Below are 51,893 nucleotides of genomic sequence, written 5' to 3' on the forward strand. Positions count from 1 at the left end.
ACATAAAGGATATCTCTACTCTACTCGCATTTCTATGCGATATATAATTTGAGTTTTACATTATTACATTAATTATATAAAACACATGCACATATATATGATCCATAGGAAAATGTCTCTGCTTTACTTATATTTTATAAGGGAGAAAGACTTACAAATTAAGTCTATATAATTTTTTTACTTAATTGAGAGAAATTGAATTTATAAAAACTCGAACCAATACTCACATAGTCCTCCTTAACTTTAATGTTGTGTTTACTTGCCGGATTTAAGAATGGGAATCCGGAATTAGAATGATTCATGTGTTTACTTGGTAAAATAACAAAGGGAATGAGAATCATTTTTGTGGGGGGAATCAAGAATGGGAACTTGATTCCCAAGGGGGCTTGGGAATTAGACTCCCATTCCCGACATTTCCCATTCTACCCCCATAAATTTTTTTTTTATTTTGAAAATACCCTCATTTTAGATAAAAATATAAATAGCAAAAAATAAAAAAAACAAAAAAATCCATAAAAACCTAAACTCTCTCTCTCGCACGAGCCTCCCAATCAAACGCCATCGGAGCAACTTCCATCACCGTCGCGGCCAAACTCATCCAACATCTTTGTCGTCGCGGTTCGTCTCCATTGTGGACAACAACTAGTTGCCAGTTTCGTCTCCGTTGAGTTGTGTCGATTTCGTCGTCGTTTCAATTTCGTCTTCGATTTGTCTCTGATGGTCGCGGTTCCGATATGATGATTTGTTGTTGTGACGATGACGATTCCGATTTTGATTATTGTTGTTAATTTTTTTTTTTTTTGGGAAATTGATTATTTTGTTGAGGATGATTATTTGGAAAATGGATTATTTTGTTGAGGATGAATTTTTGGGAAATGGATTAATTTGAGGATTATTATTAAGTTTTTTCGGAAATAGATTATTTAGCTGATGATGATGAATCTGATTATGATTATTATTATTTTTAAATGGATTATTATTTTGCTAATGATGATCTTTTATTTTGATTATTATTATTATTAATGATAAATTATAATTAATTAATAATCTAAGAACATATGAATATAATTAATTAATATATTAACAATAATCATTAATAATAATAACTTTAACAATATTATTATTATGATAAAAAAATAATATAATTAATTAATATAATAATTATAATAATTATAATTAATTAAGAATATTTTAATAATTTAAAATAATTTAACTCATTCTGATTTCAATTCTTACCGTTTAAGTAAATAATTTATTTTAATTCTCATTCCTCGTTTCGATTCTAATTTAATCCGATTCTAATCTATTTCGATTATTGAAAAGTAAACTAATGGTTCGTGACTGCGCTAAAGTCGTAAGCGGCAACAATTAGCGCTTTAATTTTAGTAAATGGAGCCAAGCTGTACGCGCTTTTTTCCCAACTCGAAAATTTCACACGCGGGCCTAAACTGGTAAAAACAGTTGTAATGTCGGCGTACTTCTCAGGCGTGCGTTTTCCTCAATCGATCTATCTCCTACTCGACGCCAATAGAAAAACCGAAACTGCGGAACCCGGTGGGTCCATCCATTTAAAAAAGATTTTATCGTTGTGTGCGCTGGCTTCCTGCTTTCAAATAAACAAATACAAAATCCCGAAACTACAATAACCAAAACTTAAAACTCATAACCGCTCAGCCTAATTTCTTTTTAGAAAATAAATAAATAAATAAATAGCGGATAGTTATATTCACAGGTAAATCTCGATGCCAAGATAGATTTTATTTTTGATTTAATTTCAGATTTTTTTTTCTTGTGTTTTTTGGAATTCCGTTACGTTACGTTTTTTTTTAAAAAAAAAATTTTCGTATTGTTGCTATTGTTTTAGCTTTTTTCAGGATGGATTTAATTTTTAATTTTGTAGTTTTTTATTATACGCAATCGTTGTTTCATCTTTAACCTGCATATGTTTTGTTTGGCTAAACGTGTATGGCTATATATATATATATAAGTTGTATTTATCAGCAGCTTAGAAGCAGTGCAGTTTTGTTGAAAGCATTAGATTAATCTTTTTATAGTGGATGTGGATCTAGTTTAAGTAAGATTTCATTTGTGCAATTGCATGTCTGTGGATATGAATTAAACTTTATAGTGTTGCATGTTATGGAGAAAGTTTAAACAAGTTGTAATCAACTAGTATCACTTTTTAAAAATTTAGTTCAATATGTATTTTCTTATGTTAATGAACATGATAATATTTCTTTTAATTTATTACAAATATTAGAATCTGTTATGATGCTTGATTCAATTAATACGAGATGCAATAATTATGGCCGTGCTACATATTAGTAAAGATCCTCTCAGTATCTGAACTTTCTCTCGTTCTTAAAGATCTCACTTTACGTTGAATTAATGATGGTTTAAGTTTGGGAGATTTTGCGTAGCAAAAGCTTAGAGTAGGAGACAATCCTATTGCGATGTGAAGACCTATATATTTTTATATATATTGCCAAACAAAGGCCTAGATATTTATGATATTCATATATGCCTAGATATTTATGATATTCGCATAAATGCAGCACCGAAAATGGTTTTTGGTGTGGTGGCTTTGATTTGTGTACTTTATGACTGTTACTTTTAAACGCTGTGTGGTGCAAATATTAGCTTAGGTTAAATGTTAATAGAGAGTTCTGCTCCGACTTCTGTTGAGGCAGTGTTATTGTAGTTATTAATTTTTGTCACCCTTTGATATGTTGAAGGACCACTATATTTATTTATATTTATTATAGAATTAATTAGAAAAACTTAATTTTGGATTTACAAATACTGCAAGTATTTTTAAAGCGTGATTCAATAAACATGAGATGCAATGACTATGGCCATGCCACAAATGATCAAAGATTCCATTACTGGTGGCATGTGGTTGAGAGAATTTGCAATCCTAGTGTGACCTAGATCCTTTTGATATTCATGTAGATGCAAGCATGGAAAACGAGTTGTAGTGTAGTTATTATGTCTACTATTTTTATACTCACTGTGGTGCAACTATTAGTGTAGGTGAAAAATTGAAATGTTGATACAGAGTTCAGCTCCGACTTCTGTTGAAGCTGCAATGACCTTTGCCCCCAGCCATGGGGAGCAAGACTTGTTATGCAAGTGGCGGCCAACTGAAAGATGGAAGGGTTATGCGGAATGTAGCGAACTCCCTAAAGAGGTATCGGAGCTATTGATTGCGAGCAATATAAGTGAAAATTCTGGGCTAAATTTGGTCAAGAGAAGAAAGATACAGAAAAATTCAGTTATAGTGTTTCCAGTGGAGGCAGAAACGGATGAAGTTAGAGTTGAGGAGGGTTCTTCAAAATCTCAAGTTGAGTATGACAATAGTGTTGTTATAGCTCTTCCTGCCCCAACCAGCGTAAGAGACTTTGGTTTTTCTTATCTTTTTGTTCATTCACGTAGGCTTTATCGTTATCCTTATTTAGCAGTTGCATACGCTACTAGTTTTAATATTGATTCTAAATCTCAGATTGTAGGGTCTAATAAAGAGCTTAGATCCAAAAATATTCGTTCATCAAAGTCAAAGATGGGAGTTGGCTGTTGTAATAGAAATACTGAAGGTAGCGACATTTCCAATTCCGATATTTCAAGGTTGGAGGTGTTAGATGAAGATCCTTCAGCAAGGGAGTTCTGTGTTTCTGTGCTTAGAAGTAATGGTTTACTTGGAGCTGTAGGAGAATGTTCTGTGAGAAGTGTTGCTTCAGGAGAAGTTTCAGGAACTGGACATGAAATTAGTGTTATCCAGTCCTGCAAGCTGTGTGGCAAGGCGGATAATACATCAACTATGCTACTTTGTGATTATTGTGATGAGGCGTTTCATCCATCTTGCTGCAATCCCAGGATAAAGATACTACCAACTGACAATTGGCTTTGCCAATGCTGTTCAAATTTAAATTCTAATGTTTCACAAGAGAATTCTTTTCTGAAGTCACCAAACAATAGTTGGATGTATGGAAAACCTAGATCTGAAATGGGTCGAATAGCTTTAATGTTGAAATATCCTGAGCCATACACTTCTCGTGTTAGAATTGGTGAATCTTATCAAGCAGAAGTTCCTGACTGGTCTGATCAAATTTCCAGGTATGTCTTTTACTTTTAATGTTTAATAGAGTATAACAGCTTTCGAACATGAGTTTGATGCATTTCTTTTGAATTCTTCAATGTTGGGTATGCAAGTAACTGTGTTTAGAATGGATAACTTGGATCTGAGGCACATTTGCAGAGAGGTTTAGCTGTGTCAATGAAAAGTTTGTTATATTCACATTTGATGTTTGTTAAGAGTCCATTTTGATTTAAGCTGGTGTTATGCAATGTGACACAGGAATGGAAAAATCATGTGTCACTTACCACAAATGGTGAAATGATTACTTAACTTGGAGTTTTTAGAAGTTGGATGGGACATGGTCGCTTAAGTTTAATTTTCCTTAAGTTTAACCACATCTCACCCCAAAGTTTCATAACCCTTAGAATAATAAATGTATTATATTGCTTTTTAAGAATGGGATTCTATGTAAAGAGATCATAAGTGATAGTGAGCTGTCGTAACTTTAGCTTTTAATGACCTGTAAAATTTACTTACTACCCAAATCTTCCATGTCGTGGCTTCCTTATCGAGATTTATTCTTTAATAATGGTAACTTTGATGAAATCTAACGTTGAAGGACTCTTTTTGAACTTCAGAAATTAATTAAGCTCTTATCTTTTGGTGACTTTATGATTGGTTTGAAAGGTTAAGAGCCATTTTTTTTATTCAAATTTCAGTGGCTTAGAAATATTTGCAGTAAATGAGGTTGCTTTGATAGATCAATTTTTGAACCAATGAGATCTCTCTATAAAACGCGTATTTCTGTTTTCCTTCTGTTTCATGTTTTCTACTCGCATCACATGATGGTCGGGTCTTTCAATAACTTAGTTTTCTTTATTGTTGCAGTAATCTCGATTCCTTCAGTGAGCCATTGGAAATGGATCCAGCCGAGACTGTTGGTTTAAATGTGAGGAATCTTTTAATAACAGCATAGCAAAAACGAAGTTGAGAACTTAAAGCTTGAAATAAAAATAATCTTTGTCAGAAGATAGGACTGATAGTCCGCTTTCAGTTCTTTTGTTTATTCTGAGGGAAATCTGAAAATGTCATGAATGGAGTCTTTGATCTTTCTGGAAAATAGGTGGCATTATAAAAATTACTGGGAAATACTTCTTTCTTACTGATACTCTTTCCATTGTCTATCTCGAGATTGTTGAAATACTTCTTTCTTACTGATACTCTTTCCATTGTGTATCTTGAGATTGTTTCTAATGCATTTCACAATAAATAAATGTGCAGCACGGCCAAACTTTTTTTTTTAGTTGTTTATTTAGAATAGATGTAAATAAATGTTCACTCTGTGTTTTCAGGTTCAGTTTTCAAACCAGTTTTCCAAGCCTGACTCCATAAGTAACTGGCTCCAATGTCAAGAAGTATTGACTAATAATGATACAAATGTATGTGTTGAAGGAACCAAATGTGGGAAGTGGCGCAGGTAAAAGACTTTATGAGTATGCTTGTGTCTGCTTCTACTCTCCTTTTAGGTTCATACAGGTTCATGATTATGATTTTGAAGCTATTGGTTACAGGAAAATGGTTTATGCATATTACTTTAGGATAGAATTTAAGCCTTAGATACATTGTTCTAGCCATTCAGATGGTTTTACTTGGTTATTGAATGGAAGATTGTTGCGGTCATAACAAAATTCTGTGTTCAATGTATAACCGATGATTACATGTCTTATTTTGTTAATGTTTATGTTCTTTCTTAGTAGCAGCAATCGTTATTACTGGTAATTACTTAATAATTTATCCTCCCTTTCTCTCAATTTATAATTTGATTTGGTTGAGTAATTCTGAGAACATCATGTTTACTTTACTTTCTAATGGGGAATATTAAAGTAATTTCATTGATGTTACAGAGCACCATTTTCCGAAGTTCAAACTGATAGCTGGGATTGTTCTTGTGCTATTCTTTGGGATCCATTGCATTCTGACTGTGCTGTCCCTCAGGTACATAGTCTCTTTTTTCTAATGCTTGTTATTCTATTATTATCGAAAAATGTTTGCCAAGTGATTCAACTGTCAATGGTGCCTCAGGAAATGGCATGTAAATCAAATGGAACTTATGTAAATAAAAAGCCACTCTTTTTTTTTTTTTAAAAAAAAAAGGTTAATGCTAGGCTTATGAAGTGTGATACAAAGTTTATATTCCAATTTATGTGGTAGATGATTGTACATTATCTCAAAAGGTTGTGTGATAATTAGTTATTGAGTCTTATAATTTCTCATCCAAGTGGTGAATTTATGTTGGTGCCACATCAATTAGGATGTAAACTTTGCATCTCAATTTTGTCAGTCCATCAGTACTCTTTTTCTAAAGCATTAACATTCAAAATCTGGTTAGTGTTAGGCATTTGAGTTGTAATTATTAATCAACATTTCTTTTGTGCTAGAGTAGAAGTGGTATGCTGTTCCATTGAGCAGCATCTAGTTGGTTATCTTTCATTTAGATATTTGTTCTACTGTCACTTTTTCAGTTTTATAGATACGCTAACTGTTATATCATAATAATGATTTGGTTTATTTTCTTTTTTCTTTCAGGAGTTGGAAACAGATCAAGTTTTAAGACAATTAAAGTATATAGAGGAGGTACGTTCTCATCAGATGGCTCAGATTATGTTATAAAGAAAGAATTTCATGTAATTTAATCATGAATATAATTTATTACCAACATTGTTTTTAGCACATAGCTTATCTTCTATATTCAAAATCATAGTCATGAATATGATTTATTACCTACTTTGCCATTCTTTATAAGTGAATTAATAAATAGATTAAAGGAAAAGGTTATGGGGAAGAATTGCCCATCTAGTACAGCTTCTTTATTGGCCAAAAGACCCTTTTTAATGCCAAAAAAGCTCTGGTGTTTCTTTTAGTTAGAAGCTTAAAGTTTGGCTTTTTGGCAGTAGAGGTTGCTGAGCATTTTTTAAATGGTTAAGTATCTTAAAATGCTTGTCCATTATGATAATTTTATAATTTCTGCTAAAAGCTGTAACTGACAAGCACATAAACATTTTTTTTCTTTTAAATGGTTAAAAGCTTCATGCATAAAACCTCTACTGATAGAAAATCTATTCGGAAAAGCTTTACTTGAAAAGTTATACCAAATATTCTAAAATTAGATGTTGTGGTGTTTATTGGTTTTATTTTAGTCCAATGTAAACACAAATTCCCTCTTCACGGCTTTTTGAGTAGTAATGGAGTCTTCTATTTTGACTTTTTGTAGCTTAAATCTCGCCTTGGGGTGAAGAAAACTTGATTTTCAGACCTAAAAGATGGTGATCTCTGGAATTCATGTAAGTATGCACAATTGGTAATGTCAACTTGATAACAGAATCTATAAATTTCCGATTTCGAATTAATAGTTTTTATTTGTCCAGTTTTGCGGCACACCTGTTTACACAAGAGCAATTGGGGGTCCTTGTAGGAATCTTCTCATCATATTTTAATAAGGCGTGATTCTACCCTCCCTATGCTGGCAGGGATTGCACTTGAAAGGAGCTTCGCCTTTTGTTGTATTTTGTAATCTAAGTTTGTGCTGGCTGTTTCATTTCTGTTGTAATTTTTTTGTATCTAGTTCTGTTAATTGCCCATGTAATTCTTGGAGACAATGATTTCATTTACAAATTGAATCAATATAAAATAGTGAAAAAAAAAAAAAACAAAAAGGCAAGACACTTGGTTTGCTTAAAAGCTTGTGGGCAAGTCTATTGACAGGTGCTGTGTATTTGTCAAGTGCTTGAAGTTACATAATATGAATGCATTTTATCTGTTAACTTGAGCATGTTTCCCTTTGAAATTGTTTCGTCTGCCAGTCTGGGTGAGGCTATCATTCTGATTTCTGTTCTGATTAATATTGCCGTGCTTGAGAGACACAATTTGCTCGATGTATGATCCTCCAGGGAAGTTTCTCCTCTCTTTTGGAAGTGCTTTTAGCTGTGGTAACCAATATGCAACATACTCTCCTTCTCGGTCATAATTTTGTGCCTGGAAGTTTATTGGAAGTTTCTGTTTAGAATTCTAATTAAACTTTGGTTATTGGTTGCATGTTTTTGTTACTTTAGAAATACATATGTAACTAGATATGTGATGTACCCTTTCAAATAAATAAAGTCATGTTTGGAATTGAGTTACAGCTGTTGTGAAAAAAAATTATAACTATGAAACAAAAATTAATAATATGTAGTAAATATAAATTTTAAATAATAATTTTAATAAAATTATTAAAAATATAATAGATTTTTTATTATGCAAATGAAAAATAATATCAATATAACTTTTAAACTACAACAGTTAATGTTTATTAAATATTTTAGTATTGTAATTTTTAAGATACAACTGTTTAATTTCAATCTCAAACGCACTCTAAATATGTGATGCAAAATTTAAAAACTTTAAAAGGAAAACTTGTGACCAGACCAATAATGAAAATATTTAAACAATTGTAACTCATAAAGTAGACGAACCTTCAAATCTCCACATATTCCAAACCATAAAGTAGATGAACCATAAGTTTTCACTTTTTGAATGATAATTAAGTGAACTTACCTGCTTGGGGATGCTAAAATAACGATCTTCTCTAGGATCATTGCCAACTCCTTCAAAACAAAAGAGAATTAAAAGTTTATTCCCTCATTTAGATTCGATTCAGTTACAAAGAAGTAAAATTTCTGCAATTAAAATCTGTTCCTTGCTATAAGGCTTCAGAAAGGAAAAATTAAGAAAATTCAATCACCTGCGCCGTAGGTCCAATTTCCATAATTGGAACAAGGGTCATAATCCAAAAGACAAGTTTCGAACCATTCAGCTCCCATACGCCAGTCAATGCCCATATCTCGTACAAGAAAGGAACATACAATCTGCAGAAAAATACAGGTAAAATGCACTAACTATATGAGGATTCACACAGGAGATGTGTCTTGACAATGCAATTGAGCTTTTTACATTTTAGCACAATGTTCTCTTAAAAGAAAAATAGAATTAGTGTCAAAATATGAATTAAAAAAGATTTTACCTGCCGTCCTCTATTTGACATGAACCCAGTCATTGACAGTTCCTTCATATTGGCATCAATGAGAGGGTAACTACAAATTTACCAAAAGCTTATGTGAGCGGAGAGGATCAAAGCAAATAAGCATTGCTTTGATTTTAGGAAGGAAGAGACTTATTGCTAGATACCATTTTAAGAAAGATACCGGATTATAAAATATAAAAGAAAAGATGCCAGTATATAGCATTGTCCACAATAAACAACATACCCTGTGCAGCCATCTCTCCAGGATTCAAATAATTTCTGGTCTTGACTCCATTTGTACTCCAATTTTCTGGGGCCACCTAGAGTGAAAATTGCAGAACAAAACATGTACAGAGGAATTTACATTAAATACAAGTTAATAATATACTGTAATATATACTGACACGCTACCTGGTTCACTTGCATTTCTTGAATCAGAAAATAAAGATGGTCATCCTAGAAGTTTATCCACTAAATCTAGAAAGGCAGAAACTACTTTTACTTTTACCTAAATGAAAAAGGGAATTTCCATATTTGAGGGAGATGAATCTGAAGTAATCCCTCCACATCAATTCAAACAAAACCCTGAAAAGAGAAAAATAAATAACATTCAGTTGAGGAACTTAGTAATTAATAGACGTCCAAACCACTGCCAGCCTAAAATTGTAAAGTAAGTTTGACAAAGCAAGATTTCCTTCCAATGATTTAATAACCAAATCTAAATCAAATCAAATAATCTTAACTTCACTTATTTAGACTCTGATAGTTAAATTTTAAACAACAAGAATTATTTAATATCTAAAGAAAGATACAAGAAGATACCAGTATGTGGAATCATTTGCAACTCTTTCCCTTTCATAACTCTTTACCTAAAGAAAATACAAGAATTCCAATCCAAAATCAGTCTCATTTTCACTACGTAACATATACGTGCACACAAATAGTGATAGAATACAATGACCACATTCTCACACCTCTTCATATATGTAACGGGGAGAAATGCTTCCTGAAGCAAGCCATGGAGAGAATTTTGTTGAGTAATCAGGTCCTAACATCTCATTCCTTGTCTCTTTATATACCTTTAGAAGGTCCTGCAAATTTACGTGGATATTGATGGTACACATGCATCAATATTTGCTCAATATCATATATTCTCTCTGTCTTAACATTTCCAACACAACTTCACAAAAGACAAATGACAACTGAACTTTAAATTTTTGTTTGCAAAAGATTAACTAACTGTCATTTTGTTAAAATTTTAAAGATGCAAAAATAGAGTGGCTATCTCTTGCCTTCTTCCAGAAATACTCATTCACTCTGCCCAGAGCTGCACTTTCACCCCCCACGAACCGCATTCCTTTACTAACCTGTATCAACAGCAAAGCAAGTGTCGACTAAAACATTCTTGATTCTTCTGAAAGCATCATAAATTAGAATTTGGGTTCCATGTAAACTTGCCTTCGGTGAATGAAGTTCAAGCTGCTCGATCAAAGGAACGGAACCCCAATCGACAACGCTAGGTGGAGGTCCAAAAGATGAAGGAATTCTAATGCAGCCTCGGACTGTGCACTTAGCTTCAATAGACTGCAAAATAGGGTTTCATCAACAGAAAATGCATTTTCCTGTTTGTCCATGCACATGATATCAGTAACCACAAAACTTGCCTTGCGAAACTGAGTGTAGACATCAGGAAGACTACTGTGATCGAATGGAATGTCATCTAAATGATACATTGTAGTTCCCCAAATCAATTTTAACTGAGGGTGGTTTGTGGATTTGTCATTAGATTGAGATGATAACACAACTTGCTGCAGATTTTTTCTGACCAATCTTTCCACATTCAGCTCCTCACTGCAAGTCTCCTTTTGGGCATATACCTAAATTGAGTCAATGGTTTAGTCAATAACTAGCTTGAAAGATCATAATAATTAAAACTTCAATTGATAAGACACATTGTAGGAGAAATTACTCAACTGCATGAGCTCCAAACGATTTTGCAAGAGAAGGGATAATTTCCTCTGGCTTCCCATGTCGAATGAGCAGGTTTAGGCCTCGATTCATCAAATTCTTTCTTAGGTCAGCCAAACATTCTATGAGAAACTGTGCCCTGAGTGCTGGAAAAATTGAAGGTATTACATTATTACAGAGGAATAGAGCAACCAATTGAATTATGACATCTTAGCCTCTCTTTAGTACAGTAGTGATGTGGCTTTTAAACAAACTAATTTGAAATGGAAGCTCTAGTTGTGAAAAACAAGTTAATTGGTGTTTGCAGAGCAGCGCTAACTGTCAGATTTGTTACTGGTTTTTGGAGGCTATTTTTTCGTTAATGAAGGTAGAACAAATCAGCCATTGCCAAGGTACTATCTTCTAGCAGCTGCCAACTATTTGGTAAACACTTACAGTAGCAAATTGGAAGTTAAGATAATTTTATTCCACAATTATATTATAAACATAATAATATTTACTACTACGTCAAAATTATTATTTTAAAAGTTATTCACCAAATATTAGCAACTATTATTTAACAATAAAACGATTTTGGGTTTTAAGTTACAACGTCACAATACAAATTCCAAATAGAGCCCTAATATCATCTTAAATGAGCTATCAAACAAAATAAGGTAAATTCTCAGGTGCCACTCTCTGCATTCTAACAAAATTTTGACCAACAACTGACACAGTGCGATACTAGATGTAGTTTTAGCGTACCTATCGAATACAGGAGAAAAGAACAATATATAGTATAGCTTATGCACTGCATCAAGAGGCATCAAAGCTGTTCTCTATACCAGACAAAGCTTTTCTGACCATCAACCACTCTCTATACACAAAAACTTCCTTCATCATCCATTAACTACCTATTTCTATTCAGTGTTAAAAAAAAAAAAAACAAATAAAAGAACATTGATTTGATGATAAAATCACGGTGAAATATCAATTCTCAATTTCTCCATTAAATGATACGCTAGATAGATTGAGAGGATCGAAGCTATTCTCAAAGATAGATTTAAAGAAGGGGTATCATCAAATTCGTATCCACCCTGGTGATGAACGGAAGATAGTTTTATATGATTTGGTTAGTCATGCCTTTTGGACTGCCCAGTGCACCAAATACCTTCATAAGGTTGATGATGAAAGATAAATTAGTCACGCCTTTTAAGACTCGAAGGTTTACTTTAATGATATTTTGATTTATAGTTGCAACAAAGAAAAACACTCACAACATTTGCGAGAAGTCTTCATAGTCTTGTGGGAGAATAACTTATATGTCAAATTTTGAAAAAGTGCAGCTTTTTGACTGATAGTCTAATATTTTTAGGCTATGTTGTGAGTGTTGAAGGCATTGAAAAATACGAAGAGAAAGTGAAGCCTATACCAGAGTAGCCAACACTTACAAATATCGGAGAAGTAAGAAGTTTTCATGGGCTTGCTACATTTTATAGGTGTTTGTCAAAGACTTTCAGTACCATTCCTGATCCTCTCATTGATTATCTAAAGCAAAGGTAGCTAATTTGGACAAATAAGTCAGAGCAGAGCTTTGTAACATTGAAAGAAATGTTACTACACCAGTCCTTGCACTCCCCGATTGTAGTAAGTTACTTGATGTTGACTGTGATGCTTCTGAGATTGGAATTTGAGCTATCTTATCTCAAGAAGGACAACCTTTGACATTCTTTAGCGAAAAGCTTAGTGAAGCCAGACAAAAGTTATTTACTTATGAGCAAGAGTTATATGCTATTTTTCGTACTTTACAACAATAGGAGCCCTACTTAATTCAGAAGGAATTCGTTTTAAATAGCATCATGAAGCTCTCAAATTCCTCAATAATTCTTTAAAGCCAAATTGAACGCATGCTAGATGGATTGCCTACATTCAAAGATTTATCTTTACTCTCAAGCATAAGTCAACACAATTGAACAAAATAGTTGACGCTTTGAGTCTCAAAGCAGTTTTCCTTACCTTGATGAGGAGTGAAATTATTGGCTTTGAATACCTAAAGGATCTCTATACGAACGATGAAGTCTTCAAAGAGGTATGGAAGAACAGCATTTTGGGAGCTTCAAGCAAATATAAGATATACGATGGATTCCTATTCTTTGGAGATCATTTATGTATTCCCTAAGGGTCTTCAATGGAGCACATAATTCATAAACTACATAGCACAGGATTAGGAGAACATATGGACCAAGATAAAAGCATTACATTAGAAGAGGCATGATATTACGAGCCACACTTTAAAAGAGATGTTCAGAAGTGCCAAACGGCTAAAGGTCATATGTAGAATATGAGTTTGCATGCCCCTCCCTCATCTTCAGGCTCTTTGGGAAGATTTGTCTATGAATTTCATATTAGGACTTTTTTGAACTCAACGAACAATGAATTCCATGTTCATGATTGTTGATTGATTTTCTAAAATTGTGCACTTTATTGCATGCAGGAGATTTCTGATGCACGGAACATTGCCCAATCGTCTTTTCAAGAGATTGTTCGCTTTCATGGATTACATAAGACAATAGTCTCTGATCGAGATAGTAAATTTCTAAGCTACTTTTAAAAAATCTTATGAAGGAGACTAGATACATACTTGCAGTATAATAGTACTTGTTATCGGCAAACAAATTTGCAAAACTGAAGTTGTAAATCACACCTAAGGCAATATTATGCGAGGCTTGATTTATGAAAATCCCCACCAATGGGGTTATGTTATACCTCAACTAGAGTTTGCTTATAATAATGTGCCTAATTGATCCAGTGGAAGTCACCTTTTGAGACTGTCTGCATCCGACCACCCTTACCTACATTAGATTTGTATCCTTTGCCTAAACTACGTAGAATGAACATCATTGTTGATTATACAGTAGACAAAATAATCATTTTTCATAAAAAAGTAAAGAAGAAGAAAGAAAAATCTGCTGCTAAGTGTAAAATAGACACAGGCAAGCATAGGCGCTTCAAGTTCTTTACTATAGGAGATTAAATGATGGTTCAATAACAGAAGGAGAGAATTCCTATTAGAGAATACAACAAGCTCAAGTAGAAGAAGATTGGACCATTTCGCAGCCTATGTTGCAGACATATTAGACAACTATAATATTTCCAAGACTTTTAATGTCCAAGACTTGTTCAAGTATCATGGACCTGCTTCATTGCCATATATTTGATTCAACTCGAGGACAAGCTCATCTAAGGGGGTGAGACTAATGTAGGACAAGCAGAGTTATTGTAAGAGTGTAAGTTTAACTTTCTTTTTCTTGATTAACTAGGATTTGCTTCGTAAATCATTTTCTTTTTTTTTATAAGGAATCATAAATTTGTTAGGATTAGTATCAATTATAACTAGTATAAACAAATTTGTTATACTTATTTCTTTCCAACAATTTGATTAATAATATTCAGCTTATTTTCTTAATTGAGATCTTTTTTGCTTTCGTGAGAGTCCTCTTTCTTGAACTTCAAGAACGTACACTAGAACAATATCTAATATCGCTTCTGCACTATGTCAACAACTCATATTCTCAAGTGCGGAAATGCGCATGGTTTTATATCGCTTCTAAGGGAATCTCTTAGCAATTATAATCAGAAAAAAAAAGGATTTTAATGAAAACCATGACAAATGCATAATGATTAATGAAATCAATATACAGCTCAATAATATCAAAGCTTATAATCAATAATGTGATACCTCCAGTTTTAGGGAAACCAAAATGGTAAGTTGTCTGAGAATGGCGAGGATCAACACAGTAAACAGGCAAGACCATTTCAGAAGAATCCCAGGCCTTGAGCAAAGCTTCATTATCCAAAACTCTCAAATCATTTCTAAACCAAACAATGGCAACTCCTTTACCGTTCCTCTTCAATGCCTTGGATGTGTATCTTCCAAATGTTTCTTCTACAATGTGGTTTATTTCCCTAGAGTCTGCTCCAGGAATAACCTGACAGTGAGGGATTACTTTCTGTTGAATGTTTTGATTTGGGTTCCTATTTTTTGAAGCAATAATGTTCATTGTTCTGAATCGAAAACGGGGCTCGATTTGTGCTGAGATTGAAGCGAGCGAGTTACGCAGGACGGCCATGGGCATCGTATGTCTTGGATTTTGTACAAGACAATTTTTTAAGCAGTTGGGAAGTTGACACGTGGATTCGACAGTTTGTTTATGACGTGGTGGATTCGTAGCCTATAAGCTGGTTCAACGGGAATCCGTTCTAATTTAGACCACATACATCATGCAGCTCAACAGCCGCATTAAAAAATATATGCACGTAGCATGATAAATTTCAGGTATTGTGTGCTTTAACAATCAACCAACTTAAACGGTGAATAACAATTCGTCCTTTTGTTAAAATTTTATCTATTAATGTCAAAAAATACAATCACAACATGCCGTGGGAGATTCTGTTTGTCTTGTCGATACTCGATGGTACACATAAACGGATGATTTCCCCTCATCGTGACTTTCTTGTGACCTGAAGATTCCAAGTTCTCAAATCTAATGCGATCATAAACGAGTCACACAGAGTCGAACATATAAAAAAAACTATTCAAATTTCGTTCAAAATGGTCTCCGACTCTCAGTACATTGGATCAAGAATTATACAGTACACTGAAGCAGTACTGCAACAAGCAATAATAACTGGACGCCGAACATACCGTATCATTTCAATCTCTCCATTGAAACAAATTGAGTCTGTTGACAAATGCTTGTTTGGGAGCAAGTCCATTTGGTAGTTTACTTCATCAAATCAAAATTCAGAGTGCTTCTTCAACTAACCATCACGAACAAGAAACGCTCATCCATTGGACTATTCAAGCAGACATCCAAATTGGCATCCTGAAAAGATCATATTAGCTACAAGAAAGCTAATGCCATTCTCCAAAAGAATAAATAAAGTAGTCATGGATTGCCGGCTAAGTCAGAGGAAAAAATGTAAGAACCCATGTTGTGAGGATACCTAATGATGGTAATTTTGACCCTTCAGAATTGTCCACGACCTGAAATTTAAGCAGCAAAGTATCCATTATAATATGTTCCAACAGAAAATAAGCATTGTAGTGTAGTCAAATACCACAACCCCAAAGAAGAAGCTTCTGTGAGGCATTCTAACACACACAGCAGCAAATACTTAGTCACCATACCCAGCTGAATAGAGCAAAGGAATTAACTCATTGATACTCAAGATTCTACTCACTCCAACCTAACCGAGTTTCACTAAGGAGCAGATATTAGAATTGAAAATCAATAGGAGTGAGCCTCTGAAAATTTTGCACATACCAATACTAATTCACACTCTCAAGCTACAATATTGTGCATACATGCTTGACAATCCTAGGGTTTTTACGGTTGCAATAGACAATAAGAGACTGGGATTTGGAATTCAAAACATATTGAATCCAGCATGGTGATTGCAGATTACATTCTCTCACCTATAAAGTTGTTCCACAAGTACAAGTAATGCAATTTGATGATTTAAGACCATTGAAGACAGCTTGATTGATACGTTAGCGCGTTCTCTCATTTTTGGTCCATGGCCATAAGGTCCACCGATGCAAAATGATATCCTTGAAGCTCCCTTGACAAAGAAGAACAGCTATGATCCAATTTACCTCATGTTCAAATAACAAAGTAAGCCAACATGTTGGGAGACAGATGGTTAATGCTGAAGAATGAAGAGCATGATCAGTAAGCCAACAGATACCAAATGTAAGCGAATAGATAGATAGATAGATAATTAATGCTGAAGAATGAAGAGCATGCTATCAGTAAGCAATTCTCACTGTACTCCCTGCATCCCCCATCAACTCAGCCATCTGCTCAGACCCAATGTCCAATCCATTCTCATCCAACATGACAACCTAAGATTACATTTGGTAACCAACATAAATAAAATCGACTCCCATAACGCTAAATTGACATTGTAATGTAGCAGTGAGAAAGGAGTTTGAGGCTATACCCATACCCAATCATCAGAGCTGATAATGTTCATCACCGCCATGTCTTCATCCTTAATCTGAGCCTTCACATCACTACAAAGGATTGAACAAAACACGCAATAAGCTCATGGTATATGCAAGAAAAAGAAAATTCTAATGCAAAGAAGAGTAGAGAAAGGAACATAAACTAATACCCAGTATTTTTGGGATTGGATCGGAGTTGAAGATCCTCAACTTTGCAGTAATATTTAAGCTTTCCAATGTACTCATCCACAACTAATTGTACACCCAGAGACCTCTTTTTGCCAACTGTTATGACACGAATGGGCAATGCTCTCTGCTTAAATTTCAAAATCAAAACAACATTCAATTTAAATTTAGTGGGACTTAGTCTGAGTCAGAGAGAATGAAATGAATAAACACGACAAGATCTGTTGTTTTACCACCGATTGGCCCGCGTATTTACAACGTTTGCCTGAAAAATTTCTACAGCGTTTTACAATTCAAAATGAAGAAAAGAAGAGAAGATTACGAGTTGAGTGAAATATGACTTGTGAATATGATTGTTAAATATTAATACTTTGCAATTGTAAGAGATGAAAGAACCTGCTCCTGGAGACGGAATTGAATTCTTCGCATAAGCACCAGCACTTGCATGGAGATAGAGTGATATTGTCATGATCTTTTAGTAGTTAACGGAGTGGAGTGGAAATAGATTGGCTTCAAGTTCAACGGAAACACAGGCGGATGGTTGTTTAACTCCAGCTGAGAGACGGTACCTGGGTTGGTAGAAGTGCTTTAGGAGTAATTGAACGCCATAAGACTTGGTAAAAGTGCTTCCAAATGACAATCCGATTCACGAGTGCAGTCACTATCTTGCTAATTTGACCGACCATTACGACCTTCCTAAAGTTGGGCCAGAGCTAAGTTTTGCTTCCCTGCTCTGGACCTCGACGCCCTTTTTTTCCTCCCTCTCTCTCTCTCTCTCTTTTCTTTTAATCAATCACTGGAACTGTTATATAACATTTCTGTCAGTAATCCAATTGTCAGGCCTTTCAATACTCTTGTTATTTTGTATGCTTAAACTTCTTATTTCAATTGTGTTTTCAAGAAAAATTCCTGCATCCACTTCCGTGATTTGTTAGAGAATCAGCTATTGTGGAATGAAATTACTAACTGTCAAAGTTAATGTGTAAGCACAAACACAACAGTACTTGATTAATGGCTTTTCTGCTGCTCGACGAGAATAAGCATTAATTCAGGATTGCATGTTTCTATCATACAACAGTTGAGTTGTGATTACAGTGTACGATAGATACGGTATGGCGCCGAGGCATCAGTTTCTGCCTAAATTTGCTATTCACGGGCATAGCTTGGCATTACAAAGAAGCATTCAGGATTTACAGAACACAAGCACAAACTTTAACTCTGTCCAGCTATGCTGCTTGTGTGCGTCTCTGGAAAACAAATAGTGAACCTCTCGATCCTAACCCCAGCCTGATCTTTTCATCTATGTATGTAATCTGCAACTTAACCTCACTCTGACCGCCATATCGGAACTCCAATCCTCCAACTTTCAGTTCAGGTGGTTCAAATACAACTTGAATCCATTTCTCATCCAGAGCATTAAGCTTTCCTGCACATGTACGCACCACACAATGACAAATTCGTTTTATAATTCACTAGACCTGCTTATCTCTCTACAATATGGAAGCAAAAGAAAATGGAAAGAGACCTACCTTTCAAAGAGACCTCTCCGTCAAGAAAACCCAGAGCGGTGAAGGAAACCTTGTTTCTAACAGTGTCAGGAGCTTCAACAGCCTGAATCATTTCCTTTGTTTTGAAGAAAAGACGGCCAAATGCACTTCTGTAGCCACCCCCAGGTGAAGTTGGCACTGAACAGTACACGACATCCCATTCTGAAATACATTAAAAGTTAGGTAACCAAAAATATTTTCAATCCTAGTGAGACCAGCGATGCATTTTGACACTCACGCTAGAATGAGAATAGAGGATGCCAGGATTATATGGGTGATTGCACCCTTTCCGTTACAACTATTGCAACTTACTGACGGCAATTAAGAAGGTAACAAAGACCTCCCGTGCTGCCAAATAAGGTTTCCTCATCCCATGAAGCAAGGTCATCAGGAACTAAATCTAGGATAAGAAGCATGTATTCTCATCCCATGTTTTGGCACAAAATTTCTAATTTAATGCCTCTAACATTGGAAAGCATATGCCAACTCTGAATTTCACATTGATTCTATGAAGCACAAATGAATAATACCCATTTCTATAGCTCAGATAAAGAAAATTGGAAAATAGAGATCATGTAAACTAATTTACTTTGCATTGAGCTCTAAAATTGAGTAAAATATTACAGAACTTAAAATCTTTTGAAATATTCTAATACCAATACAAATACTAAGATAAGCAATCCAAAAGAACCCACATTACAAGTATATAATCCACATACAGGTTTACACATATTCTAGCTCCTTTATGGATATCATAAAATGAATATTACCTTCTCGAGTAATGTGAGGCCACACAGATGATAATAGTTTGTATTTCAATTGATATCACATGCAGTATCAACAGTGAATTTCACATTGTGTTATTACAAAATGAACACGGTAATGATGGATGACAAGTCAATTAATAATAGGTAACACTGACAAGTACAAAGAGGTGTAGGAGTGTAATCTTATAATACCTCCAAAGATTAGAGGGCATTTTACTGGTGCTTCAACACAATATTTTTGCAACTCTTGAGCAACTTCAGCGACCTCTTTGTGTTCTTCTTTGGCTAGTGAAACTCCTCCATCCGATTGGTTCACCTGATTACAAGGATAACATAACATTAAAAAATTAAAAATTAAAAATTAAACCGTGCTAAAACACAATCCATGTAATACAGCTAGCTGAAAGTAAATAAAACCTTGGAGAGGATAGAAGCAACCAAATCGTCGGGACCGGTTCGCAGATCTGGGCTGGAGATGGAAACAGCCCTGACGATTTTCAGTGCGGTGCGAGGACTTCTTTTGCAAGGAAGTGAAGCTGAAAAACTTGCGTTTATGGGTTTTGAATAATAACTTGTGCAGAATGTGTGGGGTTTAGAAACAGGGGATGAGAGTGTAAGAGAAAAAGCAGCAGCGGCCATGGAGAGGTGATGAAGGCGTCGAGTTTAAAGCAAGATTTGCCATGAAGAAGGAAATGTTATGTACTGGGTGATGCCACGTCGGATGAAATCAGAGGAGGTCCCCCTTGCTATCTTCCTACTGGTTTATTTTACGCCACGTAGGCGGATTTTTGTTTTGCATTATCATGTTTGACTGATTGTCAAAAAGTACTCCTCCCTTCACTTAATTCGGAGTCCAAACACAAAACTCGAATAAATTTTTTTTTTTTGTAATGTTTAATTTAATTATTTTAGCGACTAATTCTTATTTCTTATTTTTTAACATTATAACTTAATTAGTTAGATCTCTTGTAACAGAACAAGGGGTTTAAACTTCACCAATTCTTTTTTTTTTCTTTTTTTTTAAAGTACATTTGAAAAAGTCAAATTGATGGCTAGTCAAATAAAATTATTTTTATAAGAACTTAAAAATCACCCACTTTAAAGAGAGATTTTATTTAAAATAATTGTAAGTAATGCACAGGTGATTTACAAATTGGTATATAATTTTACAAGTGATATCTAATAGTAGATCTCTAAATTGATGTATAAGGAACTTAATCTGTATTCGACCTAATAGTTGCATATTAATTTTTTTCCTTTCGAAACGTGCTGATTATTTACAAGTAAAAACTATGGTGATAAATGAAAATGCCGCGCAAGTGAAGTAATGAAAGTAAACAAACGTATTAATCTAATATAATTTACACACATTTTTCCTCCATTCTATCTCCAGCTTTCATCATTAGTATTCCTTAGCGGTAGATTTTCATCATTTATTTTCTCGTGTACATGTGAAAGAAGAATATATATATATATATATAAAGCATAGTTATTCAGTTCATTCTAGTAATATGTATGCGTATGAATATGTAGGTAATAATTGTCATGGGGTTTTGAATAAGCTAGAGAAAAAAACCCCACCGACAAACACTTGAGCATTCATTCCAGGAGCAACATAAAGAAGAATTTGAGAGATGATTGTGCGTGCGTGCGTGCGTGCGTGTGTGTATATATATATATATATATATATATATATATAGTCCTAAACTCCTAACAACTGCAAAAACGCAGAAACAATCCGAGGGCATTTATGCACTTTCAGTCGATTCCTTTGATGGTGAAGCAAATTTGGGGGAGAGAAATTCAAAGAGAACCAAGGGTAATTATGTAATATCGGCCTGAGAGAGGACAATGATAAATTGATAAATGATAATTGATCTGAGGAGTACGACGGGACGAAAATGAAACTGTGTAATAATTAATACACGTATATTATCGCGTATAATTATAATTATACAGATAAAAAAAAAGTACTTAATTTATCGATACCCGCCCGGTAATAAATTACGTATTCCCAGAACTACATTGTTAGTGTATGTCTCTCACTCACTCTCTCTCCGAGATTGAGCATTTTCCGCTTTCCAGCGAGCACTATTGGCCGTTAATATTATCTTAGTTCTCTCTTCATCCTCTGATTATATTGTTATTGCATCCCTAATTTCTCACTCTCCTCGTTAATTAGATTTACAGAAACAGAGAAACTCCTCGCTCGCCGATTTCTTAATCGCGTACTTACCCTATCAGCTGCTTCCGATCACAGGTACTATAAATCTCTTGATCGAATCTCCGCCGTCAATTGATATTTTAGAAACTCTATTCCGGATTGCACACGGCTTTATAAGATTTGTGACTCGTGCTTTTAGCATTTCTGAGCTTTGCTTGTTTTTTACTTGTATTTTATCTTTTTAATGTGACGTCAGCGGAAATTCCGCTTTAAATTCATTTTGTTAAAATAAAATATATATATATATGTATATTAGCTTCGAATTATCTATATTATATAATGATTGTATATTTGTTAATCGATTGGTATTGAAATGCTATTTGATTGGAGTATTAGTTCAGATTGACCGTAGAGTTTTGATTTTTGAAACCCGGAGAACTAGTGTCATCTATTTGGGTTAGAGTCTACAGATGTATTGAGTTCATATTTCTGTAGACTTATGACTAATGATAGCAACAGTCCAAATGAATGGTGTTAATTTGGATGCATGATGTAAATTTGTGAAGCTTGTGTATTTATAACTCTGTACTCTGGTAATCAATTTTTTTTTTTTGCCCCCACATCTTTAATGTTTCAGACTCCCAGTGTGTTGGTAGTGCTGCTTTTACTATCTCAAAGTTGAGTGGAATGTTGGTAATACTGCAACCATGGCTTGAGCAATAATGAAGACAGCTCGTGCATGGAAACTTGGCGGCATACGAGATTTTCAAATGATGGCTGGATATAGACAGCAGAGGCCACATTTAAAGAGGCCGATATGGATTATTGCCTTCGTTACATTTTTTATCATTTTTCTAACCGGAGTCTATGTTTACCCATCAGGATCAGGGAGCTTAGCTTCGTGCTATTTCTTCTCTGGTAGGGGCTGTACAATGCTTGAACAGCTGCCAGCTACTCCTACGAGGGAACTAACTGATGCAGAGAATATAGCTCAGGTTGTGTTTAAGGAAATTTTGAATAAACCACCCGTTCGCTCAAAGAATCCAAAAGTAGCTTTCATGTTTTTGACTCCTGGGAATTTACCTTTTGAGAACCTGTGGGAAAAGTTCTTTCATGTAAGTGCTCAGTTTCTTTTTTATTGTTTTCTTTTCATATCTTTCTTTTGCATTCCTTATATATTTATATGAACTTATGATTTTTGATGGTGGCTTCTTATTCCAGCTAGACATGTCTTTGAGTCTACATCTAGTTTGTGCAGGGATATCTAGATTATTAGAAAATATTTGATCTTATTTTCCTCGAGTTCAAATTTCTATGTTCAGCTCCTGCTATATTGATGTGTGGGGTAGTAACATTTTTCTTGACGTCAGCAAGTCCAGATCTGTAATGCTGATTGTTATTACTTTTTGATGCCTCTAGAATGTGCCTCCGTGCTATTGGTTTGATTTTGAAGATAGATAAATAGTTTACTTTAGGTCTTCATTTTTATCAAAATTTCTCATCAAAGTCATGGAGGCGTGTAAAGGTTTTGGATATCAGATGAGTTCGTGATGGTTATTAGCTTCTTATGTCTTTCGTGATAAGCTTAGGAGTCTCTATTGGATGTTGGAAAGAGTTTGATGAATTGGATGGACTTACAAGAATGTGAAGCTACAGAAGTTGAGTTAAAACATTTAGGAATAGATATAGGATTATATTTCTATTACTTTAGAAGTCACTTTCTTCATGATACAGACCCTCCGCTCTTGTGCTCCTTTTTCTTTTTTCGACAATACAAACAATGTACACTGCCTAGTCTGTTATAATAAAATGTTGTCAAATTTTGTGCCTTAAGTGGGACTGATTTGTATATTGCTAGTGCATGTGGAAACTGATTAAATCATGGATATTTTTGCAAAAGGTTTAGTTATAGTTTAGATCTCTTGTCAGTACTTCTAACTTTTTACTCACAGGATATAATGTCAATTTCCTTTCCTTCCAAATTTAGATAAACGCACTGTTATTTAGCATTGTTTATCTTGTACACGAAATGATATGGCTTACACTCTTCATACAGGGCCATGAGGACAGATTTTCTGTTTATGTACATGCATCTAGTGAAAAACCTATTCATGTGAGCCGTTATTTTGTTGGCCGAGATATCCGCAGTGAAAAGGTATGTGAAGTAACACATAGCGTTCAATTTAAATAAAAAGTTAAGTTCATTTCTTTCTAGTTTCCTAGTCATAAGCCTTTTGTATATGGATCTGTTATGACAATAGAAATGATAATAAAATATGATGAAGTAGTGCATGTTCATGCACATTGACTATAGTAGAATACCTTTTCCAACATATAAATACGCAAGTATGAATTCACCTACTTGACTTGTCAATCCTTGGAGAGCTTGGATATCACTATCTGGTATCTAGTGACAGTCTAATTTAATCGTGGGCCAGATTATGCATTCTGAAGGAGAATGCGTGACAGATCAGTGTTGATTGTTGTATGATAAATCTCAAATATGCCAAGAATTCTCAACATCACTCCCTACTGCCTATTGTTTATGTTCCTTGTAAAATGAGATTTGATAGTTGATGCCAAGTGCAAATTCCTTTCAGGTGGCTTGGGGTAGAATTTCTATGCTTGATGCTGAAAAGAGGCTGTTAGCACATGCACTTCTAGACCCTGATAACCAGCAATTTGTCCTGCTCTCTGATAGGTGATTGAGTTAGAGATATTCTTTCTTCCACATGGATCAGGAATCTGCGCATCTTCTTACATGGTTACATTTGTCTAATTCTTTTCAATTGCTTTTGCAGTTGTATTCCACTGCATAACTTTGACTATGTGTATAACTATCTGATGTACACAAATGTCAGCTATGTGGATTGGTAAGCAGCGTTCTGTAGTGAAGGGAATCTTTTTTTTTTTTTCCCTCTCTCTTTAACAAATTGATGTAGTATCAAAGCTTTATCTATATAATATGTGAAGTTGTTATTTTCATAGCTTTTTACTTCTTAATTGATTCTTTCCTTCCTCTTTCCAGTTTTGAGGATCCTGGCCCACATGGAAATGGCAGGTATTCAGAGCATATGTTGCCTGAAGTCGAAAAGAAAGATTTCAGGAAAGGTTCACAGGTACATAATTTAAAGTATATTGACTCATAGATGTAATACTTGGAACTTACTTATTGCCTTCTAAAGGTTTCATTTATATATTTGTTACTGAGATTTCTTAGGTTTTCGAATACATACAGTATCTTTGATTTGATTTCGTAGGTTTCCAGTGTGGGTGCTGGTCGAATTCATTTCTGTTTATATAATATCATCCATTTGCTAGTTCGAAACTCCTCCTCCACATGAATTACACATCATGCTTCATAGTGGGTTAAACTCTTCATGTTTTCTTGTTTGACCTTTATATCGTGAATGGATGTGGTTCTTTTTCCTCAATTTCCCTTGCTGTTTTTCATGGCAAGGAAAGCTGGGTCTGAATTTTTCTGTTGAACTGTGGAGAATCTATCATATGCTTATTACTTCTAAAGTAATAAACTGTGGCAGTTTATTGGTGTCTTCTGAGAATTATCTTACACAATCTTATTCTTAGATGGGTAAATATATATTCTATATTTTGACTGGAATATAGGTTAATTCCGCCATGCTCCCAAATCTTTCGACATTTTCCGTCGTGCACTCAATTTTGCAACTTCTTTCACCGCGCATTCAAAACTGTCAGTTTCGTTGTCACTTTTAACGGTTTCCGTCAGTTATTTGTTAAATTTAAACTTGTTAAATTACCAAAAGACCGAATCACTCTTCATTTTAGCTATTGACACTAAATCATTTTTTTGAATTTTTAATCACTGAAAAATTGTCTCCATAAAAAAATTACTAAAATATTATCTTTTGAAAGAACAAAAAATATTTTTTTCTTTTTTCTTTTTTTTCCTGAGAGGTTATTCATATGAACCATATCTGAGCTTGAATATCGTCTAACAACCCCAAGAACAAAAGCACGCTTTTAATTCCGACAAATTCCTGGAACTTTCCATCAAAGCCACGCACTGGAACACTAGGTAGGTTGTATAGAGACCTCCCTCCACACTCCGTTGACAACAAAGCTATTACCATGACCTCCACTGTTTGATCAAAGCAGCACCAAGATGGCCGCACCAACTCTTTGAAAACCCTAGTCGATTTTTACGCCACCACAAACCAACCTCATTCCCCAGTCTAAACCCAAAACTCCCACCACGTAACCCCCAACCCTCACTCGAATCGAACCAATAGCACTCAAAAAAGAAGCAAGGTAGAAAAAAAAAATTGAAAGCCATGAACAGAGATAAGAGAAAAGAAGAAAATGGGGGAAAGTTATCTTGTTAGTAAATGGGTTTCAAATTGTAGGATGATGATGCGATCTGGGAGAAGAAGAAATGAAGAAGAAGAGAGCGAAAAAGAATAAAAAAGAGAAGAAGAAACAAAGCAGAAAACACCGCCGGGGGGGGGGGGGGGGGGGGAAATTGTATCGTGATTATTAATTTTTATAACTGAATTTTCCATTTTACCCTTTAAACGTTAAAATAACACGACAGTTTTGGGTGTGCGCTTAAAGAAGTTGAAACAATTGGGTGCCCGCAGCGGAAAATGTTTAAGGATTTGGGGTAGGGCAGAATTAACCCCTGGAGTATCATCCATTCTATAGGCACAGAACTTATGTTAGCGGTATAAAACCTAATTTACGTATTATATTTTGAGTCAAGTGGCTACTTCATGGATGATTGATCACCAAGGTGAAAAACTGAAAGTTTAGTAACTTAATATTTAGTTCTATTGTTTGACATGTTGCCTTCCTGGAACAAGAAGTCTCTGGGGCTGTGTAATGTGTATATAGGGATGAATCTGCAGTAGATCCCTAGGATCAGGTGTTCTACCATGTAATGGCAACCTATATTTAGATATTAGAGGTCTAACCGGTGAAGCATATAATTGCGATATCTAGTTGTGAATGAACAAACCATTTATCATGTGTGTGTTAGTGTGTGTATTTATTTATATTTATGTTGTTTTTATTTGCTTTGTACCTCAGTGGTTTACCTTGAAGCGGCAACATGCTATGATAATTATGGCAGACAGTCTTTACTACACAAAATTTAAGCATTACTGCAAGGTAATCATGATTTCTTTTGGTATTCTGGTGTTGGTAGCGTACATTGTTGAGATGTTGAGAATCTTCTTCTGTTTGTGTTTGTGTATATTGTCAATTCTCCGGCTTATTCTCTAATGAAAGAATAAAAGAGAAACAAATTACATTACTTATCTCTATTGAATTACTTGGAGCCTTCTGCTCCTGGTGAAATCTGCATTGATTTCATACATATAGTCTATCTGCTGTCAAAGTTTCATGTTGGTAGGAAGTATGAATGCTGTAAATTTGGTTTCAAACACAAGCATCTTGATTTTAGTCAGTTTTATTTTTTCAGCCAAATATGGAAGGGCGCAACTGCTATGCCGATGAGCACTACCTGCCAACCCTTTTTCACGTCGGTACATCATATTCTGTTCAGTTATTTAGACTGAAAACTACGCAAGTCTTGCCATTTCTTTGTTACGAACTATTTGTTTTATTTAGATGATTGATCCAGCTGGAATTGCAAATTGGTCTGTCACACATGCCGATTGGTCTGAAGGAAAGTGGCATCCAAAAGCGTATAGGGCACAAGATATTTCCTCTGAGTTCCTTAAGAGTCTTGCAGTATGTAACATATATCTTATTCCTTAATTGTCCTACTAGCATTAGACACTTTTGCATATGATGATTGTTGTTCATTGCAGGCCATTGATGAAACCTTCCACATTACTAGTGATGAACAGGTACAAACTTCTTTCATTGCATCTGAAAAAATTTTCTGTTTCAAAGGAAAATATCTAACATATCATTATATTCATTTGCTGCTGCAGAAAAAAGTGACAATCATGCCTTGCATGTGGAATGGAATGAAAAGACCTTGCTACTTATTTGCAAGAAAGTTTAACCCTGAAGCTCTTGATAAATTGGTGTTCCTATTCGTCAATTACACTACAGTTTAATCATTTTTCGACCTTGATGAATGGTGATGACTTTTGAGCTGGCGTCAATATGAATGCCGTACAATTCCTCCTTTAGTTCTCGTATATATACTTTTACAATGTAAAACGGCCAAATTATAGATTTTTGGGTGTTTCATTGGATAGGTTTTTCTGAGCACAAGCAACTCTTAGCTGTTGGGGACACGCTCGACTTGGGGCAGTTAGGGAAGCTTTTCAGCTTATTTCTTATGGCTTGCTGCTTCCTCATAGATTCCTCAATTTTTCCCTTCATATTTTAGGGCATTTTTGTACTCGAAGTTGATATCAAAAGACTTGGATATTTATTATATAAACTAATGCGTTTTCGTTTTTTGATTTTTTGTACCTAGGATAATTGTCAAACCGGAATAATTTTTTTATTATACATCTAAATTAAGATACAAGTGTAAGAATAAATGGGCCTTGTAAAATACGGCAGTTGTATATAAGGTCGTTTAGCTCCACAATAATTCCAAGTGTTAAAAGTAGGATTACAATTTGAGTTATATGTTTTGTGTTTTCTCTGTCGTATCAAATTTTTGGGAGGATTTAGACCCGATCTATTTTATTAATTGTGGAATGTGAGATTGAATTGATAAAGGGTCCGATTAAGATGGATGAGCTCTACAGTGGGGGTATTAATGATTATTTATTATTATTATGAGTATGGATCATACATATAAATTTATATTTATATTTATTATTATGATCTGATTATGATTTAACTAACATGCACAATTATTATCGGTGATTCACCCTAGAGTTGATTCAACTTAATGTCTGCCTTTGATGAAATTGTACAGAATGTTTAATAAATTGGATGAGCCACTTCGGCCTTGGCCGAAGTGGTCTTGTGAGGGCAGCGGAGTATTGTGGGGTTAAATGTTCTTCATATTTAAAAATTTTTTTTTCTTGTCAAATATGAGTGGAGTATGGACATCTTTTTTTTGTGAGGGATTATTTATTTGGGCATGTATTTCATAGAATTTAATATAATAATGTAAGTCTCAATTATGTATATCTGATTATAAATATTAGTGTAATATCTCTGCTACAATAATAATTGTTATAAATATTTGTGTAATACAATAATATGATGATTAATTAGTATTAAAAAAAAATAAATTGGATGAGAGTCTTGCTTTTTGCGGAAAATACTCAAAGTAGTACTTGTTATTTACTGCCCAATTCAGACATTTAAAACTTTTGACTGAAAGGGGGCGACAAAGTAGAGGTGTGACTTGTGAGGGGTCTTGACTACAACTTGACAGTCAGAGGTGCCACTCCCAGAGCAGGCTGATACAGCTGTTCTGATGTGGCAGTATTTCTTCCTCTGCCACACCAAGACGGCCACGATCACATTCATCCTTTAAACAATAAACCATAAATCGATCCAGACCGTCCGTTCAAATATCATCCAATAGAAAATAGAGCGCGGGAAAATTAGAGAAAAAAATGTCTACGAACCCAAACCGTTGCGTATGGGTATATAAAGTGGCTACAAATTAGAGAAGTGACAAAATCACGACGCACGCTTGTTTCGTGCGTGCGAGTTGTAGGAGAAAAAGAAAAAAAAAAAAAAGGTCAAGTTGCCCTTGCTCTGTTGGTTTGCTTTTGCTCAATGGCGCCCAGGAAGAGAAAAGCGGAGGGAGTCGAAGGGGCTGCTGTGAAGCGAGTTGCGGAAACGACGCTGACGAGGGTGACTCGGAGCGTGACTCGGCGAGTCAACTCGAACTTGGCCGATTCGTCTGTTGAGTTAGCCAAGGCCGAGTTACCGACGAAGAACAAGAAAGCGAAAGCCACTGGAAAGAAGAATAAGAAGAAGAAGAAGGAAGATGTGAAAGCTGAGGAGGAGATTGAGGCTGAGAAAGTGAAAGTTCAAGAGGACGTTGTTGAGCCTGAGACAGAGGAAGCTGAAGAGGAAGTGGAGCCTGATAAAGAAGAAGCTGCGGGTGACGCATTTGATGGAGACGAGTCCAAGGAAAGAACCGTTGTGATTGAGCACTGGTAATTCTTTTATTATTATTATTATTATTATTGTTAGGTCTGGTTGGCTGCCGTGGAAGTGGAGTAGAAAGAAAGGTTTTGTTTGTGTTATTCGTTCCTTTGATATAAAAATTAAGGCATAGTAAATGTTCATGTGTTAATTTTCTGTTTTGTTGCCTAGAAAATGAAACAAAAGAGCATATTTGAGTATCTGTGGTTTTAGATTAATAATCTGGACTCCTGTTGGTTGTAGTTTTTTGAGTCTCTGTTACGCATCGGGATTCAATAGTTGTTTGTATATTAATTGTCTTATACTTCTGTTTCGTTGCTATAATAGAAGACATGAGTTTTTAGGGCTTCTAATCCGCAAGAAAACGAGACTCAATATTTTTCTGTGTAATGCTCTTGAGAATATTGTTGTTTACAGGGTATAGTTGTTGACAATGTACAATAATGATGTTTGGTGTTAAAAATTTGTCAAATCATCATAGATTTTCTGTATAGCTACTTTTAAGAAATTGTCATGGTGTTGTACATAGTCTTCTGGGTGCTGTTTGATCTTTTGTGTCATGAAATGTTGTTCTTAACTGTGATAATTATTTTTTCTTAAGTAATTTTTTGTTGAATTTAGCAAACAATGCAATTCATTCAAGACAAGGGCTAATCATGTGAAGGATGGTCTGGAGAAAGGTGTTCCAGGGATCAACGTTCTACTAAATCCTGAAAAGGTACATAAGTTCTTACACCTTATTGGCAATGGGGCACTCAGGAAGTGACAAGTTATTTTTTGTGCTTCCTTTAATTTTTCCTTTTCTCAAGGGAGAAGTAGCTGAGTTATTTTCTGGTCTAGTTACTACTTCAACAAACAGATTGTTTAGATGTTTTTATTTTTATTTATATATTTATTTTTAGGATTTTAAAAAAACAGTGATGGTTGTTTCATTAATATGCTTTATTTTGGGGTTCTGTTGGCAAGTTCCGAGATTTAAAAGTTATGTGTTACAATATTGTGTCTCATGGATCAGGCAAATTTAGCATTTTTTCTTTTTGGGCCCTCTGGAGCTTTTTTGTCATAAGGAAAATATAATTACCACACTTATTTGATCTCTCACTAATATTAAAGGAATATCATTTTGTCCCATAACACAAACACAACTTCATCAGAACAATTTTCATTGAGAAATTAATTGGGTTCAATTGTTGCCAATTTCCCAGAAAAATATTGAAACTCTTTTGACCTTGGGAGTTTCCTCTAATATTAGTTTTGGGAACCTCAAACTGTACCCCACCAAGGCCCTACCCTACATACTGACTCTGCATCATCGTAGGGATATCGTCTTCTGGAATAGAATTGAGAGGAATCCTGTCGTTAATATTTGCCTACAAACTACTGACCGAATTTACCTGGAGATTTTGCTTAATATTATTCTGAGAGTTTCAGACTGCACCTTCAAGGATTTTGGCAATGATTTGTAGCAAAATAGTTAAATGCTCTAGATGATTGTTAATAACTTGAAATTGATTGTGAATTGAGGAACAGGGTTATAGGCTGTCCAAGTGAGTCAGAAAACACAAGTTAGGGCATTCCAAGTCTCTTTAACATGGCTATTTAAGTGATTCAACACAAGTTAGGGAGTATTTTCTTTAACACACGTTTGGAAAGTCTTTTATTCTTCTTTGCATTGTACTATATTAAGATGTTTACTTGTTTTATCCAAATATATTTTAAGAATGTTGAGATATTTCTGATTTCTTCTTTCAACAGCCAAGAAGGGGATGCTTTGAGATACGCAAGGATGGTGGCGAGAAGTTTATCAGTCTTCTGGTGAAAACTTCTACCAACATTATCTATATTTTGTTTTATTTGCTTGCATGCTGCCCTTCTCTAGGGTTCTTGTCCCTTGCTAATTTTGATTTTGCGTATTAACCTTTGCAATGCATAGCACTTGTCATGCACATAAATTTCTTGTACCTTCAATATTATTAGTAAATCATACTAGGTGTAATCTGAAACTCAATATAGGCCACTCCATAAGATTTAAAATGTCAGTTATTTCACCAACTTCCGACCTCTGGTTGTCATATGAGTTGGCTTATTTCCACTTCTTCACTTTGCAGGACATGAAACGACCATTCAAACCCATGAAGGATCTTGACATGGACGAAGTCGTTTCTGACATAGTCGCCAAGTTGAAATGAAGAGCCGAGCCGTTCATCAGTATGTTGGCAATTGCACTAGCACTGCCCCTTTTGTATTACTTGAAGTTTCCTAGTTATTTTGGCTAGCAGTGGATACTTAATGCTAGTTTAATTGATCAAAGATGCAGTTTGATTGTTTTTTTTTTTTTCCTTTGAAACTGGTTTGATTGTTTTGTTTTGATACTGCTAAAATGAGTCACCTGACACAGATGAAAGCTCTTGGGATATTGTACGTTGACTGGCCCTAATGATGAGTCAACGCCCACAGATTTTACGTTGCTTGAGTAACTGATCTTTTATATATAAAGTAAGCCTAGGTTGATATGAGATTATGGCTCTCTCTGGTACAGTTTTTTCAAATAAAACTTATTTAAATAGAACTTTTGTTAGTATAACTTTTATATAAAAAATTTAGTTGTCTGGTTGTCAATAAAAAATTTTAATAAAAATTTATGAAATTACTTTAATAGATAAATTTTTTAAAATTATATTATGAAAAGAATAAAATTAAATTGTTAAGTAAATAGATGATATTTTTAATATTTTAATATTAAAAAAAAAATTCAATCTTTATTCTTAAAAGTCTAAAATTTGAGTTTTTTATTAGTAAGGGTAAAATAGTTTATTTAAGGTTTAAAAGTTCTATTAGAAAAACAATCAAATAATAATAAAAATTATGATAAAAGTTTATAAAATTAAATAAACACTTATAACTATTAAATAAAATAAAGGATTTCATACTAAATAATCATTATGTATATTCGTTTTTCCCCTTGAATTGAAAGGTCAAGCTCAATTCTCACATTGGATGAGGCAATCTCGCATTGTCTGGCCATCGAACAGGTCTATCTTAGAAAACCGGGTGAGTTTAATTGGGAACGTTGATAGGAAATGGGAAGCAAAAAACGGAACTGAGGCCCCAACTTACATATAGTTAAATTATATGCGTCTTTGATTGTAATTTTTTCATGTTATCAAAGGCTGAAAACCCAATAGTGTAAAAAATTACGCAAGTAATAATAATAATAATGTGAGGAATCTTTACGTAGGAAAAAATAAAAAATAAAAATGGTCAGACAAACAGAATCACAGGGTTCTGCTTTGCATGTCCTGCTTCTTTTGTGAAAAATCGTTGATTCTGTCGCAGTCAGTGTCAGATGAATGCCATTGCCGTGAAACCTGCAAGAGCGACACCTGAAGCGAGGTAGAGGCGTGAAGCACTGGAAGGAGCAGGGGCTTCAGCCTCATCCTTGGGTTCTGGAGGGGATTGGGCGGGTGCCTCAACAGGTTCAGGGGCGGGTGCCTCGATGGGTGCCTCGATTGGCGAATCAGATGGGGCAAACTCGTCGTCATCCCCTTCAGCTACCGGTGCGGATGCATTGCTCTTCTTACGAGACGCCTTGGGAGGCATAGCAGGTGGTGGTGTGTACGGTGGTGGCGGCGGCGGCAGAATCACATCACCAAGACCAGGAGCCACAATGGGCTGACTCACTTGTAGAACGGAAATATTAAATGGCTGAGAGAAGACGGATTTGACAAACTTAGCGACAGGTGGCGAATTCTTCACTGAAGAGCCAAAAACGAATTGCTCTCCAGGCAGACGCGTGCAGTTTATGTACCCTTGCTTGTCATTAGCATTCCCAGTTGATTGGAACATAGTGGTCCAGCTCGAGGTCTTCGGCAACTTCTTTAGCTTGTTCATATCGTAGTAGTCAAGAATGACGTGAACACTCAAAATGTTTTTGATTTCATCAACGGGCCTGTCGTTAAGACCCCCAATGGAGCTGTTATCAACGGCAAGAACGGTGATGGTTTTCCTCTTGTTAATGGCCTCATTCAGCTTCGTCTGCGAGAGAAGGTCGCTGAAGGCTAGCAAATTTGGGTGGTTAGAGAGGATCTTGATTATGTCGAAGCCATTGACGCTGACTGAGGATGACGAGAACAAGAGAACAAGAGCCGTTAATACGACGAGGGACGAAGAAGCTTTTAGCTCCATCATATCAATAATAATAATAATAAAACTTGATTAATTCTATATGATTGATATCCCTGCGTCGACGATGTAATTAATCAGTAAGCTTTTGATCACTTGATGATGAAAGCTTTGATGGGGTGAACCCTCCATTTATATTTGACAGGAACAAAGCTATTAATGGGATAATAACCGTGAACGTTGGAAATGACTGGCGTGAGTTAATTTCTCCTCCATTTTGACATTAGTTTCACTTAAGAACTACCGCGTGGCGTGGTGACTACAAGCTCCAATTTCGGATAAACCAAATAATTTCTTCTTCTTATCAGACACCCAAATCCTAATTACTTTTTTTTTTTTTTAATCTTTTAATTAGTCAACACACACGTCAGAGCACTATTATTAGGAGTTCATCGATTACACATATCCACACCATTTTTGGAAGAAACTATATTTTGAGTACTTGACTACTTGTGTATATATTTTTAAATTTTGAAATATTATAAATTTATATTACACTCCAGTGAATACGAGTATCTTTTTCTTTTTCTTTTTTTTAAAGGAAGTATTATTTTATTATTAATTAAAAAATTTAAAAGTTTTGGTAACATTTGTCTGATATATAACACATTGTCATCAATTAATTAGCATGGCACAACTCATTTCATTTAAGACTTGTTCTTAATGTTCGGTCTTACAGAAGATTTTCTTTAGGATATAAATTAAAATTTCATAAGATTTTAGTTCTTTTTTCTTTTTTTCCCTTCCTTAATCAAGTTTGGTCAGTACCTTTTTCCTATACCTAAAAGATGGAGATCTGAATCTCCTTAATGTGGAAATTTATTTTTCTGTCATTTCCGGTTGTGGGAAAAAAGAAAATCCTGTGTTTGACTACAGGTTATCTAAGTTTATCCAGCCAATACTTCTCTATCTTGTTATTAGTTCATAATTACTGAACAAAATCTTCTAATTACGAAGGACAAAAATCACTTGTAATTAATTAATTAGTCAATCTAGAAAATTTACACGGATGATGTGATCATATGATACAATCTAAGTGACAAAATAACTACTAGCATATCTTTACTATCTATCCACAAACGGCGTTCCTGTCTGATTGACATGAAGATGGCTCTCTAAATGTTTCAGTACACTTATGGCAACATAGAAAGTGAATTTGAGTAATCCAATGGAAATAATTTGAAATTTATATAATGATCAATTACTTAAAAAATAACCAACTTATCTTATTCTTCATTTATTAAAAGTGTTATCTATTCGATATTATTACACACATTAGATCATCAAAATCATTTTTACATAATCCATTTTTTGCTCTTATAAACCCCATAACAAATAATAAAAGTGATGTCATAATAAAATGAAACTAAGAAATTACAGGAATAAAATTTAATCATAGATAAATAATAATGTATATGTAGCCTAAAATCTCTAAAAAAAAATTAAGAAAGCTCAAAATAGGAGAGTATCTTTATCCAATGTTTATGCTTTAAACTACAAAACTCAACCCCTAATTCAGCCTACGGCAAACTAGCTAAGTCCCCATTTTTCTTATCACCACCATCCCTACTACTACCCGTCGGTTCTAGTGCAATGCTCTTATCATTTCTACTATCGTTCTTTAGAATACAATCCTTAGAGTTCATATTAGATTATAAGAAAATCTTAATTCATGCGAAGAGCAGAAATGAGAAATACATTGAATGATTTGCAAGCGATATATTATACACAACACATTAACGGCCATTAATTATGGAAATAATCCAACAGGATATGTCCTTGTATTTTTAAAGTTTTTCTTTACAAAATACTTTACTCATTACTGTTATATAGGTATGGTTGATTGATTTGCTATTTGATAGTGCAAGGGGTCCGAAATTTTGAACCCCTGCTAAAATGGGAGACTATAAATACATATTCTAAATTAATTAATTTAGTTTAAAAAATCATTTTAATATTTGAAGTAATAGAGCAAAACTCTTATCTTGAGACCTCAACTTAATCCTCAAACTTGAAACAGCCTATGTGGGTGCCAGTTAATAAGTAAATCTCTTAAAGTACAAGCATACGCTCACATTGGCGGGATGAAATCAGGCTTTTATCATGCTATAATGAAAAACAAAATTTTTGAAAAGATCATCGAGATTTTACCAAGAAAAAAAATATTTTAATGAAGATATTTAAGTCTCGGCCAAGCAAGGAAATTTATTTTGAAAAAGTACTGCGATTGAAGAGGGGGGGAAGCAACAAAAGGCCCAAATGCCAAAAATAAAACCAGCTAAACAGGCAGCCACAACAAAGGAGACACCTATCAGAATCTATAATTAGAAAAGCCCTAAGGATCCATAAACAAAACTTCTTCAATTGGAGCGGGAAGAACAAACAGTTCATCGAGCTGTTATATCTAACCCGTCAAAATTTATCCCTAAAACTAAAAGGGTTTAATCCACAATGGCAGTTAATATTTTTTATATTCGAACGCATGCAAGGCACCTAGCAGAAGTAAAAATTCAGTATTTTTAGGTACTTACACTACTTTACAGTATATGTAATACCCTAGCTAACACTTTCTCTAGAAATGCACACATATAGGACTGGATTGAGTTTCAACTTTGTGGAAGTAATCGAAGAACTGAAAAATCCCAGTGAAAATGCCCTTGTGTAATTTGTGGTCTGTAATTTGTGTATTGAAAGTTTAAAGTACATTTGAAAGGTGTGATATAAGGTGAATTTAAACACTTTACAAGAAAAATGGCAGTGTTTCAACAAGCTTTAATGAGTTAAATGAAGTCACATATGAGGTATGTGGTTAACTTAAACTAGAAATGGCGTCCAATCGTGCATTGTGTTCGTAATGAATTTTAGTTACTCACGTGGTTTGTACGCGATAGCTTAAGTGATTTCAAGTTCATTATAATGGTCTTGGACACATGTCTTTCAGCTATACATTCTGGATTTCTAAAACAGTTATAATATTGTTATATATGTGGTGTTTCTAGCCGGTCCTCAAGGGAATTTTAGAGAGTTATAGTGTGAGATATGTGAGAAATAATGTTAAATCTTGTGTTCTGTAACCTCAGCTACTCGTTCTTGCAATCTCTTTATCGAATTAATCTCTAAAGCTAGCTTTGATAGTTTCACCCATGGATTTAGGTCTACAAAAGACAGAATTACGTAATCTTGTGTATTCTCTGTGACGAATCTTGTAATTTAGTTTCAATTCATTCTTGTTAAGTCATTAAGTGTCTGTCACAATTTCTTAAAGGCATCAGATCAATTTGGTTCATCTTTTTGTGTGTGCAACTTGATTTGATCTTGTGAATTATTTTAGGTAAGGAACTGATCCTCTGAATATTCAAGAAATTGTATCAAATCAGGGTTGTTAATCAAGATCTAAGTATGGCATCACAAAAGGTAGATCTAGAGAAATTCAATGGAAAAATGATTTTCATATGTGGAAAGTAAAAATGGAATTGCTGCTAGTTACTCAAGATCTAGAGATGGACTTCAACTAACAATCAAAAGGAAAGGGAAGGAAAGGATATCTCTTCATCTAAGACTCCAAAACAGATGGATGAGATTGACAAAAATGCAAAAAGCACAATAATACTAAGTCTTGTAAATTTTGTGATTAGCAAAGTGGTAAAGGAAACAACAATTCCTGACTTGTGGGAGAGGCTAAAAAACTTGTACATGAAAAAAATCTCTTGCAATTACGCTCTATATGAATTACAAAAAAAAAAAAAAATCACCATGAAAATGGTTGAAGACTCATCATTAGATCAGCATATTGATTAATTCAATAAAGTATGTGACAGTCTAGCCATGATTGATGAAACATTAGATGATGAAGGAAAAGTTTATTATTGGTCACCTTTTTTCTTGAGTCTTATAAAAATTTTGTTGATGCTTTTATGTATGAGAGATAAACTCAAGTCAACTCTTAATACAAGAGACTTGCAAGAAAGACAAGAAAATCTTAAAACTCGTATTGTTAAAGGGCTAACTGCAAGAGAGAGATATGACAGGAAAGAAAAAAAGAAAAAGAAGCAAAGAAAATTCAAGAACAAGAACAAAGCATTGAATTATTTTCAATGCCATAAAAAAGGCCATTTTAAGAGAGATTTTCTAGAAAGGAAGAATAAACAAAGAGAACAAATGGGTCAAAGTGGTGATGTAGCCATTGTCGAAGAAAAGGCCTATAAATCAGTTAGTGTGTTAGTTGCTTCAAAAGTCAACTAAGAAGGTAAATCGGTATTAGATTCTAGCTGCTTTTTCAAATGTCCCTTTTTAAAGATCATTTCACTGAAATCAAGAATATGATAGTAGTTGAGTAATGATAGGGAACGGTGAAATATGTAAAGTTGTTGATATAGGAAATTTGAAACTTAAAATGCATGATGGATCTATTTTTAAAATGAAAGAGTAAGACATGTTACTAATCTTAAAAAGAATTGGAATGATGGATTAGATTGAGTGCATTGTTAAGGTTCAAAATGATGTATTAAGTACAATCAAGGATCCATAGTCATGTTAAAGAGAACAAGGAAAATTTGGCTTTGATCTTAGAAGGTACCATTGCCACAGGGAAGGTATCAATGTCATCTAGCTCTAATGTTGATAAAATTAGCCTGGATTATATACATTTTAACTTTTGAAGGTCTTGCACAAAAAATATCTCTAAGTAGAGCAAGATAGTTTTTTTGTCATTGATGATTACCTTAAAAAAGTCAAATATGTGATTAAGCAGAAAGATCAGTTTTTTGAGAAACTAAAAAAATGGAAGATGTTGGTTGAAAACCAAACAAACAATAAGGTTAAGAACCTGAGAGCAGTTAATGGGCTGGAGTTATGTAATCAAATGTTTGATGGTTTTGTACTGTTGAGGGTATACCTAAACACAAGACAGTGAGGTCAACTCCTCAATAAAATGGCCTTGCAGAGGGAATGGGAAAAACACTCATGGAGTTATGTGATCAGATGTTTGATGGTTTTGTGCTGCTGAGGGTATACCTAGACACAAGACAATGAGGTCAACTCCTTAATAAAAAGGCCTTGCAAAAAGAATGAGAAAAACACTCATGGATGAAATAAGGTGTATGCTAGTTCAAGCCAAGCTGCCAATGAATTTTTGGATTGAAACACTCTATACAACATGTTATTTAGTTAACTTAAGTCCTTTTACTGCCATTGAATTTAAAACACCACTTGGGATATGCTCTGAAAAACCAACAAGCTATGAGAACCTTAAGGCATTGGGTTGTCAAGCTTATGCTCACATAAGTAAAGGCAAGTTCGATCCAAGAGCTTTCAAAGGTGTTCTCATTGGCTATCCTGATGGTGTGAAAGGATATAAACTTTGGTGTGTTGATTTCTCTCCACTAAAGTGCATAGTTAGTAGAGCTATTGTGTTTAATAAAGAATAAATGGTAGACAAATTTCATAAAAATGAAAGCCAGCAACTAGCTCAAACATCTAGGGTTTTATTTGAGGTGGAGTCATTTGCTCTAAACAACTGAAATGAGACTGTAAAATCAAATGAGTCTTCTGATGATTTAGATAAAAAAAAAAAAATCTCAAGATGAAGTTTCAGCTTTACATCAGTGTCATGATTATCAATTAACTAGAGATAGGTAGAAAAAGACAGGTTAAAGAAAGTATGGATATGCTGACTTGATTTATTTGCTTTATATTTTGCTCATGAAATTAATTATGAAGAATCTAAAAGCTTTATATAAGCTTTCAATTGGTTAAAAGGCCTGAAAATAATAGGATTGTGGGCTGTAAATAAATATATAGAGTTAGAGAAGGTCTCACTGCAACTATATAGCTTAGGAGTTAGGAAGCTATATAGCTTAAAGGATTGTTAGCTAAGCTTGGCTTTGAACAAAAGGCTATTGTAATCTCTTGTGACAGTTCAAGTGTATTGCATCTCTATAAAAGTCCACAACATCATGAAAAGATTAAGCATATTGATATAAAACTTCACTTAATAAGAAATGAGGTCTTAAAGAGGGGTTATCAAAGTGGTTGACGTTCAAAATGATAATAACCCTTCTGATATGCTGACTAAGGTGGTTTCATTAGCTAAGTTCAAAAAGTGCTTAGACTTAGCTAGGATACGCAATTTTTTATTTGCATGAGGTGGTGAACAGGTCAGTGCAGGATGTTTGATTCAAGGTGGAGAATTGTTGGTATAAGGTGAATTCAAGTACTTTACATGCAAAACAGTAGCATTTTAACAAGTCGTGTGTGAGGGATGTGGTCACTTAAACTTGAAATGGCGCCCAAGCTTAAGTTTTATTCATAACGAATTTAAGTTGCCAACATGGTTTGGCGCGTAAATCTTAAGTGATTTAAAGTTGGTTATAACGGTCTTAGACACGTGTCTTTCAGCTGTACATTCTGCGTTAATACAGCTGTTATGCTACTAATATATATGTTATTTCCACCTTGTTCTCGAGAGTATTCTAGAGAGTTATAGTGTGAGATTTGTGAAGAGAAGGTTAAATCTTGTGCTCTATAATCTCAGCTACATGTTCTCGTAATCTCTTCATTCGAATCAATCGATAAAGCTAGCTCTGATGTTTTCAGCTGTGGACGTAGTTCTTACAAATGACTAAACCACGTAATCTTGTATGTCATCTGTGATTAATCTTGCAATTCAGTTTGAATTCATTCTTGTTTAGCCATTCAGAGTCTGTCACAATTTCCTAGAGCTATTGGATCAATCTGGATCATCTCTCTGTGTGTGTGTGTGTACAACTTTGATTTGATCTTGCGAAAGATCTTGAGTAAAGAACCAATCATGTGAAGATTCAAGAAAACAAAAAGGATATTTAAGTTATCAATAAAATTATTAAGTTAGTTATAAGGAATAGATCCTTTTTTCTTTTGTAATTGATCTTATAGAAATTATTCTTAGAGTGAAAGGGAATATGGCATCAGCATGCATGAAATTTTGCTAAAATTTAAAAAAGAAAGCAACAGCTAGCCTGGTGTAACTAATATAATGTTTGTTTGCTTGCTTTTGCTTTTAACTTTAACTTTTGAAGTATTCCTTTAAGCCATTGAACTCCACTGGCTACTCCTTTCTTACTAATACAGGTTATACCTGGCCAATACCTCCAAATTAACTTTTGTATTATTCTCTCGATCTTTCCTTTACGTGACTAATACGTTACCGAGTACATATGCTGCCAGCTACTCATAAAATTCCTTTGTATTCCTCTTTATAATTAATATATCTCCTATTAAGTTTACTTTGTTTAAATAATTATTGTCATAAACTACTTTAATTATTATGGTACATATACCTTACGAAAGGACCAATAGATCTAAGTAATTAAACTCATCTCTCTTTGTGTGCACATAAACTGAAATCATAAGAAATTAAGAATTAAAGAAAGTAAGCACTATTAAATATATGTAATGGATCTTCGCGTGCTGGTTAACATTAAGGAAACAATCCCCGACAATCAGCCACAAGTCAATCTCAAAATCAATTCCATGATCGTCCAACGTCATTAATCAAGGCCGCATGATCCTCCATTACTATCTCTTTTAATGCCCATTTATGATCGTGACATCCTTGATCTTTTTCCTTTACTTTCTTGCCACGTATAGATTATTAATCCTTCCTATATGAGATACAGAACCTACATTTCTATCCAAATAATTAAATATTTATAATAATATAACGATGGAGTTGGGATACAAAATTTAACTAATAAGATATAAAATAGTAAATTGTCAGTTGTCAGGTATCAAGTAATTACGTATTCATTGCACTTCCAAAATTAGTGATTTATATATACGTGAAAATACAAAACTTTGTGAATTTAATATTGTTATTGAATCTCTGTTTGGTTAATCGACACTTCCTCTTCTTAATTCTAAAGTGAAGGATTCAAGTTTCTCATTGATTATAAGAATTTATTTAATATTAAAAAAAATTACATGATGAAAAGAACACTTCCACCAATATTCAAAATTTTGAGCACAGTCGTTTGGAGTTAATATATCGTATATATCAACAATGATATATATGTTCTATTTTTTCTTTTAATTAAGAAATTAAGTTTTATGTTCCATCAAGATTTAATAATATATATATATATATATACACTCGCATATATATCATTCCATCTCGAGCAGCAGATTAATTTGATAAGCCAAATGATGGTTTTTGAGAAGGATGAGGGTTTTGTAAAATTTGCAGCAATACTTGGAAAACTTTAGCTTGTTGAAGTGGTTAGAACGATGGGCATGATCCATTTCAACTTCAAGTGGATGAAACTTTATATCATACGATTCTGGGAGATGAAAAAGCAGTGAGCATATGATAAAGTTTGTGGAGCATGATGAAATTGCTGAACAGTCCCCACAATAAATTCCTTACGTAACTGGATAATATTAATCTGAATATAGAAAAATGATGATATAAGTGGAAGGAGATTATTGTGATATACATATACATATACATATACATACATACATACATACATATGTGTGTGTGTGTGTGACAGTCTACTAACATTATAATCATGGGTCTATCAAAATTCTTAATAAATATAATTATAAAAAATTCAAAAAATTATAGCAATACATAAGAGATTTACCTCATTCTTGTGAATAAAAGTAAAGTTATCCTTACTTAATTTATATACCAATTAATGTGTCATTAATAGAAATTCATCATTTAAATATAAATTAATAGGATTTAATAATTAAATATTACTTTAACTAATCAAATAATGTCCATTAACATTATTTATCATATCAATTGGTTTATAAATTAAGTATTCCAAATAAGTATACATAACATTAATCCTATGGATATTCAAGAGAGATTGAAGGAGAAGAAATTCATGGACGGTTTAAAAAAAAAATTGAAAAATCTTGCTGAGCTGGTTGTGTCATACGAAACCCAAACAACTGTATAAGCTGACAAGCACTTCGAATCATTGCCTTCTAACTGGATATGGGAAAACGAAATGATGAATCTAGCTGCAAACTCAGCACCTTTCATCATCACATAGATTCTTGCCGAATTCTCTCATACACAATCACCCAGTAAAGCTTTTCCAAACTGAAAGTGCCTTCAATGTGAAGGAAATGTAATGTGAAAAATAATGTGATCTTATCAAATTATTAGAGAGTCCCTGGGCTAGTTAAGTTTGCCATGAATACGCTTAAACCAATTTAGTTTGTGTAATACATTACTAAAGAGATATAAATATATATTTAAAGGACGATAACAAACAATATCCACTTGATTTAAATGAGATAGCTGTGCTTGGAACCATAAAGTCGACAAATATAATAAGCTTTTTATCCACAAACATAAAGAGGGAAGATGTGGCAGCTGGTGTCAAATCCTCAATGGACAAAAATCAGATAATCAAATAGCAAAAAAGAAAAATTGTCACCGCTTGAGATTTCCAGAATAATGGGGGGGAATGATCAGTCTGTTTCGTTTAGGACCTTGTGGCTTTCTTAAAGAGAAACATGGAGAAGCAAATGGTCGTGGCTTTGAATGCGTAAAGGCGTGCACAATGTTGCATTACCCAACACGAGGGCATGCATGCACTGTATCGAATCCGATCGCCCTTCAACTTTACGACTAAGTTTTGAATGGACCACTTAGTAAATTGTAATTATCAGTAATTAAAGCCTACGAATCAACTATAAGTTCTCTTTCTCATTTTCATTTTTGTTTTTTAGTATATAAATTGAATGCAATTTATTTCCATCTGCAACCTCGGAGCCTTTTTAATCATCTCACAAGATTTTATTACTAGCTAGTTGAAGCTCATAATGCTTCATTAATTCGAATATAAAACTTTCTATATCAATTTTATAATCATTATATTAATAGTACTATTAGTATCGATAGCCTAGATAAACCTCATTTTATTGGTCCAGCCATGACCATCATAAATTTATAACAATCAAGGCTGATAAGCCCCATCGGTCCATATAGTTGGCAGGGGACCAGTAGAAAATTCCACAGTTCCCGCAGCCCCCGCTTCCTTGGATGGAACTCTAGGTTGGGGAGTTTCATGGCTAGCCTTCATCAACATGCAAACTTTCTGTAGATATATTTTGTTTGTGATGTATGTAACGGAAATATTATGACATTTTGCATCATAAGAACGGTTTACAGATAGCATTAAATGTGAGGGTGAATTAGAGGTAGATAATATTTGGAATTTTAAAAGTAATTACAAAAAAAAAAAATAGAGCAACATGACATCTTCTAAAAAGTATTTTTGGCAAACATCTAGCGACAAGAAGTTCATGCTACTGATAGATTTGACAAGTCCGTATGAGCGATGGTCGCGACTCTTGTTGGTGGAGGACCATGAAGCCCATGTGATGCCATGTGAGCAACGTTGGTTTATAAAATTTATGCAGTAAAATGAGTAACAGGAGGGATAAATAATTTGATAACCATAGGCTATCCAAGTGGTCCTTTATTAGCGGGGGTACTTTTATCACTCCATTTCTTGAATTGACAAAGATATCATATCAAGATTTTGTGATTAAGCTTTCGTGGTTCTGAAATGATTGTTGAAAAGTCTAATCACAAATTTATTACAAAAATAAAGATCTTTTTAAAAGTCTAATCACGACTAAAATTATTAGAAAATAAAGATTCTTTTAACTTTTATTTATTGTAATTTACAATCATATTTTCAATGTAAAGATAAATAGCAACACAGTAGAATCAATTGAGTCAGTGAGTCAATATTATTTTATTGTAAGTTATATTAACTTACGGAAACCTAGAAAAGAAAATAGTTAAATCACTCATTAAATCAATTTTCTTTTTTATATTGTCATTTTAATTGTAAGATTAATTTTGGGTTTTACACATTGAGTTTATCATAGAAAGATTTTTTTTTCTAAATTAATAATGAATAATAATTAAGTCAATAAAGTAATGCGATCATCAGAATAGATTTTAAACAATGCAGATAACAACGTTTCCACCGTCGCAAATGCAGAACCTTTTTAAGGCTAAAAGAATTTGCAATAAAGAGCGTTCTAAAGCAGAACAATCACGACCAAAGTTTCATTATCTAAATGATTAGAGACCGCCACTTCGGCCTTGGCCGAAGTGGTGGGCTGCTGCTTGTGAGGGCAGCGGTTCTAGCCCCCACAAAAGCATTGTGGGGGCTAAATGTTCTTTATATCCTTCTCCCTTGCGAAATGCAAGTGGAGTATGGACATCCTCTCCTGTGAGGGGTTATTTGTATTGGGCATGTACTTCATAGAATTCATTGTAATAATGTAAGTCCCAATCATGTATATCTGATTGTAAATATCAGTGTAATACCTCTGCTACAATAAGCAGTTGTTGTAAATATCTGTGTAATGCAGTAATCTGATGATTAATCAGTCTCAAAAAAAAAAATGATTAGAGACCAAGGGTACACTCTTGAGCACAGTTAAAAAATTTATGCGTAATAAAGATAAGTCCAAAAACTTCTAAGCATTTAACAGAAAAAAGAACAAAAAAAGAGAAGTTTTTACGACCAAACGAATGACCTAAGTGGTGAATGATTAGAACCTTAAATTAAGAAATTAATGTAATAATAATTTGTAGATACAAATGTAAATAAGACTTTAATTATCATAGGAAATGATGTTTTCTTGACATTGACCAAATTAAGTAGGATTGTTAATAGAATTTTAGAATACATCAGAAATAATACAGCTAATCGATGTATGTATGATATGTGTAATTGAATTTAATATAATTATTACTTGTATTTATGGTTTTTTAAAAATTAATACACATAAATAATAACATTATTTATTTTTTATATGACTAACATGATACCTCTGATATATTCTAAATTATATATATATATAGAGAGAGAGAGAGAGAGAGAGTCATTATCTAGTGATGATATCTTCACTTAGTTAATTTCAAAATATTCTTACTACAGAATGACTATATATATACATAGGCACTCATATTTTTATGATGGTTCATTAGAGGTATATATTCCAAACGTATAATTAGTGATATCAATAGTTATACGTTATAGTATAAAATTTTCTGGCCGGCAGCCATTAATCCAAATCTCTTTATTATGAACCAGCAAAGCCAACAACAAAAGGACTAGAAGTACCTTTATTTCTTCTATAAGGTTACAACATTTCTTTCCCAATGATGAGTAACCAACAAATGCAGCTTTCAATCACCAAACCCACTGCTACACGACAAATCTTCAACACTCTCTTCACGTGGACATCTCGTGATCTAAGTGGTGCCTTTCAAAAAAATCTTTTTTTGATTGACTTTTAATTGCTAAGTGTCCCAAGGTTCCATATTCTAATTATAAAGCTAAGGAAAGCCTACACACAACATAAAGATTCTCCTAAACCCACACCCCCATCGATGGTACATGTGCCCTAAATTACACCCTAGGGGCATCCATGTACTCTTATATTTAAACCACTTAGGTCCCACAGTATCTAGATTCTCTATAAAAGCTAAACATGCCCATCATCAAAATTTCTTTATTATCCCTCGTGAGAGTATTTTCTTCTTGTTTTTATATGTCCGTTTAACACACAAACGTATATATATATATATATATACCCCTATTAGCCTCTTCCTTCACCAAGAGAACCAATCACTTTTTTCTTTCTTCAATTTCTCATTACAAAACCCGCAACTCATCATATAGTTCACCAAAAACAACAATTCTGGTGTTTGGGTATTTAACACTAATGGGGTAATTCGCCTTATCGAAAACCCTCAAGCTGAATCACAAGGCAGCAGCTCTTCGAGAAGAAAAGTTTTGGTGCACTTACCAACAGGGGAAGTTGTGTCTTCATATTCTTCACTTGAACAAATATTGACAGGCTTAGGATGGGAGAGGTACTACGGCGGTGATCCTGACCTTTTCCAATTCCACAAACATTCTTCCATTGATCTAATCTCTCTCCCTAGAGACTTCTCCAAGTTCAACTCAGTTTACATGTATGATATTGTCATTAAAAATCCCAATGTCTTCCACGTTCGGGATATGTAAACTTCATAGTCGATCTATACGATCATCTTTGCATCTACTCTCATGCATTTAAGTGTTTGCTCTCATGTGATCATTTTCTCTTTTGTGGGTTTCTCTCTCTCTCTCTCTTCTTTTTTAGGCATTATTGTAGTCGATCTATACGATCATCTCTGCGTCTACTCTCATGCATTTAAGTGTTTGCTCTCATGTGATCATTTTCTCTTTTGTGGGTTTTTTTCTCTCTCTCTCTTTCTCTTCTTTTTTAAGCATTATTGTAGTCGATCTATACGATCATCTCTGCATCTACTCTCATGCATTTAAGTGTTTGCTCTCATGTGATCATTTTCTCTTTTGTGGGTTTTTTTCTCTCTCTCTCTTTCTCTTCTTTTTTAGGCATTGTTAGGTGTGCATGCATAGTTTCTACTAGCTAGGGTTCAGATTTCTGTAGCAGGTTTCCTTGTTTACTATAAATAAAGTGGAAACTGGTGTTTGTGTTAGCTTATGTAATGTTTTGTAATTAAGTTAATGAATGTCGCATGACGTTGTTTCATTTTTATATACATGTAATAATCTAATGATGCCAGGGAACTTGGTGACGACAGTTACGTTTATCAAGATCCAATTATTATTAGTCATTATGGTGACAATCATGATTATCATGAAGCTGTTAATTATATCACTGTAGACGTCTACAAGTTCATCACTATTGAGTTCAAAATGCCCAAGATGGAAAAATAAAAATAAAGGGTAATGCGCTGAGTAACACTATCACAAGCTAATAATGATTTCAAAAAGCAGCTCTGTATGATGTAATTAATGACTAAATTTTATCCATATATTTTGCAAGACAATGACTAAAACATTGTACCACTAAATCATATATCCAATCATAACTTATGAGATGAAGAGACAAGGGCCTTTATCCAATCATGCAAGGACTTGACCAGCTTGCAGAATCTGTAAGCTACAGACTGCAGCATCAGCCGTTGGATGTGGAGTGAGAAACTAAACAATAGAAGATCGGATGGTGGGATGACGGGAGATGTTTGTTACAGAATCTGTACCAAAGGCAGGTCCCAATTTGTAATATGCACACCTGTCATTCGCTTTAAATTGATTGGGACGATTCTAATTTTCAAAATGACCACACAAAGGAAGGGAGCAAATGGTGCTTCACGTGAAGTCCATGGTGACAGCCAATAATGACAACCCAACAATGATCTGACACGTGTCCGCACGGGATGCGTCAAATCACCAATCTTTTTGGAGCTGATCAAGAGTGGGTGCTACACGTGGCTTGTACTGTACGAAGAAAGCAAAATGTAAGTCGTTTTCTTCAGCTTTCAAACACCTAAAAGAATACCTAAAGGTGTTGGCCATGTGACCGCATCGCACGACTAGTTTGCATATGAAAGCAAGAGTTGACAGAATCCAGATAATTATGTCTGCTAATTATTAGGTACGGATGGAAGCAAAATCGCAAACAAAATATACGATTTGATCTTACTAATATATATCAAATCGTAAATCTTGATTGGCGGGTGACATGTGCTAGCAATAGCTGGGTTTGAGAGAGGTCTTAGGCTCCTTTGGTGGTGGTGGTGGTACTGTGAGCAAGCTTCTAAGCCACAGCTCAGGAACATAATTAGTTGTTGTTGTAAGAGAAAGTTAACGAATGTTTAGCAGTATTAACTGCTAAGTAAAAGTTATTTGCTATTAATGTTAAACTTTATTTTCCAATAAATAACTGTGGAAGATAATTAGTTGTATTGCTTTCGTACAAATTAGGAATAAGATCCTCTCATGATTTGAGCTCTACTGAACTTTTAAAGACCTTATGACATGTGTGTCTTTTAGTGGTAGTATATAGGTAAAACTTAACTTCTTTTATTATTTTTATTTATTTATTAATAATCAATCATCAATTAAATTATTTGATCAAGACATGATCAGATCAAAAGATAATCCTAATCCTACAAACTAAGCTTTTAGAGTAAATTAAAGAGTGCATGCATGCCTAATTAATAATTGTATTTTTATGCGAGTGTGTGTGTGTGTGCGCGTGTGTATATCACCTCAGTTTATATATATAGAAAATGAAATATGAAATTAAAAGGAAAAGAACCATAAGGCGAGTTTGGTAATTTCGACAGATTCTGAAGTGAATCTAGCTTGGAGTTGCCAAAACGGATCCTAATCCTAATAGAAAATGAAGATATCATGTTACTGAGTAACCCAAAATAAAAATAATAATAATAATATACTAACAAACTTTTACATCTTATCCACATACCTCAACTTTATACGTGTAGGTGTAGCCAGGGTTGCTTACACAAACCAAAAATCAACAAAGCAATTGAAAGATCTATTCTCCTCTTTGCATCATAAGCAAGCGATTTTATCGCCGGAACATTGATGAAACATCATACATGCGCTACATATCCGGCCAGATTTTACATGCACGCGCTAAACGAAACAAATACGATTTGTTGTAGGGCCAAGCCCTTGTTCTTCTGAAAAAGAAGAGGCCCATAACTCCTAATGCCGGCCCATTATGGTCTGAATTAGATTAAAGATTAATTTCCTCCCTTTGAAATACTTTTTAAGTAACAATACCATCTATACAATCATCTTCAATATTAGAATCTTTTATGAGTTATAGGAGTTTTGATTGAAAGAAAACTGTGTTACTTCGTCAAATTCAAATTCTCTACTCATCCTGCGTTTGACTTGTCTTTTTAAATTCTACCTATTGATTATTGGTAAAAAAAAAAAAATGATAATGCATACATCCAAAACTTTACTACTTTGTATAGTCACTAGTACTTAGATGTGAAAATTAAAAGCCAAATGAACGGAATTGTGCCATGATTCTGCGATATGATTCTCGAAATACATTTATAATAAGGAGATTTGGCTAATCTTTGCTTGATTTAGCACGTTGATTTTGATTTTTCTTGATTCTTATCAACCTTTGTTCTGATTCTTATGAGTCGAAAGTTTTTCGTACTATGATTATTCCACATGCGCATAATAGCTTTTAGCAAATCCAAATTCTCATGTTTAGCACATAAGAGCCATGATAAATTAAGGGAGGCCATCAAATTCAAATAAGACTGCGTTACTTTATTAAATTTAGATTATTTATTTATCTTACATCTGATTTGTCTTTTTAAAATCTACTATTGATTCTTGGTAAAATAAGAATAATAATGCATACATCTAAAACAAAAATAATAATGAATATCATTTTTGAATTCTTAAATCTTGATTTAAAGTGAAGATGGAAATATTCTTTTTTCCTCTCTATATAATCATTTTCAATAATAGATTCTTTTATGAGTTATTGGTGTTTTGATAAAAAGAAGACTATGTTGTTTCATCGAATTTAGATTCTCTATTCATCTTACATCTGACTTGTCTTTTTAAAAAAATCCACTAATTGATTATTGATAGAAACAAAACAATAATGCATACATCCAAACAAAAATAATAATGAATATCATTTTCGAATTCTTGATCTTGATCTAATGTGAAGATGGAAGTATTCTTTTGTTACAAGAGAAAAGGCCTCTCGCCGACATTTGCAATATGGACATTACACATATAAGTGGTTTTTTTTTTTTAATTATTTGGAGATAATAGTGGGAAATAGTGTAAAACAACTTTTTTAATAATTTATTCTCCCAACATTCAAACTCATGTAACCAGTCAAATAAAACTACTTAAAAATCATTCAACTAAATTTTTAGGATTGCAAATAAACACCATTTTTTCATCTTAATATTTACGCACCTTAAACCAAGTACAAAATTAGTAGAAATGATGATGCGAAAGGAAGATTATTTTGACATCGTTTTAATGTACACTTTAGGCCGTGTTTGGTATTGTGGTTTTACAACTTAAAAAGGTACAATACTTAAATAAATTGGTAAACACTTACAGTTATTATTTGGAAGTTAAATTGATTTTATTTTACACTTGTATGATGAAAATTCTATGATATCTTTACAATTTATGCCAAAATTATCATTTAAAAAAAATTATATGTACCATATATTATTAACTTTTATTGAAAATAATAATAACCACAGCCTTCTTTTCTCTTTTCACATAGCAGTCGTGACGATTACAGCACCTCGTCTTTGATAATGTCAATTGAGACTTGAGAGTTTACGTTTGTCTACACGACTGTAAGTAGACTGCCTAAATAAGACGGGATACGCGCCAATTCCTTGTTTTAAAACGAACAAGCCCAGACCTTCGAGAACCCACGTGGCTTATACTGAGTTAAATCTTACAATCTATTCTCTACATCGTACGAATAGATTCAAATTTGATATGCAAATAAATAACGTAGTTAAATATTTCATTTAATAGAATTTTAAATCAAATGGGAATAATAGAACTGATCGACTCGTCGAACATCTATTTGAATTTGATACAATGGGTAAATTTCCCTTTAGTCCAGAGGGTAGTATCAATTATTAGTCTAATTTAAAAAAAAATGATCCAAAATATTGATATTCTCTACTTATATTAGTATCACTAATTTAAGGGTCAATTTGGTAATATTATAATATTTTATAATAATTGTTGTTCGTTTTATTATAAAAATAATCAATTATTAGAAAAATTAGTTAAACATTTAATAAAATTCATTTTAAAAAATTCTATGAATTTTAAAAACAATCGTATATATTTAGCAAATCCTATTATTAATTTATTGTAGGAATATAAATTATTGAGTGGAACATAACTTTAAGTAGAATTTATTTAAATATTTATAAACATATATATATATATATAATATTTTTATTGTGCACATATAATAATTAAT

General features: G+C 33.8%; 8 protein-coding genes across 14 annotated transcripts; 4 read left to right on the forward strand and 4 right to left on the reverse strand.

The window, feature by feature from the left end:
- Positions 1-1,386: 1,386 nt before the first annotated feature.
- Positions 1,387-7,589, forward strand: LOC18053934. 4 transcript variants are annotated; one of them, XM_024178624.1, is made up of 9 exons: positions 1,387-1,554; positions 3,029-3,391; positions 3,503-4,113; positions 4,964-5,024; positions 5,428-5,552; positions 5,980-6,070; positions 6,662-6,709; positions 7,347-7,416; positions 7,501-7,589. In XM_024178624.1, exons 2-8 carry the CDS (start codon positions 3,047-3,049, stop codon positions 7,377-7,379), a joined length of 1,314 nt encoding a protein of 437 aa, XP_024034392.1. In that variant the 5' UTR covers positions 1,387-1,554; positions 3,029-3,046; the 3' UTR covers positions 7,380-7,416; positions 7,501-7,589. The 4 variants fall into 4 exon arrangements, with proteins under 4 accessions (XP_024034392.1, XP_024034393.1, XP_024034391.1 ...); XM_024178625.1 differs by having other exon boundaries at positions 3,034-3,391; XM_024178623.1 differs by lacking the exon at positions 1,387-1,554 and adding an exon at positions 1,564-1,732.
- A 93-nt stretch (positions 7,590-7,682) lies between these two features.
- On the reverse strand, positions 7,683-15,963 carry LOC18053935 (cryptochrome DASH, chloroplastic/mitochondrial). The gene is made up of 14 exons (XM_024178622.1): positions 15,787-15,963; positions 14,821-15,625; positions 11,109-11,248; positions 10,799-11,011; positions 10,593-10,718; positions 10,427-10,501; positions 10,109-10,225; positions 9,957-10,003; positions 9,643-9,719; positions 9,379-9,454; positions 9,135-9,204; positions 8,856-8,979; positions 8,669-8,718; positions 7,683-8,107 (listed from the first exon to the last, which is right to left on the reverse strand). Exons 2-14 carry the CDS (start codon positions 15,215-15,217, stop codon positions 7,886-7,888), a joined length of 1,734 nt encoding a protein of 577 aa, XP_024034390.1. The 5' UTR covers positions 15,218-15,625; positions 15,787-15,963; the 3' UTR covers positions 7,683-7,885.
- Positions 15,665-18,197, reverse strand: LOC18053937 (putative RNA methyltransferase At5g10620). Of its 4 annotated transcripts, none has more exons than XM_024178628.1 (8): positions 17,674-18,197; positions 17,511-17,542; positions 17,262-17,404; positions 17,094-17,160; positions 16,912-16,989; positions 16,561-16,706; positions 16,089-16,128; positions 15,665-15,967 (listed from the first exon to the last, which is right to left on the reverse strand). In XM_024178628.1, exons 1-7 carry the CDS (start codon positions 17,744-17,746, stop codon positions 16,089-16,091), a joined length of 579 nt encoding a protein of 192 aa, XP_024034396.1. In that variant the 5' UTR covers positions 17,747-18,197; the 3' UTR covers positions 15,665-15,967. The 4 variants fall into 4 exon arrangements, with proteins under 4 accessions (XP_024034396.1, XP_024034394.1, XP_024034395.1 ...); XM_024178626.1 differs by having other exon boundaries at positions 17,088-17,160; XM_024178627.1 differs by having other exon boundaries at positions 17,262-17,407.
- Positions 18,198-18,277: 80 nt separating this feature from the next.
- On the reverse strand, positions 18,278-20,296 carry LOC18053938 (probable plastid-lipid-associated protein 8, chloroplastic). Its single transcript, XM_006450068.2, has 4 exons — positions 20,009-20,296; positions 19,784-19,907; positions 18,807-18,986; positions 18,278-18,703 (listed from the first exon to the last, which is right to left on the reverse strand). Exons 1-4 carry the CDS (start codon positions 20,228-20,230, stop codon positions 18,504-18,506), a joined length of 726 nt encoding a protein of 241 aa, XP_006450131.1. The 5' UTR covers positions 20,231-20,296; the 3' UTR covers positions 18,278-18,503.
- A 1,248-nt stretch (positions 20,297-21,544) lies between these two features.
- LOC18053939 lies at positions 21,545-28,114 on the forward strand. Its single transcript, XM_006450069.2, has 11 exons — positions 21,545-21,851; positions 22,393-22,870; positions 23,812-23,910; positions 24,356-24,456; positions 24,557-24,628; positions 24,784-24,874; positions 26,823-26,903; positions 27,217-27,276; positions 27,366-27,488; positions 27,569-27,607; positions 27,695-28,114. The coding sequence occupies exons 2-11, from the start codon at positions 22,478-22,480 to the stop codon at positions 27,821-27,823; spliced, it is 1,188 nt and encodes a 395-aa protein (XP_006450132.1). The 5' UTR covers positions 21,545-21,851; positions 22,393-22,477; the 3' UTR covers positions 27,824-28,114.
- A 1,218-nt stretch (positions 28,115-29,332) lies between these two features.
- Positions 29,333-32,311, forward strand: LOC18053940 (selenoprotein H). The gene is made up of 4 exons (XM_006450072.2): positions 29,333-29,848; positions 30,459-30,555; positions 31,593-31,652; positions 31,946-32,311. Exons 1-4 carry the CDS (start codon positions 29,463-29,465, stop codon positions 32,024-32,026), a joined length of 624 nt encoding a protein of 207 aa, XP_006450135.1. The 5' UTR covers positions 29,333-29,462; the 3' UTR covers positions 32,027-32,311.
- Positions 32,312-33,179: 868 nt separating this feature from the next.
- On the reverse strand, positions 33,180-34,022 carry LOC18053941 (fasciclin-like arabinogalactan protein 3). Its single transcript, XM_006450073.1, has one exon. The coding sequence runs from the start codon at positions 34,020-34,022 to the stop codon at positions 33,180-33,182; it is 843 nt and encodes a 280-aa protein (XP_006450136.1).
- Positions 34,023-39,100: 5,078 nt separating this feature from the next.
- Positions 39,101-47,074, forward strand: LOC18053942. The gene is made up of 2 exons (XM_024192436.1): positions 39,101-39,412; positions 46,727-47,074. The coding sequence occupies exons 1-2, from the start codon at positions 39,101-39,103 to the stop codon at positions 47,072-47,074; spliced, it is 660 nt and encodes a 219-aa protein (XP_024048204.1).
- Positions 47,075-51,893: the final 4,819 nt, after the last annotated feature.

This window comes from Citrus clementina, unplaced genomic scaffold, assembly GCF_000493195.1.
Source record: "Citrus clementina cultivar Clemenules unplaced genomic scaffold, Citrus_clementina_v1.0 scaffold_1, whole genome shotgun sequence".
NCBI lineage: Eukaryota > Viridiplantae > Streptophyta > Magnoliopsida > Sapindales > Rutaceae > Citrus > Citrus x clementina.

Bases quoted from the DNA above. Each gene is read 5' to 3' on its own strand.
- LOC18053935 (XM_024178622.1), bottom strand. From the start codon at position 15,217: ATGCCCATGGCCGTCCTGCGTAACTCGCTCGCTTCAATCTCAGCACAA. The intron at 11,249-14,820 runs GTATCACATTAT...CAATTTTTCCAG, and splicing joins TGGTTTCCCTAAAACTGGAG to CACTCAGGGCACAGTTTCTC. The intron at 9,205-9,378 runs GTATGTTGTTTA...GTAAATTTGTAG, and splicing joins TGGAGAGATGGCTGCACAGG to TTACCCTCTCATTGATGCCA.
- LOC18053938 (XM_006450068.2), bottom strand. From the start codon at position 20,230: ATGGCCGCTGCTGCTTTTTCTCTTACACTCTCATCCCCTGTTTCTAAA. The intron at 18,987-19,783 runs GTATTATAAGAT...AATGTATTTCAG, and splicing joins ATGCCCTCTAATCTTTGGAG to AATGGGATGTCGTGTACTGT. The intron at 18,704-18,806 runs GTAGGTCTCTTT...GTACATGTGCAG, and splicing joins CGGAGAGGTCTCTTTGAAAG to GAAAGCTTAATGCTCTGGAT.
- LOC18053934 (XM_024178624.1), top strand. From the start codon at position 3,047: ATGTTGATACAGAGTTCAGCTCCGACTTCTGTTGAAGCTGCAATGACC. The intron at 3,392-3,502 runs GTAAGAGACTTT...TCTAAATCTCAG, and splicing joins CTCTTCCTGCCCCAACCAGC to ATTGTAGGGTCTAATAAAGA. The intron at 4,114-4,963 runs GTATGTCTTTTA...TTATTGTTGCAG, and splicing joins TGGTCTGATCAAATTTCCAG to TAATCTCGATTCCTTCAGTG.
- LOC18053939 (XM_006450069.2), top strand. From the start codon at position 22,478: ATGAAGACAGCTCGTGCATGGAAACTTGGCGGCATACGAGATTTTCAA. The intron at 27,277-27,365 runs GTCGGTACATCA...TGTTTTATTTAG, and splicing joins ACCTGCCAACCCTTTTTCAC to ATGATTGATCCAGCTGGAAT. The intron at 27,489-27,568 runs GTATGTAACATA...TGTTCATTGCAG, and splicing joins AGTTCCTTAAGAGTCTTGCA to GCCATTGATGAAACCTTCCA.
- LOC18053940 (XM_006450072.2), top strand. From the start codon at position 29,463: ATGGCGCCCAGGAAGAGAAAAGCGGAGGGAGTCGAAGGGGCTGCTGTG. The intron at 29,849-30,458 runs GTAATTCTTTTA...TGTTGAATTTAG, and splicing joins ACCGTTGTGATTGAGCACTG to CAAACAATGCAATTCATTCA. The intron at 31,653-31,945 runs GTGAAAACTTCT...TTCACTTTGCAG, and splicing joins AGAAGTTTATCAGTCTTCTG to GACATGAAACGACCATTCAA.
- LOC18053941 (XM_006450073.1), bottom strand. From the start codon at position 34,022: ATGGAGCTAAAAGCTTCTTCGTCCCTCGTCGTATTAACGGCTCTTGTT.
- LOC18053942 (XM_024192436.1), top strand. From the start codon at position 39,101: ATGGATGAAATAAGGTGTATGCTAGTTCAAGCCAAGCTGCCAATGAAT. The intron at 39,413-46,726 runs GTTAGTAGAGCT...CTCATCATATAG, and splicing joins TCTCTCCACTAAAGTGCATA to TTCACCAAAAACAACAATTC.
- LOC18053937 (XM_024178626.1), bottom strand. From the start codon at position 17,746: ATGACAATATCACTCTATCTCCATGCAAGTGCTGGTGCTTATGCGAAG. The intron at 17,543-17,673 runs GTTCTTTCATCT...GAAATTTTTCAG, and splicing joins AATTCCGTCTCCAGGAGCAG to GCAAACGTTGTAAATACGCG. The intron at 16,990-17,087 runs GTATAGCCTCAA...ATGTAATCTTAG, and splicing joins GCTCTGATGATTGGGTATGG to GTTGTCATGTTGGATGAGAA.